This window comes from Hylobates moloch, unplaced genomic scaffold (assembly GCF_009828535.3).
Source record: "Hylobates moloch isolate HMO894 unplaced genomic scaffold, HMol_V3 SCAFFOLD_10, whole genome shotgun sequence".
NCBI lineage: Eukaryota > Metazoa > Chordata > Mammalia > Primates > Hylobatidae > Hylobates > Hylobates moloch.
The window spans coordinates 84,814,847-84,876,612 of record NW_026652285.1 but is presented as its reverse complement, the minus strand read 5'-3'; the positions used below and the strand labels follow the sequence as shown (position 1 = coordinate 84,876,612).

General features: G+C 42.2%; 1 protein-coding gene across 5 annotated transcripts; it reads left to right on the top strand.

Annotated features, from left to right (window-relative positions):
- Positions 1–8,810: 8,810 nt before the first annotated feature.
- INIP (INTS3 and NABP interacting protein) lies at positions 8,811–44,859 on the top strand. 5 transcript variants are annotated; one of them, XM_032164891.2, is made up of 5 exons: positions 8,811–8,948; positions 10,393–10,473; positions 33,216–33,318; positions 38,784–38,874; positions 40,733–44,859. In XM_032164891.2, exons 2-5 carry the CDS (start codon positions 10,449–10,451, stop codon positions 40,826–40,828), a joined length of 315 nt encoding a protein of 104 aa, XP_032020782.1. In that variant the 5' UTR covers positions 8,811–8,948; positions 10,393–10,448; the 3' UTR covers positions 40,829–44,859. The 5 variants fall into 5 exon arrangements, with proteins under 5 accessions (XP_032020782.1, XP_032020785.1, XP_032020783.1 ...); XM_058444791.1 differs by lacking the exon at positions 8,811–8,948 and adding an exon at positions 25,611–25,703 and having other exon boundaries at positions 10,406–10,473; XM_032164894.2 differs by lacking the exon at positions 10,393–10,473.
- The last annotated feature ends 16,907 nt before the right edge of the window (positions 44,860–61,766 follow it).

The following is a 61,766-nucleotide window of genomic DNA, read 5'->3' as shown; positions in this document are numbered from 1 at the left end:
CCAGCCTGGGCAACAAGAGTGAAACTCCGTCTCAAAAAAAAAAGGAAGTGATGAACTACGATATTTGGCAGAAGAAATCTCTATGCAGCAGAGCATTCATTTCAGGGTGCTGTGTGGCTTCTCTTAACTGTTTATAGTAAAATGCAAGAAGAGAGAAACAATTTAAAAATGGAATTTATCATCAAAAGGGAAGCATAATATAAAGATAGGGAAAATTCTCAGCCTGGCCAAGTAAAGAATAAAAAAAATATATTTAGGAGAAAAGAAACCAAGGATGTGGCCAAGCTACCTTTGGTAACAAGATTACTAGGAACAGAAGGGAGCCAGGTGCTATTCATCAAGACAATGGGCGAATCACCCTGAAGGCATCGCTGATAATTTTTAGGCTGCCCCTCCCACCACAAGCCCAGAGTGCTAGGACATTGAGGGCTGAAGAGTCTGGGGAGAAGGCCTGGGGAACCCATAGGGGCTGAAGGCTCACTCTGCAGAGTTTCAGATGCAGTACTCTTTGCTGCCCCAGCTGTAGCTCAAGTGGGCCCTGGTGTGGCTCAGGCCACTGCTCCAGGCCACTCAAGCAGTGAGCCTTGCTGGTGTCCACGTGATGCTAATTGTACAGGAGTGCAGAGTGCAAGAACTGTGGTGGCAGGGCTTCCTTCACCCTGATTTCAAAGGCTGCCTTAGAGAGCCTAGGGACCCACGCAGACACCTGCCCCAGCAGCAGAGCCATGCTGGGAGCCATGTGGCAGAGAGTACCCACTAGGGCAATGCCTAGTGGGAGTGAGGCCACCCCGAGACCCCAGAACTGTAGAGCCACTAGTATGCAGTGTCAGCCTAGGAGAGCCACAGGCATGCCATTTCAATGCATAAGGGCTGAAGCATGGGCTGTGCCCAGGAAAGCCATGGGGGCAGGGCTGCCCAGGGCCTTGGGCACCCAAACCCCACTCCAGTGTGTCCAGGTGGTGGGACATGGTGTCAACAAAGATTATTCTCAAGCCTTAAGATTTAATATTGTTTGCCCTGTTGGGTTTTGGACTTACTTGGGGCCTGTTGATCTTTCCTTCTTTCCTATTGCTCCCTTTTGGGAAGGGAATGTCTATCCTATATCTGTTCCATCATCATATTTTGGAAGTAAATAACTTGTTTGATTTCACAGGATCACAGCTGGAGGGAAATTTACCTCAAGATGAATTATACTTTGAGTCTCACCCATATGTGATTTAGGTGAGACTCTGGATTTTTTTTTTTTTTTTTTTTTTTTTGAGACGGAGTTTTGCTCTTGTTGCCCAGGCTGGAGTGCAATGGCACAATCTCGGCTCATCGCAACCTCCACCTCCCGGGTTCAAGCGATTTTCCTGCCTCAGCCTACCTAGTAACTGGAATTACAGCCATGCACCACTACGCCCGGCTAATTTTGTATTTTTAGTAGAGACGGGGTTTCTCCATGTTAGTCAGGTGGGTCTCGAACTTCCCACCTCAGATGATCCGCCTGCCTCAGCCTCTCAAAGTGATGGGATTACAGGCATGAGCCACCGCACCCAGCCGAGACTCCGGACTTTAAACTTTTGGGTTAGCGCTGGAATGAGTTATGACTTGGGGCTATTGGGATGGAATAAATGTATTTTGTATGTGTGAAGGACATGAATTATGGGGGATCAGGGGAAGAATGCTATGGTATGAATGTTTTCATTCCCTCCAAAAATTCATGTTAAAACTGAATCCCGGCTAGGCGTGGTGGCTCATGCCTGTAATCCCAGCACTTTGGGAGGCCGAGGTGGGCAGATCACTTGAGGTCAGGAGTTTGAGACCAGCCTGGCCAACATGGTGAAACCCCTTCTCTACTAAAAATACAGAATTTAGCTGGATGTGGTAGTGAATGGATGAATGCCATTATAAAAATGGCTTGTGGGCCGGGCGTGGTGGCTCACTCCTGCAATCCCAGCACTTTGAGAGGCTGAGGCAGGCGGATCACAAGGTCAGGAGATCGAGGTCATCCTGGCCAACATAGTGAAACACAATCTCTACTAAAAATACAAAAAAATTAGCTGGGTGTGGTGGTGCCAGCATATAATCCCAGCTACTCGGGAGGCCGAGGCAGGAGAATTGCTTGAACCCAGGAGGCAGAGATTGCAGTGAGCTGAGATCGCACCACTGCACTCCAGCCTGGCGACAGAGCAAGACTCCATCTAAAAAAAACAAAAGGCTTGTGGGAGCATGTCCTTGCTCTCTTCTGCTCTTCTGCTATATGAGTACACAGTTTCATTCCTTCTTGTCCTTCTGCCACGAGGATGCAGCAAGAAAGAAAGCCCTTGCCAGATGCTGGCGTCTTGATCTGTACTTCCAGCCTCCAGACCATAAGAAATAAATTTCCGTTCTTTATAAAATTAGGCAGTCTTGGCTATACTGTTATAGCAGCACAAAACAGATTAAGTGGGAACCCACAACGCAATATTTGACTAAAAGATTAGATCAGCTTTTTATTTTTGATACGGAGTCTTGTTCTGTCACCAGGCTGGAGTATAGTGGCATGAACTTGGCTGAATGCAACCTCCACCTCCTGTGTTCAAGCGATTCTCCCACCTCAGCCTTCTGAGTAGCTGGGACAACAGGCATGCACCACCACGCCCAGCTAATTTTCGTATTTTTAGTAGAGACAGGGTTTCACCATGTTGGCCAGGCTGGTCTTGAACTCCTGACCTCAGGTGATCCACCTGCTTCGGCCTCCCAAAGTGCTGGGATTACAGGTGTGAGCCACTGTGCCTGGCCTAGATCAGCTTTTAAAGCAGTGAAAAAGCAAAAGTGGGATTCTGGCCTGCACACTCCAAAGCATCTCCTAGACAAGGACAGATCATTTTGTTTGTATTTTCAGTGCCTGACATAGCATTGTTTATTGAATAAATGAATGAAAGGGCACATTTCAGCTTTAATTAGGTTTACATTAAAGATCAATCGTCAGGTATACCTGCTTAGCACTCTTCTAGGTACTCTGAGGATACTAAAACATACTGGCAACCTGGTCCCTTAGAAGTGACCAAATTAGAAGTAGATGACATAAAGGATTACACTTCACTCCTGCAGCCATTTTCCACAAGCAGCTTAGTGCAGTTTAGTGAGTCCTTTTCATAGTTCATTGAAAACACTAGGGTTTGATCTATTTACTTATTTACTTATTATTAATATTTATTTATTTATGAGTTGTGGTTTTGCTCTGTCGCCTGGGCTGGAGTGCATTGGCACAATCATAGCTCATTGCAGCCTTGAATTCCTGGGACCCAGCTATCCTCCCACCTCAGCCTCTCTAGTATAGATGGCATGACAGGCCCCCGCCACCATACGCAGCTAGTTTTTTATTTTTTGTAGAGACATGTTCTTGCTGTGTTGACTAGGCTAAGTATTGAACGCCTGGTCTCAAGTGATCCTCCCATCTTGGTCTCCTAAAGTGTTGGGATTATAGGCGTGAACCACTGTGCCCAGTCCCAATCTATTTAATGAAGGGAAAAAAACAGTGGCAAAATAAAACACTTTTCTTTTCTCTTTTTTTAATCTTTAAACATATTTTTAACATTTTGTAGAGACAGGATCTTGCCTTGTTGCCTAGGTTGGTCCTGAACTCCTGGCTTCAAGGGATCTTTTCACCTCAGCCTCCCAGGGATTACAGGTGTTAGCCACTGTACCCAGCGAAAACCCATACTTTTTATTTTATTTATTTATTTATTTTGAGACAGAGTCTCACTCTGTTGCTCAGGCTGGAGTCCAGTGGTACGATATCAGCTTACTGCAACCTTTGCCTCCTGAGTTCCACCAATTCTCATGCCTCAGCCTCCCAAGTAGCTGGGACCACAGGCGTGCACCACCACACCTGGATAATTTTTGTATTTTTAGTAGAGATGGGGTTTCGCCATGTTATCCAGGCTGGTCTCGAACTCCTGGCCTCAAGTGATCCACCCCCCTCAGCCTCAAAACAACATTCCCCCAAAGTTGCTAGAAGTCTTCCTTCCATGATAAGCAAGTTCCCCTTCACTGTACCATTAGACCATCTGTCTACCTCCTGATTTAACTAAAATCCACTTCTCTTTCAAGGATAGCTTCCCTTGTGTTCATGTAAGGTGGAAAATCCTCTTGTGTCCAACCACATACATCATGGCATGGGGTTAGGGGAAGGGTGCTTCAGTATTTCCAGCATTCATACTCTCAATTGCAACTATTCATCTTCCTCCATCATGTAAAAACTTCAAATCTTTAGAAGCAGATGCATCTGGTTATACCATCTTTATCCTCTTCTCATTGCTGTCATCTACTGACATATTCATGGAGGACTTTGGCCCCTGGCTCAGTCTTTCTTCTTATCATTCTAGATAATATCATTGTCCATGTGGAGAATTCATTCTAAATGAATCCTACCATCTCCCTTAATTAGATAATCCTCCAAGGCTAATAATGGTCAGAAATCTTCTGCATAGAAGGTAGTGGTACAGAGAGGGGTGAAAGGCATTGTGGCGATTTTTACATTTTATTTTAGAACTTTTTTTTTTTTTTTGAGACAGTTTCCCTCTTGTTGCCCAGACTGGAGTGCAATGGTGCAATCTTGGCTCACTGAAACCTCTGACTCCTGGGTTCAAGTGATTCTCCTGCCTCAGACTCCTGAGTAGCTGGGATTACGGGCATGTGTCACCACGCCTGGCTAATTTTGTGTTTTTTTTTTAATTTTTTTAATTTTTTTTTATTTTTTGAGACGGAGTCTTGCTCTGTCGCCCAGGCTGGAGTGCAGTGGCTCAGTCTCGGCTCACTGCAAGCTCCGCCTCCCGGGTTCACGCCATTCTCCTACCTCAGCCTCCCGAGTAGCTGGGACTACAGGCGCCTGCCACCACGCCCGGCTAATTTTTTGTATTTTTAGTAGAGACAGGGTTTCACCGTGGTCTCGATCTCCTGACCTCGTGATCCGCCCGCCTCGGCCTCCCAAAGTGCTGGGATTACAAGCGTGAGCCACCACGCCTGGCCTAATTTTGTATTTTTAGTAGAGACGGGGTTTCTCCATGTTGGTCAGGCTGGTCTCGAACTCCCAACCTCAGGTGATTCACTCGCCTCAGCCTCTCAAAGTGCTGGGATTACAGGTGTGAGTCACCGTGCCTGGCCTATTTTAGAACATTCTTAAACGTTTATTTTTAAAAAGGCTAGTCTGGCCGGGCGTGGTGGCTCACACTTGTAATCCCAGCACTTTGCCGGGCCAAGGTGGGCGGGTCACGAGGTCAGGAGTTCGAGACCAGCCTAGCCAACATAGTGAAACCCGTCTCTACTAAAAATGCAAAAATTAGCTGGGTGTGGTGGCATGTGCCTGTAGTCCCAGCTACTTGGGAGGCTGAGGCGGGAGAATCGCTTGGACCCGGAGGCAGAGGTTGCAGTGAGCCAAGACCACACCATTGCTCTCCAGCCTGGGTGACAGAGTGAGACTCCGTCTCAAAAACCAACAAAAACAACTACAAACAAGCCATATTTACTATCCTACATAGTTTCTGTGGATTAGAAATTTGTGAACAGCTTAGCTTGGTGGTTCTGGCTCAGGATTGCTTTTGAGGCTGCAATCAAGATGTCAGCCAGAGCTGTAGTCATCTGAGGGCCTGCCTGGGGCTGGAAGATCCACTTCCAAGGTGGAACACTACTTGACTGGCAACTTGGTGCTGGTTTGTTGGTGGAAGGCTTGCCTCAGTCCCTCTTTATTGGGCTCTCCACATGGACTGCTTTAGTGACCTCATGACGTATACATGGCTTCCCTTAGAGCAAGTGACCCAAAAGAGGCCAAGGTAGAAACTGCAATCTATGTCACACACTGACACTTCCACAATATCCCATTGGTTACTTGGGTCAAGTGTATTCAATGTGGGAAGGGATGACAATAGGAGGGCCATCTTGGAGGCCACCACATTTGGTTGTACAAAATCTTCATGATGTTTCATATTGTTTTAATACTCTAATGAGTTAATGTTTAATAGAAAATAATAGCTTATAGGTATGAGGCATCTGGTTTGATTTTATTTAATCTTTAAAACAATGGCATAAGGTAGGTGTTTTTAATACCCCTTTCCACAGATAAGGAGGTTGAGGAACAGATAAATAACTTGGCTAAGTGTTCACCCAGTAAGTACAGGGCCAGGTTCTAAACCCAAGTTCTAAACTGCCAAGATTCAGGGTAATTTGTTACACAGTAATAGATAACTAATACAGTAATTGTCTCAAACTGCTATACACTTGATTTTAAAGGTTGTCTAGCCTCACGCAGATCCCCAAATACTTTATCACAAAATACCAGAAAAGGAGGTTAGAGTGGTTTCAGTTGGAAATTAGGAACTATTGTCAACTCTACCTTGATATTGAAGGTCTGTAACCACAATGGTTTCAGGATAAAGTAATTCACAGATGGCTATTAGTTAATACAGCCAAGGGGCTATAACATGCACTCCTTCTGTCTTGGACTTTCCCCTAGTATATTTCTCAGCTGACCTTTTTTTTCTTTTCTTTTCTTTCTTTCTTTTTTTTTTTTTTTGAAACAAGGTCTATTGCTCTGTTGCCCTGGTTGGAGTGCAGTGGTGCGATCATAGCTCACTGTAGCCTTGACCTCCCGGGCTCAAGCGATCCTCCTACCTCAGCCTCCTAAGTAGCTGGGACCACAGGCACGTACCACCATACCTGGCAAATTTTTTAGACTTTTTTCTAGAGATGAGGTCTCACTATATTGCCCAGGCTGGTCTCAAGCAATCCTCCTGCCTTGGCCTCCCAAAGTGCTGTGATTACAGGCATGAGCCACCACACCCAGGCTCAGCTGACCTACTGACCACTTGCCAAGATACCCAGTAAAACAGATTGTTCATTGTCTATATTCTAATAGTCAACATTTATTGAGTTCTTATTAAGTGCCAGGTGCTATTCTAAGTGATTTACATATACCCAATCATTTATGTTTATTCCCATTTTATAGATGACAGAACAGAGGCACCAAAAGGTTAAACCAGGGCTCACAATCATTAAGTGGCAAAGCTTGAATTTGCATTCAAGTAAATTGACTCACTATTAACCATTGTGTTAGAGGTTAACACAATGAGGCAGAAGTTCCAAAAACTCTAGGAGAAGACAGAAGGGTTTCAAGGGCTATGACCTACCAAGTAAAAGGCAAAAGAATCGGCAGCAAGTTAAATTTATCTTTCTCCTGATAATGTTCTTTCAACTCTCAGAGGCTGAATTTGCTAGGAAATTATAAAATGTTGTCTAGGGTTAGAACTCTTTTTACTCCCACCTCCTTAAATAAGCTTTGTTCAGAATGTCCATTTGAAACTTAGACTAGAACTTTCTGTGCCCTAGTTTCTATATTAGCTAGGCCACAAAACAAAAAAAAATTCTAAGGTTCTATCAGCCATATAGATCTCAGTCATCTTTTTAGTCATACTAGAGCTCACAAAGTCCTCTTAACTGAAAGGACTCCTGGCCTACCATCAAAATGCTCATGTGTTAGGCTTTATATCTGGATTAAAGTAAAGTCAGCAAGAACTGCTCTCAGAGGAATTCATTCCTCCAGAGCAGAGGCAATGTGTGAGATTTAAGAACTCAGGCCTTAGCATCTGGCAGACCTTTCAATTTGAATCTTAGCTTGCTACTTGACATAGAGCAAGAAACACGAGTCTCAAATATAAATCAGGGAACAACAGGACCAGAGCTGATGCACAGGAAGCACCTTGCATTGTAGAAGGCATTCAATAGCTGCTTGGTATAGAGTAAATACATGCTTGGTTTTGAGTAAATAAATACTTGATGTTGAAACGATTATTTCAGTCATTGATCCATGCACAAGAAAATTGTGCATCATAAACATTTTACTCTTGAGCAAACATCGATTATTAAAAACATATGTTCAAATTCATTATCCATTCTATTTAATTAAATGATTGAGGCGCTTGGGGAGCTTACATTTGTGATTTAAGTCTGCGCGTTTTTCAAATGTATCTTTCGGAAGAGATTAAGACACTGCAATTTTAAGCAGGGCAGGTGGCTCACGCCTGTAATCCCAGCACTTTGGGAGGCTGAGGTGGGCGGCTCCCTTGAGGCCAGGAGTTCAAGACCAGCCTGGGCAACAAAGCGAGACACTGTCTCTATAAAAAACATTTTTTTAAATTAAAAAAAGTGCAATTTGAACACATGTCAATATAAGATTACCTTTTAATTCAAATGTGTAGATATCTATTGTGCTGGAATCAGGTGGGCAGCAGGTGATCCCACTAGTGGCAACTTGGTGTTCTGCGATGTGGCACATCCACTTCTTAAATGCAGAGTATTGCACTGTAATAAAAATCCTCCATATTCAGTGCTTTCATTGTGTATAATTATGTAAACTGTAGACAAAAAATATTCCTGAATTTGTGTGTGTATGTGTGTGTGCGGATGCGCAATCCGAGATGGTTGTTAAAGCTCGAAAGCGAATTTAGCCTCTAGAGTCGCCCCTCCTCCGAGGCCCAGCCGAGGTGGACTCGCACCGTCACAACACCGGCCAGGCGGTGGCAATGAAGAAAAAGCCAGTCTTGGTGCTAGGGACCCAGATGTTCTCTGTCCCGCCCCTGCCTGGCAGCCCCGCCCCTCCCCCGCCCCGGGCCACGCCCCACCCTGGCCCCGCCCCCAACAGTACCGCTTGCATCTCCCGTGAGCCTCTTCGACTGTCACTCTTTGGAAAAAAAGTGACGTCTGCACTGAGGTGGCCGCTAAAGTGCGAATCACGACGGGCGGTGGCCGTTGGGTCCCGGCGTGAGGCGGGGTTTCCGCTCCCTGGGGCTCACGTCAGTCAGGAGGCGGAAGCGCAGCGGGGGCGGGAAGGTTGTAGTGCCGCGAGTTGAGCTCCTCTTGTCTAAGTGGTCGCGCCCCCTTTAAGAGCAGTGATTGGAAGACGAGGCGATCCCGGTGTCCTAGGGTCCCAGGTAAGTACGACAGTCTGGCGGCACCGGGCAATAGAAAAGTGTGGCTCCGGTGACAACCTGTCGCCGCTGTCTTTGTTGCTACAGGCGGCGACCTCCCTTCCGACCTTGCCACCCAACATTTCTCGCTCCTACTTGCTTCCTTCGTCTGGTTCATAGCCCGGGCCCAGCCGGCTCTGCACACCCGCAGGCAGGGACCTTTCTGGCACGCCAGTTTACCCTGTCACAAGATGGCCCTGTTGTCCTCCAGTCCTAACCCCGCATTGCTCGCTCTGTGCTTCAGCCGCTGGAGACACCTAACGATTCATTTACTAAAAACCGGTGTCTGTTTTCTATCCTTTATGTCTTTCCCGGGCTCCCTAGACTAAGGCATCACTCTTTGCTCCCAATGAAATCAATTCTTTGCCTCCGGCACTGTGCCCACCTTTTAAAGAGCGGATTTGTTAAGCTTTTTTTTTTTTTTTTTTTAATAGTATGGTTGCTTGAATGAGACTTTATTTTCCCATCGGATTATATGTTCCTTGATAGCAGGAGTAGGGTCTTGCTCATTTTGGATCTCCCCAGGATTTAGTACGAAAGCACGAAGATTGGAAACCAGCAGCCCAAATAATTCTTACTAGCTCTATGACCCTGGGTACGGTTTCCTCATCTATAAAATGGTGATAAATAAATAAAGGAACTAATTTCGAGCATCTTACACAGTGTATGGTGCAGAGCAGGTACAGTACTCCTTTACCTTTTTTAGCTTTGAGTGTACACAGTAGTTTATGGGTATGTGTTTTAAACGAATGCAGAGACACCATAGATTAATGATTTTTCTTCCTAGCACCATGATTGTATTGACTCTATCAATTGGTTGATATATTTGGTAAATACAACCTAATGATGTTTATTAAAGACAGTAATGCTAAATGGTATGAACATCTGCAAGAATAAACAATGCCGTATTTAATTAAATGCTTGAGGCACTAGCAGAGTTTACATTTGTGATTTCAGTCCGTGTACATTTCAAATGTATTTTTTTTTTTTTGAGACCAAGTCTCGCTCTGTCGCCCAAGCTGGAGTGCAGTGGTGCGATCTCGGCTCACTGCAACCTCCGCCTCCCAGGTTCAAGTGATTCTCCTGTCTCGCCCTCCCAAGTAGCTGGGACTACAGGCGCGTGCCACCACACCCGGCTGATTTTTTTTTTTTTAATTTTATTTTTAGTAGAGACGGGGTTTCACCATGTTAGCCAGGATGGTCTCGATCTCTCCTGACCTCGTGATCCGCCCGCCTCGGCCTTCCAAAGTGCTGGGATTACAGGCGTGAGCCACCGCACCCAGCACAAATGCATCTTTCTGAAGAGATTGAGAAACAGCAAACATTTCATTGTAAGGAGGCTAGCTGTTCCTTTTAGTTTGTGATTAAAATATGGTGCATTGTATATGTGTGTACACATATTTTACAGGTGATTGTGAAGTGCTGACCAATTGCCACTGGACATACTTGAAACAAAATAGGAAAATGGCAGCAAACTCTTCAGGACAAGGTAATGACAGCAGGAATTTCTTTACTACGAACATTTTCCCCGTATAGTAAATGTATTTGAATAAGAGAAAATTTAGCATAGGGCAGTTACTGTAGCCAGAATTTAAAAAATGAATAGCAGGCCGGGAGCGGTGGCTCACACCTGTAATCCCAGTACTTTGGGAGGCCAAGGTGGGTGGACTGCTTGAGGTCAGGAACCCCGTCTCTACTAAAATACAAAAATTAGCTGGGCATGGTGGCTGGCGCCTCTAATCCCAGCTACTAGGGAGGCTGAGGAAGGAGAATTTCTTGAACCCAGGAGGCGGAGGTTGCAGTGAACCGAGATTGCACCACTGCACTCCAGCCTGTGCGACAGAGTGAGACTCCGTCTCAAAAAAAGAAAAAGAAAAAAAGAAGAACAGCAAAGTAAAACTCTAAATTTGAAATATACTCATGTGCTGAATAATGATGTTTAGGTCAATGACAGACTGCTTACGGGATGGTGGTCCCATAAGATTATAATGGAGCTGAACAATTTCAGTCGCCTAGTGACATCTTGATAATCCTGACCCTGTGTAGGCCTAGGCTAATGTGTGTGTTTGTGTCTTCATTTTTAACAAGGAAGTTTAAAAAGTAAAAAAAAAAAATTAAAAATTTTAAAAATAGAAAACTTATGGAATAAAGATATAAAGAAAATACTTTTTTTTTTTTGAGATGGAATTTCTCTCTTGTTGCCCAGGCTGGAGTGCAATGGCATGATCTTGGCTCACTGCAACCTCCGCCTCCCGGGTTCAAGCAATCCTCCTGCCTGAACCTCCCGAGTAGCTGGGATTACAGGCACGCGCCACCACACTCGATTAATTTTGTATTTTTAGTAGAAACGGGGTTTCTCCATGTTGGTCAGGCTGGTCTGAAACTCCTGACCTCAGGTGATCCGCCTGCCTTGGCCTCCCAAAGTGCTGGGATTACAGGCATGAGCCACCGTGCCTGGCCCAGTGTTTTGTGTTTTAAGCTAAGCGTTATTACAAAAGTCAAAAAGTTAAAAAAATTTAAAAGTTTATAAAATAAAGTTACAGTAAGCTGGCCCGGCTCAGTGGCTCACGCCTGTACTCCTAGCACTTTGGGAGGCCAAGGCGGGTGGATCACGAGATCAGGAGATCGAGACAATCCTGGCTAACACAGTGAAACCCTGTCTCTACTAAAAATACAAAAAATTAGCCAGGCATGGTGGCAGGCGCCTGTAGTCTCAGCTACTCTGGAGGCTGAGGCAGGAGAATGGCATGAACCCGGGAGGCGGAGCTTGCAGTGAGCCGAGATCGCGCCACTGCACCCCAGCCTAGGGGACAGAGCAAGACTCCGTCTCAAAAAAAAATAAAAATAAAAATAAATAAATAAATAAATAAAGTTACAGTAAGCTAAGGTTAATGTATTATTGAAGAAAGAAAAATTGAATAAATTTAGTGGAGCCTAAGTGTACAGTGTTTGTAAGTATACAGTACTATACAGTAATGTCCTAGACTTTCACATTCACTCACAACTCACTCACTGACTCACCCAGAGCAGCTTCAGTCCTGAAAGCTGCATGCATGGTAAATGCCCTATACAGGTATACCATTTTTTGTCTTTTAAACCGTGTGCGTGTGTGTGTGTATGTATATATATATGTGTGTGTGTATGTATATATATATGTGTGTGTATTTTAAGATCTCAATTGGCTTTATTTGTGATTCTAGAATCAGGCAACACTTCATTTCATAAAATAGGATAAGTGTTCCCTAAACCATATTTTTACTGTACCTTTTCTATGTTTAGATACACAAATACTTAGCATTGTATTACAGTTGCCTACACTATTCAGTACAGTAACATGCTGTACACGTTTGTAGCCGTGGAGCAACAGACTGTTACCGTACAGCCTAGGTGTGTAGTAGGCTATACCATCTGTGTTTGTGTAAGTACACGCTGATGTTTGCATAACAGAAAATCACCTAACAATGAATTTCTCAGAATGTATCCCTGTTGTTAAGCAGCATATGATGGTAGATCTGACATTGGATCAGATATACAACTTCCTTTATATTATTAATCTTATATTTTAATCTACGTTAAGATTATTTACATTGAAATTGTATTCACATTATTCACGTTATGGCCTCTTCTGACATCTATGTTCGCTTGCTCTTTTACTTGAAATCAGAACCACTTTTAAAGAAGTTTTATTGTCATCACGCATTATCCGTGCCTTTATCTTCATTGCTGTAAAAACTTTTGTACACATTTCACCTGTGTTAAGATAGCTCCAGAACAAATCAAGTCAGACACATTTGCTGCTATCAAGGAGTTTTTATTTTTAAATGTTTATAAAAGTAAAATTTACTCTCTATAAAGTATTGAATCTCACTTGGCAAGTAGTTAACCACTTAACTACTTGAAGGACGCCTCTATTTCCATTCTGTATCAAGTCTGAATTCCTGTTTGACTCTATGTAGGTTTGACCCATCTTCACATTTTTAAGTTATTCATCTCTGTTCTGATTTTTTTAATCTTAGTTTTATCTTAAACTTACGGACTCTTAAAGTGTATACTCATTTGGTCCAGCTTCTTTCATTGACCATACTGTCTGTGAGATTCATCCATATTGTGCATGGATCAGTAGTTCATTCCTTGTTATTGTGGAGTAGTATTCCATGGTAGGACTATATCACATTTTGTTTATTCATTCTTCTGTTTGTGAGCTTTGGTGTTGTCTCAGTTTTGGCTGTTGTGAATAAAGCTGCTATGAGCATTTATAAGTCTTTTTTGCAGGTACTTTTTTTTTTTTTGAGATGGAGTTTTGCTCTTGTTGCCCAAGCTGGAGTGCAATAGCATGATCTCAGCTCACTGCAACCTCCGCCTCCTGGGTTCAAGCGATTCTCCTGCCTCAGCCTCCTGAGTAGATGGGATTACAGGCGCGTGCCACTGCGCCTGGCTAATTTTTTGTAGAAATGGGGTTTCACCATGTTAGCCAGGCTGGTCTCGAACTCCTGACCTCAGGTGATCCGCCCGCCTCGGCCTCCCAAAGTGCTGGGATTACAGGCATGAGCCACTGTGCCCGGCCTCAGATACCTTTTTTTTAAGAGACAGGGTCTTGTTCTGTTGCTCAGGCTGGGCTCTGAGGTGGATGATAGCTCGCTGCAGCCTCAAACTCCTGGGCTCAAACAATCCTCCCGCCTCTACCTTCCAAAGTGCTGGGACTGCATGCATGCATCACCATGCCTGGCTAATTTTTTTATTTTTTGTAGAGAGAGGGTCTTGCTTTGTCGGCTGGCCTGGGCTGGTCTTGAACTCCTGGCCTCAGGAAATCCTCCCACCTCGGCCTCCCAAAATGTTGGGATTACAGGCATGAGCCACCATGCTGGGCCACTTGTACCATTTTATTATTTTAGTATATGTGCTGCCGAAGTGAGCTCTCTTTGTACTGTTTTATATTCTCTCCAGCAATATGTGAATATTCTGGTTGATTCACATTTACTGTTGTCAGTCGTTAATTTTAGCCATTCTAGAATGTATGAAGTGCATTCTCATTGTAGTATTAAAATGCATTTCCTTGATGACAAATGCTGAGCACTTTCTTTGTATTTATTGGCCATTGTAAATCTTCCTTTATGAAGTATTTGTTCAAATCTTTTACTCATTTTTTAAAAATTGGGTTATTTCTTTTATTAGCAAGTTGTTTTGTTTTCACTTTTCGGTCTGGATACAAGTCCTTTGTCAGATATGTTTTGCACGTATTTCCTCCCAGTCTCGCTTGCCTTTTTGTTTTCTTAATGGTGTTGTTCTTATCCTGTATGTAATGTGTTATTTTTCTCTGGCTGCTTTTAGGATTTTCTCTTTGTATTTCAGTGGTCTGACTATGGTATGCCTAGAGGTGGTTTTCTTGTTTGGGGTTTGTTGAGCTTTTTGGATCTGTAGGTTGATGGCTTTCACTAAATTTGGCATGTTTCCATCCATTATTCAAATACTCCAAGGCTCTGCTTATTTTTCCTCAATATTTTTTTCTGTTTTTCAGATTGGATAATTTCTAATGCTCTAACTTAAATAACTTCTGCCATCTCCAATCTGCTGTTAATTGAATCCAGTGAACATTTTGTTTCAATTTACTTTTTAGATCTAGAATTTCCACTTGGTCCTTTTCCATAGTTATATTTCTTTGCTAAAATACCCCTTTTATTTATTGCGTCCTTTTCCCTTAAGTCCTTGAACATATTTATAATGGTTGATTTTAAATCCTTGACTGCTAATTATATCATTGGGGTTATCTCGGAGTTGGTTTTTGTTGACAGCATTTTGGTGCATATGCGTCACGTTTTCCTTTTTCTTCCTATAACTCGTGATTTGTTATTGGGTAATGGACATTGTGGAAACTCTGGATTCTGTTATATTCTTCTGAAATGTGATTTTTGTTCTAGCAGACAGCTTGACTCAACTCATACTCAACTCCAAACTCTTGTCTCTCCTGTGTTGGGCAGCAGCTGAAATCTTGCAGTGTTTTTCAGCTTCCACCTGCTGCTTTATTGATGGGTTGCCTGGGATCTCCCCTGGATGTGTGTAGTTCAGCAGTGAGTGAATTTTATATGCATGAATTAGGCTTTATTCCTTCTGCCTTTCCCTCAAGCCTTGCCCCTAATATTTTGGCTACTTTGTCAGCCCTAAACTTGAGTTCTCCTCTGACACTCAAGCTAGTAAGGTGAGGCTAACCAAGCTGTTAGTGGATTGGGGAGTGCTTCAGGCAAAAGGCCACAAGTTCCCAAATCTCACCAGTTGCAGTTTCTGCCTGATACTGGTCAGACTCCAGTGCCTTTAAATAGTGAATTTTTAATATTTTAGTGTTATGTTTGTGGCAGGATTAGACCAACCAGACTACTCTGCCAGTACTGGAAATTGAAAGCTTGCTGATTCTGTTTTAGTTTATTAGTTATATTTAGGACAAACTAAAGGTTACACAAATTTTGTAGAATTATAGTATTGTAAAAAGCAAGTTGTGGTGACAGCTTTTCCAGCTGTAACCAGCTAATACCATTCTGTTCTCCTCTCACATAGCCATGTGTGATTTGTGTGCTCTGTGGACTAATCATAGGTCCACATTCCCTTGTGGTTGTTGACCTCTTTATTTTTCCATTAAATTATAAGGGCCCATATTAAAAATAACTTAATTTGAGCTCAAATGAAAACTAAGAGAAGTCTATTTTGGAAAGATAATACGCTGCTAAAAACCACACAATGCACTGCAAATGAAAATGAATTTTAAATTATCCCACTATTAGCACAAATAATTGAGATTTACAATATGCTGGTTACTTTTTTTGTAGTTGTAGTAAAAACGCAATCATTTTTAGTATTGCCTTTGACTGACCCATAGTCAAATCCACTATGAAACATCCCCTAATCTAAATAGAAATGAATTTAGATTAGCCCTTTGGCTTCCATTGCTCCTTTGTCAGGGATTTTTGTTGATGTCATGGAACTGCTGCTACTAGGAACCAGCAGAGGGAGTCCACATCATGTTCTAGAGACTCCCGGACTCCAGTGAAATTTTAAAATTCTTATTTATTCGGATCTATTGTATTTTTCTCTCTCTCTTTAATTTTTTTTTTAAGAGGCAGGGTCTCGCTCTGTTGCCCAGGCTGAAGAGCAGTGGTGTGATTGTAGCTCCATGCAGCCTCCAACTCCTGAGCTCAGCATCCCAAGTAGCTGAGACTATAGGCACATGCTACCATGCCTGGCTAATTTTTTTTCTTTTTTCCTATAGAAACAGGGTCTCGCTTAGTTGCCCAGGCTGGTCTTGAACTCCTGTTCTCAAGCAGTTCTCTCACCTTGGCTTCCCAAAGCATTGGAATTACAAGTGTGAGCCACCATGCCCGGCTGTATTTTACTTTCTGTAGTAAATCATTTCTGTACTGTTTGTATGTATAAGAATTACTTAATATGGAGATTAATACCAAGGGCCTTAATTATCTTAAAATGATAACTGAAAGAACCATGATTAAAAAAAATCTTTGTGTGTTGTAATTTATTAATGTAAATAAATAGATTTTACTTATTATGTCTGGTGTAGAGAACAATTCCATTGTATCGGGGACTAAGCCCTCTTTCAGATCTAGCAGTCTTTCATGCCGTCATAGTAATCAGGACTGCTAAATTTCATACGCCCTTGACAGTCACTGCAGTCCCATGTTCTTCATACTGTCCAATGTAGTGTGGAACATTTGGTAGGCTTTCAATCATGAGAATTTTAGTATGCAGAGGCAGATTGTCAACCTGGGGTTTGGACAAGGTACCAAAAGCAGCAGAGAGTCCTTCATTATTGGTAAATGTCAAGGTCCTATGATGATGTGATGACATTGGATTGGTTCAGGCTGATTTCAGAGAGACCTGGTGAAATACTGAGTAAGGAATATGAATTCTTTTGTTTGATTTTTTCAATTTTACAGATAGCTGAAAATGCTTATAGTAGTAACCATAAGATCTGCAGATCAGGTAGTAGGAACTATTGATTTTGGGCCAGTCCTGGTGCTCTCAGCTGTGATTTCAGCATGCTGCATAGGAGTGGAATGGCAAGGCTCCTGGGAAGTGTCTTGTTTGACCTCAGACCCAAGTACAAGTCTTCCCCTAAACCATATATGGTCCAGAAGGAAAGCAAGTTTATTCTTCAGGTTTATACTAAAGTATGCCACCTCTCAATTATGAGTTTATCTCAGTGATGCATAAAAAGCATCTGAAAATTCTTGTATTTGTACCTTTTTAAAGATGAGAGTACGGATGCAAAGACACAATTTGGAGTAGGTTTCTTAAGGCTAAATTTCTTTTTGTTGCATTTTAATTGCTACAGCAAAGAGAATAAATTAGATTTCTGATGCTAGGCTTGACCTGTAGGCTCCAGATTGAAATTATCACTGGGAAGAATATTATGTAAAGTAATCTGAGACTGTTTGTGTAGTTAGGAGAGAGTATGGGATCCACACATGCACTCAGACTGGCCTGGGAGTTCTGAAATGTGAATGTAATTAGAAAGCTGCATGCCAATTAGTTGTGGCCTATCTAATGAAAAACTGTTCACTGACAGAGAATTGTCAATGTGGGATGACAGGAATCTAGTGATGTTAACCTGATGACTAGGGAGAAAGAATGCTAGATAATAATAACAATAATAGCGTATATTTATTAAGCAACTACCATGTGGCAGGCAGTGTTCTAGGTCTTTTACTTATATTTTTCTGTATTTCCTGTAACCACCCTTTAAAGTGTTACTGTTATCCCCTTTAGTCCTGAGTCATGGTGAGGTAATTTTCCTAATATTCAATAGTAAGTGGTAGTGCTGAGATGAGAACCCAAGTTGATTCCATGTCCCAAGTTCCTTATTCATTCTGTTTTCCCATACTGCCCTTCAGTAGGGGGAATTACAACATTCTGATGATAGATCTGATAGGAAACCACTGGGTGCTCGAGACAAGGGGCAAAAGACCTCTTCTTGATCTTTATTGGGATTAATCTAATCGTCTACATTGGTTATTAAACAGAAAATCCTTTAAATGAAAAGGGCCTGTGAGTTTATATGTGAGAAGAAAAGAAAAATGAGTGGGGAAGAAAGGTTGATTCAAGCAGAAGATACATCATCATCTTACAAACCTCAATGGGTAGAAAAAGTGGCAGTAGTTTTAAAGGAGTAAGTCCTTATGTCTAGGTGAAAAAGAACATGAACACAGATCACCTGAGCAGACATTAGGGCTTGATTCCTTTTCTTTGTTACTATGTATTTTTGGTAAACTCTGAAAGGTGGCTAATGATTGAGTAATTTTTTAATCTTGCAAGATACAGGAAATGTTTGTCATTAACTAGATTTAGGACAGAGCAAGAAAATGGATTCTTTCCTAGAATCCGTTTAGAGACCCTGTCTTTGAAAAAAAAAAAAAAGTTAATAAAAAAAATTAGCTGGGCATGGGGCTGAGGTGGGAGGATCACTTGAGCATGGGAGGTTGAGGCTGCTGTGAGCCCTGATCATACCACTGCACTCTAGCCTGCACAACAGTGAGACCCTGTCTCAAAAAAAATAAAGAAAATAAATGCAGCCCTGGCAACATCTTGATTTTAGCCCAGTGAGACCTCTGACCTATACATCCGTAAGACAATAGATTTGTGTCGTTTTAAGCCATGAATTTTGGGTAATTTGTTACAGCAGCCATAGAAAACTAATGCATATTTAACTGCAAGAACCAAAAAAATCTAGGAACCCTCCATGACACCTTCTTCCTCATTCCTTCATATTGAATCCATCACTCTCCTCCTGATTTAACTTCCTAAATAGCTATTGGATCCGTTTGTATCTCTGCATTTCCATCCACTAATAACTTTTATTATCTCTAGCTCTTTCTACTGTGATAGTTTCCTGACTATTTTCTCTTGTCTATTCTCAACATTGCAGTTAGAGTGATCTTTTTAAAGGGGGAAAAGTTATTTTGTTCCTCACCCCTACTTTTATGCCTTAGATCTTTCAGTACAAGCATCACTTCCTTTGAAAGCCTTCTCTGACACTGCTCCCCCCACTTTCACGCTAGGTCAAGTTTATTTAGCATTCATTCCTACAATAATGATTGTTATAAATGCTCATCAAATGGTTTCTTTATTTCAGACTACTCATGTTAGATTTTAATTACACATTCATTCATGTGATTATTTGATTGATCTCTATTTTCACTGGACAGTTTGAAAACCATGAGAGCTAGAATCATGTCAAGTTTTGCCTTATCACTGCAGCCTTAGAACCTAACTTTGTGCCTGTATGTGATAGCATGAAAGACTGCTAGATCTGAAAGAGGGCTTAGTCCCCAACACAATAAATATTTGCTCAATCAATAACTGAAAACATGTTAAACACGTTAATAGTGCCACAGTGACGTTCCTCTAGTACTAAACTATAGGAATAAACCTATAAACATAGGTGTCTCAACTATGGTACTTTAATGTACTATATAGTTGTGAAGAGTATATAGCTTGTAGAATAACCACTCGACAGGATTTAAGTAATCTTTTAAAAATTATTGTTATGAAAGTGTAGTAGATTGTCCATAACTGTATAATCAAAATAATTTTCACTTTTAGCTTTAGATTTTTTTTACAATAAGAAGAATTTCAGTTAGTCTTTAAGTGTGATAGAGCTGTTAAACGAAAATGAGTATCAGCTCTTAGATTTTAAATGCAATCTGATGTAATGCTAGTTACTTGAGAATGTTTTTAGTGACAAAGAAATGTGCGGGAGGAAAAAAAAGAAATGTGTGGGAGTCAAAATGTTTCTATGAATGAATGAGAAAATGAGAACATATGTGATTATGAATGGAGATAGTGTTATAGTTCCAAAAGTGGAAATGTTTTTTCAAACAAAAACCAGGCAACAGAACGAGACCCTGTCTCTTAAAAAAAAAAAGTTTGAAACAGATTTTTTGTTTTTTAAAAAGGTTAGTTATAAAAGGATATTAAACATGGCTTGGTTAAAAAAAAGAGGCCAGGCACAGTGGCTCACGCCTGTAATCCCAGCACTTTGGGAGGCCGAAGTGGGCGGATCACCTGAGGTCGGGAGTTCGAGACCGGCCTGACCAACATGGAGAAACCCCATCTCTACTAAAAATACAAAATTAGCCAGGCATGGTGGCTAAGCATGATTATGCATGCCTGTAATCCCAGCTACTCGGGAGGCTGAGGCAGGAGAATCGCTTGAACCTGGGAGGTGGAGGTTGTGGTGAGCCGAGATCACGCCATTGCACTCCAGCCTGGGCGACATGAGTGAAACTCCGTCTCAAAAAAAATAAATAAATAAATAAAAGAAAAATAAATAAATAGTTTCTGCCAGGTTTGGCGGTTCACACCTGTAATCCCGGTACTTTGGGAGGCTGAGGTGGAAGGATCACTTGAGGCCATCAAGACCAGCCTGGGCAACACAGCAAGAACCCTGTATCTATACTATTTTTAAAAATTAAAGTAATAGTTCTTACCATACATGAGATAACATATTAAACATCTTTGTGCTTCTGAGACTGAAAAGAGATGCATTGAATTATATCAGGAGACTATATGGGTTAAAAAGAAACCCTCATGTAGTGAGTATAACATTGTTAAAAGTTATATATTGATGCCCTAGTTAGAGAAAGTTTGAACCCTGAAATTAAGAGAATCTTACCATAGAAAATTATGGGCTGGGTGTGGTGGCTCATGCCTGTAATCCCACTACTGTGGGAGTCTGAGGCAGGAGGATTGCTTGAGGCCAGAAGTTTAAGATGAGCCTGGGCAACATAGTGAGGTCCTGTCTCTACACAAAATTGAAAAAAAAATTAGCCAGGTGTGCTAGTGCACACCTATAGTCTTAACTGCTTTGCAGGCTGAGGCAGGAGGATCACTGGAGCCCAGGAATTTGAGGCTTCAGTGAGCTCTATTTTTAGTTTTTTGAGGAACCTCCAAACTGTTCTCCATAGTGGTTGTGCTAATTTACATTCCCACTAACAGTGTACAAGGGTTCCCTTTTGTCCACGTCCTTGCCAGTGTTTGTTACTGCCTGACATTTGGATAAAAGCCATTTTGACTGAGGTGAGATGATATCTCACTGTAGTTTTGATTTGCATTTCTCTGATGATCAATGGAGTTGAGCACTTTTCATATTGCATTATTTCTTGAACAAGTCTCTATCTCACTGCCCGTCTCTGATCCTGGATTAACTTTTCCCTGCGGCAGGTCTCTTCTACCCTGTAATCTATTCTCTGTTACCACCAGAGGGTGTTCGTCACTGTGCCAAGACTGATCTCTGCCTCTTCCTTTTCTAAATACTCTCGGTAGCTCCCCATTGCCTATTTGATCAAGCTAGGAATCTACATGTAATACAAGGTCCCTAAATATCTGGCTCCTTCTTAACCTTCCCAGCTGCTTCTTTCACTGCTTTTTCCACACATAATTTGGGCTAGAGTCACTTGTATTTATTTGCCAATTCCCAAGCATTCCATTCCATTTCATTCTTTAATGTCTGAAGATATTTGGGGCATGGAGAAAAATACTCATCACTGCTCATAATTTAATACTCAGTTTAGTAAATCTACTTATCTAATACACTAAAGTTCTAAAATAAAATTTTTTTAAACATTTAGGCTGGGTGTGGTGGCTTATGCGTGTAATTCCAGCACTTCGGGAGGCCAAAGTGGGAGAATCACTTGAGCCCAGGAGTTTGAGACCAGCATGGGCAACACAGGGGGACCCCATTTGTACAAAAACTTTTAAAAATTAGCCAGGTGTGGTGGCACATGCCTGTGGTCCCAGCTACTTGGGAGGCTGAAGTGGGAGGATGCCTTGAGCCAGGGAGGTCAAGGCTGCAGTGAGCCTTGATTATGCCACCTGCACTCCAGCCTGGGCAACAGAGCGAGACCTTGTCTCAAAAAAAAATTTTTTTTAAACATTTAGACATTGTTTATAAGCTTATTTAGTTAAATTATGTTTAATAACAGTTTGTTACAATTATAATTAATTATACTGTCTGTTAAACTTCACTTTATATAGTGGTCAAAAATTTACTTAAAATTAAATGTATTTTAAAATATTAACCTGTTGGTTTAATTTATTCATTCTATACTTTTTTTTTTTGAGACAGGGTCTCGCTTTGTTACCCAGGGTGGAATGCAATGGCACAGTCATGGCTCACTGCAGCTTTGACCTCCCAGGTTCAAGCCATCCTCCTGCCTAAGCCTCCTGAGTAGCTGGGATCACAAGTGTGCACCACCACATCCAGCTAATTTTTCTTATTTTTAGTAGAAACGAGGTCTCACTATGTTGCCCAGGCTGGTCTTGAATTCCTGGGCTCAAGTGAACCTCCTGCCTTGGCCTCCCAAAGTGCTGGGATTACAGGCATGAACCACTGCACTCAGCTGATATACTTGCATTTTTATATTTCCCTAGAGTTATAATACTCTTCCAGATTTCTATTTCTATACTTTTCCAGAATTATAGTAATTTTTCTATACCTTTGTAGGTTACAGTAATCTTACCACTACCAAAACAAAGCAAAATTTCAAATTACGAGAGTTCAGAGTTGTTGATGGATTTGATTCTCAATTAAAACACAAAGTTTGGTTATGCCTAAAGCTTACCCAAAGGCTGTGTTGATGGGCAACCTAAAGTCGTGTTGGTGTGCATTAGTTCTCCTCTATAATTGAATGTTACCTGCTTAGGAGGATTTTTTTTTAATTCATGCCTCTCTCATAGACTGTTAGTTTCTTGCAGCCTAGAGTTATTCCATTAATTGAAATATTCTTTATTTTTTGTGTGATCAGTGTTTCATAGCTCAGTGCTCTGTTGTCATTATAACTTGCCCTTTTCTGGTAGCAGTGGTGCCAGGAATTATAGATGTTTCCTTTCCTGAGCAATCAGGGATCAGGTCTGTGCTGTGAGCTCTCTAGGATATTGGACTAATTCACCCTTTTAGAACTCACAATGTCTACTTGGTCATTGTGTGTGATCATAGGCACTCATCAGCCACTGCGTCTCCTTTAAAAATACATATTGCTGTATGTGTTAGGGCCTGTGCTGATCTGAATTTCTTGTTTTTGGTATGTGACCTGCTTTTTTTGGAACTGTTTGGCTTAGTCACACACAATTCCTTGTATCTACCCTACCCTCCTTGTACTGAAACAAAAAAGTACACGGCTATACTTCATAAATAGACATATACTTAACAGGAGAAACAAAACACCTAAGTATTAACACCAACCTAGTTATTAATATAATAAGACATTGGATACCCTATTATTTTCACCCTTCTTTACAACTATCTTTTTATGTATCTTAGCTTTCCCTTTTGCATCTCATTATGAATTCATGGCTTATCACGGACTTAATTTATTCCACTTAGCTGTAATTATTATTCTGTTTTTAATGTTCAAATTGTGACAGCTTGGCTAACCTCAAACTGGCTTCTTTGTCCTTTTAGCACTTACCCTTGGACCTTTTTTAAAAATTCTTCTCGGCTGGGCACAGTGGCTCACGCCTGTAATCCCAGCATTTGGGAGGCTGAGGTGGAAGGATTACTTGAGACCAGGAGTTCAGGATCAGTCCGGGCAACACAGACCTTGTCTCTACAGAAAATAAAAAATTTAGCTAGGAGCATGAGTGGTGGTACACACATGTAATCCTAGGTACTTGGGAGGCTGAGGTGGGAAGATGGGTTGAGCCCCAGAGTTTGAGGCTGCAATGAGCCATGGTCCCACCACTGCACTTGAGCTCTGGGTGACAGAGCAAAACATCTCTAAGAACAAAAAATAAATGGATAAATAAAAATGTTAAAGTCTTCTTGCTTTCTGACAAGATAGTCCAATCCCATTTTGATATTTTTTTTCCTGCCTTAAGACATGGAACTAGTACTCTCCCTAAAACTCTGTTTTGTGTTGTTATTGTTTTGTTTTGTTTTTAAAGAGACAGGGTCTCACTGTGTTGCCCAGGCTGGTCTCAAATTCCTGGCCTCAAATGACCCTCCCACTTCGGCCTCCGAAAGTTCTGGTATTACACTTGTGAGCCACCATGCCTGGCCTCTGGTTCCTTCTTAATGGAGAATAGTATTAGAGACCAAAATCTGTTCAACATGGAGTTGAGGATAAGGAGGGAGGCATTTTTGCTGGCCGTTGTAGTGACAGAGCAGGAGACCATGTTTCTTTTAGGGCATACGTTAATAATGGCAGTCCAGTTTAACATTACTAAATCTTTTTCTATCTTACCATTTTTCTTTATTATAAGGTTGCATTGACCATGAACACTATCATATTGGCATATAACTCTCTGTATGAAGATCCCTCTGCCAGGAATGCTTCCTCTCACCCCTTTTCACTAGTTGGCAAAGTTCTTGGCCAAGTAAAATGAGAGGAGAAGGGGGTAGAATGAATTTCATTTAAAGCTCAACCTAGTTCAAAAATGTTAAACAAAACTAGACCAATTGAATATTCTTCTGATATCTTGCAGTATTTTTGTTGAATTCATTTTCTTCCACTAAAAAAAAAAAATTCATACAAACAATATTGAATCAAGCTATCCTGTCAGCTTGGTGTTATATTTGAAAATCGTTTGTCAAATTATATTTACATCAAACTCTTAGCATTTATAAATTTTTCATCCGGGGACAGTGTCTCATACCTGTAATCCCAGCACTTTGGGAGGCAAAGGTGGGCAGATCACAAGGTCAAGAGATCAAGACCATCCTGGCAACATGTTGAAACTCCGTTTCTATTAAAAATACAAAAATCAGCCAGGTGTGGCGGCACGTGCCTGTAGTCCCAGCTACTTGGGAGGCTGAGGCAGGAGAATCGCTTGAACCTGGGAGGCGGAGGTTGCAGTGAGCCGAGATCGTGCCACTGCACTCCAGCCTGGCGACAGAACGAGACTCCGTCTGAAAAAAAAAAAAAAAAAAAAAATTCTTACATTATTTGGAACATGAGCGTTTTGTACAACTTTTCTCTTTCCTATGCCACCCTCACTCTCATGTACTTTGAAAACAAAAATATTTTTGTGCGATTGTAATTTTCAATATTACTAATCAGACTATACACTTTAAAAAATAATTTTTAGAAGTTTATGTATGTTGAAGGGCATTGAAAAACTCAATTGTGCTCCTAGTCATATGAACATTATCAATCAGATTATCTTTATAGGCTTTTTAATGCTTTTTCCATTGTTGGCTGTACTTCATATAATTTTTATGTATGTATAATTACTGACAGTGACCCCAAAATATTTTTGTGTGAACAAGTTAATCTTGAGGGAAATTGATATTGCTGTAAACAACAGATCAGGATTTTCCAATGTGGCCATTTATTTTGCTCATGACAAAATTTAGACATTATCAAATTTTAAAATTTGCTTTTCAAGAATTATGTGTGTGTGTGTGTGTGTGTGTGTGTGTGTGTATGTATGTGTATATATATATTTTTGAGACAGTTTCACTCTGTTGCCCAGGTTGTAGTGCAGTGGCACAATCCAGTCATGGCTAACTGCAGCCTTGAACTCCTAGGTTCAAGCAATCCTCCTGCCTCATCCTCCCAAGTGGTTGGGACTGTAGGCACACACCATCATGCCCTGCTAAATTAAATTTTTTTTTTTTTTGTACAGACAAGGTCTTGCTGTGTTGCCCAGGCTGATCTTGAACTCCTGGCCTCAAGTGATCCTCCTGCCTCAGCTTCCCAAAGCACTAGGATTACAAATGTGAGCCACCTGGCCCTATTTTATATTTATAGTATCTCTTAATCGCTAAAAAGATGGAACCACATAATTATCTTCTAAAAATGTAGTAGTCTCCACTGAGAAAAAACAAGTCTTGTCCTTTAGTTGACAATAAGCATGTGCAATTTGTATATACAAATGGGAGAGTGCCAATTTCCCTTGGAAAACATTCTTCACTTTACAAAGAACTCACCTTTGGATTCCTCTAAATGACACATTCCAGTATACTTAAACACGGCTTCCCATAATTATCTTACCTTAATTGGTATTACATAACTTTTAGGGAAACGTCTGTTCTATAAAATCAATAATACCTGTATTTTACACCTTTCCATCTGATTCATTGTAAGAGCATGATTTGTTTTCTTTTTTGGGTAACAGGCTCACTATGAAGTAGTAAATAGAGCAATATATGAGAACAACATAACTCCCCTTAGTGGACTGCTTTTATTTTTATTTTTATTTTTTGAGACAGAGTTTCGCTTTGTTGCCCAGGCTGGAGTGCAGTGGCACGATCTTGGCTTCACTGCAACCTCCACCTCCCAGTTCAAGCAATTCTTGTGCCTCAGCCTCCTGAGTAGCTGGAATTACAAGTGCCTGCCACCACACCTGGCTGATTTTTTGTGCTTTAGTAGAGACGGGGTTTCATCATGTTGCCCAGGCTGGTCTCGAACTGCCCGTCTCAGCCTCCCAAAGTGCTAGGATTATAGGCATGAGCCACCGTTCCTGGTCAGTGGGCTGCTTTTATAACCATATTAATATATAGTTGAGTAACAGTCAAAGGAAATTTTATATATATATATGTTTTCTGTTTTTTCTTTTTGAGACAGGGTCTCTCTCTTTTGCACAGATTGGAATACAGTGGTGCAAAAATAGCTCACTGCATAGCTCACCACTCTTGGCCAGGAACTATATTAATGTTAGTTTGGAGCCTATAGTTACAGATTTCCGCCTTTGATTTCCACGGAAACAGGGAGGTTACTATACCTACCTATGCTCTGATTGTCAAACATGCATGAAGTTTTTGAAAGTGAGGCTCTTCCTTCTTGACCAAGCCAATCAAGACATACAAGTATGTAATTTTTTAAAAAGTTGATGAATCATCTAAAATTGTTTTTGTAGGTAGAAAATCGTCAAATATAGGCAGTTTTAACTTAATGCCTAAAAATTATAGTAGTTATGTTTATATAATATCCTTTATTATATAAACGCGAGTTGAGACTTATGGTTTACGATGGTCATTGTCAGTAGAGAGAGGGTCTCTGCATGTATAAGAGATTTTTTAATAGTTGGAAGATATTTTAAGCACTTTATTTGTATAATACCTAATTTATAAGTCTTTTTGAAGATTGCCCTGATAAAATGGGAGAGAAATTGTCATTCAGTTGCTTGGGTAGTGGTTGAAGAAAAGATCTAAAGCTGTGGTTTGTGAACTATACACCATGGCATCCTAGGACCCCATGGAAAAATCCCAGAGGCCTCATGGAAAATTGTTTTGAAAGCAAACACAAAACTACCTATACTAGTTGGACACCACATGAAGTAGTTTGAGATAGTTTACAGTTTCAACAGTGCACTCCATTCCTTTCAATGACATCATATCTTTGCGAAGTTAGGTTTTTAGCAATTGCTTTGATAACCAACAACTACTATGTGAAAATCAGTGTGGAACAGAGAATGAGGATTGGTGGTGTCTGAACTGATTCCAAGGTTTGAAAAGTGATACAAAGCCCAGGCACACATCCATTAGTAAGTAATTAATTGTGGTTATTTAAAAATGAAATTAAATATTTTTTATTTCACATTATGTGTATTATTTTTTAAAACAACTACAAGATGTAAGGACACAAATACTTACTAGGTTGTTTGGACCTGACTACTTACTAAACAGAATGGTTATGTATTTGTTGGCCTGGGGTGTCATGCAAACATTGCTGAGATACTAAGGCACACTGTGAACCAAGAAATTGTGGGAACTTCTGGTTTAAAGTAATTAGACTACCCAATCAGAATTCACATAGCTGACCAAGTCATTGATATCAAGTGCAAAGGTACATTCAACTGAAATTTCTCATGGATAGAGTTTTTAGAGTTGCCACCCCATTCTGCTTGTTTAATATTATGTGACAAACATCTGTACAGTAATCCCCCCTTACCCAGGAGGAATATGTTCCAAAAACCCCAGTAGATGCCTGAAATCACAGATGGTACTGAATTCTTTATATACTCTATTTTTTCCTATACATATATACCTACGATAAAGTTTAATTTATAAATTAGACACAGTAAGAGATTAACAACAATAATAATAAAATTAACAATTATAACAATATACTGCAATAAAAGTTGTGTGAATGTGGTCTCTCTCTCTCTCTGAATATCTTGTTATACTACCTTGACCTATTTTTGTACTGTAGTTGACCACAGGTAGCTGAAACCGCGAATATGGGGTGACTACTATACGTTTTAAATTCTGATTACTACTAAAGAGAAATAATCTTTTTAAAAATTTTGTTATTTTTTTTTAGAGACAGGGTCTTGCTCTGCTGCACAGGCCAGAGTGCAGTGGCACATCATAGCTTATTCCAGTGAGCCCGAGTGATCCTCCTGCCTCAGCCTCCTGAGTCACGGGGACTACAGGCATTCAGCACCACACATAATTGAAAAAAAAAAAAATTTTTTTTTTTTTTTTTAGAGATAGGGTCTTGCTATGTTGCCCAGGCTGATCTTGAACTCCTGTCCTCAAGTGATCCTCCTGCCCTGACCTCCCAAAGTGCTGAGATTACAGGTGTGAACCACTGAACCTGGCCCGTTTTTAAATAAAAATAATAATGCAAATAAGAAATAATTTCCTAAAAGATGTCTCAGGTATTAAGACACCTAGAAATTCAGAAAATCAGTGAAAGGAATACTGTAGCCTGGAATTCAAACATTACTGAAGTCTGAAGAACAATTCCCTTCTCTACGTCTGTATCTGGAGGGAAAGAAGGCTATTATATGAGAGTCACTGTGGTATTCTAAAATATGAGAACGAGACAGACCATTTTTCTGCTCCTCAAGGTAGTTATCTGACCAGCTTTGTTAAAACTGGGAATCTAAGGATCTCTTAACTCCATTTTGGTTTGAAGAAAGATATTAATATTGAAATACATAGTTGCACGCCAAATGGCAGTGGGGTCAGGGTTGGGGTACACTTTTATATCTGCTCTCATTTTTCCATCCCTGCCAGATAGTTGTTATTTCTGATTCTAGTTGTTATTTCTGATTCTCTAAATCAGTGGACTTGTAATTATATATTGCTTTGCTAATTATGTTTCCTTAACATTATTTTGACAAAGTTTCAGTTATTATTTACATATGGCTCCTTTTACCATCACATTGCCATACACAGGCATAAATGTCACAAATATTAAGATAGTTGAGGTTTTCAGAGCGGCAGACATTTGGGGAAAATTATGGAACCTTCATGTGTTGGAGTTGGAAAGAGCCTTTCAGGACTACTTTAATCATTTCTTTTTTTTTTTTTTTTTTTTTTTTTTGAGACAGAGTCTTGCTGTGTCACCCAGGCTGAAGTGCAGTGGCATAATCTCGGCTCACTGCAACCTTCACCTCCCAGGTTCAAGCAATTCTCCTGCCTCAGTCTCCCGACTAGCTGGGACTACAGGCACGCGCCACCACGCCCAGCTAATTTTTTGTATTTTTAGTAGAGATGGGGTTTCACTGTGTTAGCCAGGATGGCCTTGATCTCCTGACCTCATGAGCCACCCACCTCAGCCTCCCAAAGTGCTGGGATTACAGGCGTGAGCCATCGCACCCGGCCTACTTTAATGATTTCATTTAACGTGAATTAATTTGCCTGTTTTGGGATACTTTAAGCAAACTGTCCTAAGCAAATAACAACTGTTTATGGAAGGATTTCCATAGGTAATGATGTTTTCATAAGTCTGATATGAGACTGGGAGGAATTTTTCATTGATTCAAACTTTAGTATTTCCTACTTCTGTTCTGCCTCATTTCTTCTTACTGAATCCTAAATTGTGTAAGTAATACATTCTTGGAATTTGGTTGTTGTGATACCATGATATAATAAGAAACATATTTGGTCATTGACCATGGTTCCTAACATAGAGCTCCTAAAACTCTTATAATTTCCTGAGCAGTAGGGGTACTAGGAGAATGTTTTGTTCTGATATTTGATTTTGTTTTGTTTTAAGTGACAGGGTCTTGCTCTGTTGACCAGGCTGGAGTGTTAAAGGCACGATCATGGCTCACGGCAGCCTCTACTTCATGGGCTCAAGTGGTCCTCCTGCCTCAGCCTCCCAAGTAGCTAGACTACAGGCACATGCCACCAAACCTGGGTAATTTTAATTTTTTGTAGACACAAGGTCTTGCATAACCATTCTGTTTAGTACATAGTCAGGTCCAAACAACCTAGTATTTATGTCCTAACATCTTGTAGTTGTTTTAAGTTGCCCAGGCTAGTCTTGAACTCCTGGCCTCAAGTGGTCCTCCCACTTTGGCTTCCCAAAATGCTGGGATTACAGTTATGAGCCACCAGCCTTGCTCTGATATTTGTCCTTGAACCCCATTTCCTAACACAGAGCTCTGAAGACCTTTGTGATTTCCTGGGTGATGGGAGCATCTTTTGTTCTAATGTGATAACTCTTTATAGGCCCTGGATGGAGGCTAGTTGCCAGGGAAACCAACCCTATAATTTGAGGGTTGGAACTTTCAGTCCCACCTACTGACCTCCGGGGAAAGGAGAGGGACTGAGGTTGAGCTGATCACAAATGGCCAATGATTTAATCATGCCTATGTAATGGAGCCTCCATAAAACCCCAAAAGGACAAGGTTCCCATGAGCTTCTGGATAGCTGAGCATGTGAAGATGCTTGAAAGATGGTGTGCCGGAGAGAGTATTAAAGCTCCATGTCCCTTCCCACGTGCCTGGCCTGATGCATCTCTTCATCTGGCTATTCATGTCTAACCTTTGTAATACCCTTTATTAATAAACTAGTGAATGTAAGTAAAGTATTTCCCTGAGTTCTGTAAGCCACTCTAGCAAATTAACCAAATCCAAGGAGCGAGTCATGGGGGCCCCCGGTTTATAGCCAGTCAGTCAGAGGCATAGGTGACAACCTACTGCCTACTTGCCATTGGCATCTGAAGTGGCAAGCAGTCTTGTAGAACTGAGCCTCAGCTTGTGGGGCCCCACACTATCTCCAGGTAGATAGTGTCAGAATTGAATTATAGGACACTCAGCTGGTGTCCACTGAAGAATCGCTTGGTGTCAGAAGTTTTGTGTTGAATGAGAGTAGAGAATAGTTTGTTTCTTCCAAAAACAGTTTGGTTTTTCCTCTGTCTCTCAAAGCTGTATTAAATCTTTCCTTGAGTAGAAGACTTCTCTCAAGACATGCCTATCTATAAGACTGGGTGGAGCAGGCCATGACGTGCAGCATGGAAAGGCCCCACAGAGCTTCTTCTACTGGAAGATTAAGCTCTAAGAGATCAGGCAGGAAAAAGGGATTGGGGTTAGGATGAGAGTAAATGATCAATACCCTGGAAGGCTTAGAAAACTCTATTCAGAAAGACCACAGTGGGCTGAGCTCAGTTGCTCACACCTGCAATCCTAGCACTTTGTGAGGCTAAGGTGGGAGGATCGCTTGAGCCCAGGAGTTCAAGACCAGCCTGGGCAACATGGTAAAATCCTGTCTCTAAAAAAAAATACAAAAATTAGTAGGGCATGCTGGCTCACACTTGTAGTCTTAGCAAGTTGGGAGACTGAGGCAGGAGGATCACTCGAGCCCAGGAGTTTGAGGCTGCAGTGAGATATGATCACACCACTGCACTCCAGCCTGGGCTACGGAGCAAGACCTCCATCTTCTTCTTTCTTCTTCTTTCTTCTTTCTTCTTTCTTCTTCCTTCTTCCTTTTCCTTCTTCCTTCTTCCTTCTTCCTCCTCCTTCTTCCTCCTCCTTCTTCCTCCTTCTTCTTCCTCCTCCTTCTTCTTCTTTCTTCTTCTTCTTCTTTGAATTATCTTATCCAAATAGAGGTAGTCTGCTATTACTAGAGTTTGATGACATAGCATGAGTGGGCAGGGAGGGGAAAATGGGAGATGATAGAAATGAATGTGCCGGAGATTTATTTTGCCCAGAATCCTGGCCACAGACAGTATGCTAATGCCTGATTGAAGAACAGATTTAGCTGAAAACACTGCAAAAGGAGTATGAATACTCCTTGTACAGCCTACACCATCCCTAGCTAGTCTCTGCTCCTCTCCCAAGGAGAGGAAAAAGTTTGCATCCTACCACCTAATTCTTCCTGTTTATAATCAGTATAAAATTCTTAGACTCCTTCATGTGGATACCCTTAGGAGTGCCTAGGTCTGCTCTGCTTGGAAAATGTGCTTTCCTCCCATATTCATTCTTCTGGCCTAATGATTCCAGTCTCCTGAGCCATCATCATCCTTATCTTTTTTTTTTTCCTCTGTAGTTCTGTTTTCCAGTCCTTTAATCTTTCTTTTTGTTTTTCTAAATTAGGGATCAGAAACTCAAATGCTTACAGATAATGTAAACAAGGTGATAAGGAATGTAATGAGCTGGAGAGTGCCCAGCTAAAGGGGACAACTATTTCTTAGTTCTGGTGAATTGTTGCCGTGGGGGCATATAGATCACTTACTTGTTGCCAGGTCTTGAGATATATTTCAAGAGAAGCTAGGAATCTGAGAAATTAGTGTACAGTTTCTCAATGTTTACATGTTAGTATTTAATTCTGATTTTAAAAACATAGGAGTTGCTCCTGGGCCATAACTTGGCAACCTCTACCCTATATCTTATGTAAGTTTGAAGCTGAAAATCCAGCTCAGTATTAAGTATTTGACAAAGACCATATATCTTTGTATCCTGTCAGTAACACTCCATTTCTTTCTCAGAATTGCTTTCTGGTCAGTTGAAATTCTTTGACATGTTCCTTGAACAATTGTCCAACATATCTGAATGGAAGCAGTTGAGAAAAAGAAATATTTTGATCTGAGTATGTTTACTGCTTTTTCCCCCATGAAAAAGGCATGCAGAAAGAGGCTTCAAATAGAAGACTAAGAACATCTGCCCTCCCAAAGATTGACTCTGCAGGATAGAGACTGCACAGGCCCCTGCAGCATTTGGGTCCTTAAAGATTTTGTTAAAAACCAAATGCTGTAACTTATACCTTGGTGATTAAAATTCTTTAGAACTAACTCTTAAAAGTCCTCAGCTACACTTTAAATATAATTTGATTCTGCTTAAGTATTCATGAATTATGCTGTTAAAGTTGCTGGGAAGTAGGAGGGAAGAAGTAACCATTTAGGGAAAGTACTTAACTGGTGAATTCATTATCATGTTAGAGAATAGGAGTTTTGCTTTCTTGGTTCTAGATGGCTTAGGTTATAAAAATATGTCTAAAATGTTTCTTATTACTCTCTTTCTTTCTCCCTTTTCTCCTATTCCTCTTTTTTTTAGGTTTTCAAAACAAAAATAGAGTTGCAATCTTGGCAGAACTGGACAAAGAGAAAAGAAAACTACTTATGCAGAACCAGTCTTCAACAAATCATCCTGGAGCTAGGTATTGACACTATAATGTGGGTTTTTTGTTTGTTTGTTTTTGTTTTGTTTTGTTTTGTTTTTGTTTTTGTTTTTCGAGACGGAGTCTCACCCTGTCCCCCAGGCTGGAGTACAATGGTGCAATCTCGGCTCACTGCAACCTCCGCCTCCCGGGTTCTAGCGATTCTCCTGCCTCAGCCTCCCGAGTAGCTGGGATGACAGGCATCTGCCACGACATGCAGCTAATTTTTGTATTTTTAGTAGAGATGGGGTTTCACCATGTTGGTTAGGCTGGTCTTGAACTGCTGACCTCAGGTGATCCACCCACCTCAGTCTCCCAAAGTGCTGGGATTACAGGCGTGATCCACCGTGCCTGGCCTATAATGTGGTTTTTATATTCAGTGATATAAAAATTTCTTGGACCAAATAACTCAAATTGGCTGGCAAGGATTTTTTTCTTTAACACTGCAATCTACTCATTGTGTTTTATTTGTATACGGGAGGCTAAACTTTACCTGTGCCCAACTTAGTTCTTATTGGGAGGGACCTCTGTAACAAAAGATAGATTAACAAGAGAAAAACAAATTTATGAGTGCATGCAGCACACATCACAAGGGAGAAACCTTAATGAAAAGTAACTCAAAATCGTAGCTTAGAACTCTACTTATATAGCATCTTCAACAAAGAACAATAAATGTGGCACAAACGAAAGGGATTTTAGGCTTCTGGGGGTGGGAAACTGAGAAGATAAATATATGGAGAAAACGAATGGAGTAAGGCTTGTTGGCAGTCCTCTGCCGCTGTCCCTAGGCTAAGAGTCTAGACTTGTCTCCAGTAGAGGAAAAGTTATATCCTGTCTTCAGGCAGAAAGTGGGGAGGGGAGAGAGAGAGCTTTTCCTCAGTTTGCTGCTGCCTTTTATTTTTATTTTTAAGCAACCCTATTAACCGAGCTGCTTCTTAATTGCCTTCAGCTCAAAAACAATTTTTATATCAAAGAAGCATATTTTAGGTGACATATTCTGGTTCCCTTCATTTCCTAGTCAGTTTTAACAAACTGTTTAGTTGATTAAATTGTAAACATTCTATCTAGAATATTTAATTTTCCCTATAGACTTCATAGCCTTCAGACTTTTTTTTTTTTTTTTGAGACAGGGTCTTACTCTGTCACCTAGCGTGGAGTGGAGTGGCAAAACCATAGCTCACTACATCCTCAGTCTCCTGGGCTCAGGTGATCCCCCCTGAGTATGTCACACTACAGGCGCACCCTACCACACCTGGCTAATTTTTTTTGTTTTTTAGTAGAGACAAGTGAGGTCTTGTGTTGCCCAGGCTGGTCTCAAACTCCTGGCCTCAAGTGATCCTCCTGCCTCGGCCTCCCAAAATGCTGGGATTACAAGCGTTAGCCACTGCACCTAGCCCTTATAGCCTTTTTTTTTTTTAAGAGTTTTGTATGGTTTTTTATTACTGCAATTGCTGCTAGTGCCCCACTTTTTAATCATTCTGCAAAGTAGGCCAAATTTAGGTAGCTTGATGATCTTTATTATAAGTATTCAGTCTCTGCCATATTTAGTATCTTCCCTCAGATCCATTATTGCCGGGCATGGTGGCTCACGCCTGTAATCCCAGCATTTTGGGAAGCTAAGGTGGGTGGATCACTTGAGCCCAGTAGCTCGAGAGCAGCCTGGGCAACATGGCAAGACCCATCTCTACAAAAAATACAAAAAATTAGCTAGGCATGGTGGTGCGTGCCTGTAGTCCCAGCTACCTGGGAGGCTGGGGTGGGAGGCTCACCTGAGCCTGGGAGGTTGGGGCTGCAATGAGCTGATTGCACCACTGCAATCCAGCCTGGATGATACAGTAAGACTGTCTAAAACAGACAAACAAAAAAGATCCATTATCCCCTTCAGCCACCACCACCCTAACTCTCTTCTTTCTCTTAAAGCAATTGTCTGTACTCATCTTTACTTTCTCACTTATTGATGCCTCAGCCCACTGCAGTCTGACTTCCAGGCCCTCCATCAAGGAAAATGTTCTTGCCTAGGTCTCCTGTAACCTTCCCACGCTAAATCTGGCAGACCAGCGTCCTTTTCTTATCAGACATCTTAGCGTTATTTGACACCACTGATCACTTTCTTTCTTTTCCTTTTTTTTCTTTTTTTTTTTTTTTGAGACAGGGTCTGTGCTGTGCAGGTTGGAATGCAGTGGCGTAGTCTTGGCTCACTGCAACCTCTGCCTCCCGTGTTCAAGTGATTCTCGTGCCTCAGCCTCCCAAGTAGCTGGGATTACAGATGTATGCCACCATACCCAGCTAATTTTTGTAATTTTAGTAGAGATGGGGTTTTGCCATGTTGGCCAGGCTGGTCTCAAACTCCTAGCCTCAAGTGATCTGCCCACCTTGGCCTCCCAAAGTGCTGGGATTACAGGCATGAGCTGCTGCACCAGGCCCACTCTCTTAAAGTACTCCCTTGGCTTCCATTTGCTCACTCGGAGAATATAAAACAGTAGGAGGAGACTATCTTGATTTCTTTTGTGGCCATTTCTCTATTTGTCCCTTGAATGCTGACAGCCCTTCGAATTCTGTTCTAGACCAGGCTTCCTAGCCTGCCTGTTTTCACTGGACAGTTGCACTTTTCCCACATGCTGTTATTTACGTGCTAATCACTTACGCATTTGCAGCTCTAGGCTGTCCTTTCTTCTAAGCACACCTCTGCCTCCTGGACTCTCTACTTTGATGTCCACAGGCATTTCAAATGTAGTATGTCCCAGCCTGAACTCATTCTCCCTTCCCGCTCTCCAATCAGCTACTGAATATTCTTGTGTATCCTGTCTCAGTAAATGGTTCAGGCTGCCATCTACTAGTTACAAGGTCAGAAATGTGAACTTCAATTGTTTACCATTCCTTTCACTTTCATCTCCAAGCATTCACCATTCTCTTGTGATTATACTTTGAAAGGTATCTCACATCTGTCCATTTTCTTCATTGCTACTGATGCCATCCTGATTCCTGGCCACTCTCATTTCTTGCCTGAATTATTATAACTGCTTCAGATTTCCTGTGGTCTTACGCTTTTTGAATACATTCATCAGTTGTGTCATTTAGCAAGCTTTAATTGGGAAGTAACAGAAATATAACAAAATTGGCATAAACATTTGGGTATGTGTTAACCAAGAGTGTGAAGATAAGGTAGTTCCAGAGTAGCTTAATTCAGTGGCCACAATATCATTAGTGATGCAGCTTCATTCATCTTTCCTTTCTGCTTTACCCCATGGGTCAGTGGCTCCCTCAGACCAGAATATGACTGCAGTGGCTTAGGCATCACCCCGCACTGAGCCACCTGTAGAGGAAAAAGCCTGAAAGGTTCCTATGGTGTGTCCCATTTGTAAGAGTGAGGAAAACACTCTCAGAAGCCTTCCTGTAGACACCCATCAAGTCTGGTTGCCCAGATTATGTACCTTTCTCTTGCCTAAACCAGAAACCAGCTAGAGGAATGACATTGTCTCACATCAATCAAGGTCTACCCCCTGGGGCATGAGCCTGGCCTGCCCTTGAAGCATGTGACCACTGATAATTGAACCAAGTTTGGGTTCCATCAGCCAGGAGGAAAGGAGACAAACAGCTGTTGAGGAGGTGACCAACACTGTCTGCCACAGTAGTGCAATAGTGGCCTTTCTGAACTACAGGGTGATAGTTCTTTTTTTTGAGACAGGGTCTCACTCTGTCACCCAGGCTGGAGTGCAGTGGCACCATCTCCAGACCTCCCAAGCTTAAGCGATCCTCCCATCTCAGCCTCCCATGTAGCTGGAATCGCAGGCGCATGCCACCATACCTGGTTAATCTTATTTTTATAGAGATGGGGTCTCACTATATTGCCCAGGCTGGTCTTGAGCTCCTGGGCTCAAATGATCCTCCTGCCTTGGACTCCCAAAGTCCTGGAATTACAGGCATGAGCCACTGCGCCTGGCCAAAAGGGTGATACTTCTGATCATGTAACTCCCCAGCTGCCTAACACTCTTTGGAGGTCTCCTATTACTGTTAGGATAAGGTCTACATTTTATAACATTTTCCAGACCACTATCCTTCCAGATACATTAAATGTCCTTATTTATTCTCCTGTTATTAATATACATCACACCTCATCGGGATTGCTGTTGTCTGTGAGCCTCTTGTCTTGCATATACCCCTAGTGTTCAGTACAGAGCTACGCATCTAGTAGCTGCTGTAGAATCTGGTAAGTATCTCTAAGTTTGATTATTTATTCATAATAGTTCTACCTATGTGGAACATGGTTATGATAATTTTAGTTTAATTATTATTTATTATTTATTTTGAGACAGAATCTTGCTCTGTCTCCCAGTCTGGATGCAGTGGCGCGATTTCAGCTCACTGCAACCTCCGTCTCCTGGGTTCAAGCGATTCTTCTGCCTCAGCCTCTCGAGCAGCTGGGACTACAGGTGTGCACCACCATGCCTGGCTAATTTTTGTATTTTTAATAGAGACAGGGCTTCAACATGTTGGCCAGGCTGGTCACGAACAAGTTTAGTAATCATAAAAACAAAAGGATATGGTTTTACCATTGACGGATATCTTGTGGTTTACTGTTTTTTTAAAATAATGTTAATAGGGATCATGATAGATCATTGTATCTCAAATCTGTTTGAAAGTAGGAGACCGTAGATTATAAATTTTAGGCTGGGCATGATGGCTCATGCCTGTAATCCCAGCATTTTGAGAGGCTGAGGCAGGCAGATCACTTGAGGTCAGGAGTTCGAGACCAACCTGACCACAATGATGGTGAAACCCCGTCTCTACTAAAAATACAAAAATCAAATATAGCTGGTGGTACACACCTGTAATCCCAGCTACTCAGGAGGCTGAGGCACGAGAATGGCTTAAACCTGGGAGGCAGAGGTTACAGTGAGCTGAGATCGCACCACTGCACTCTAGCCCAGGTGACAGAGTGAGACTCTGTCTCCAAAAAAACAAAAGATAAATTTTTAAAAGATCATTTAAAATCTCAGTAAATAACAAAGACTTTCTTGTATAAATTCATGAAGATAGTGAGAGAAGGAAAAAAGACTTATTCTTGGAGGTCTTTTTTACCCCTATAAAGAATATATAATGAAAAGTTGTGATTCAGAAGTAAGGACATCTCTTTAAGAGATTTACTGTATAGCATAGTGACTATAGTTAATAATACATACTTGAAAATTGCTAAGAGAATTTTTTGCTAAGAAAATTGCTAAGAGATCTTAAATGTTCCACAACCAAAAATGGTAAGTATGTGAGGTGATGGATATGTTAATTAGCTTGATTTAACCATTTCACAACAAATGCAAATACTAAAACATCACATTGTACACTGGAAGTATATGCAGTTTTTGTCAAGGATACCTCAATTTTAAAAAAAGAAGATAATTTACTACCATCAAAAAAAAGTAAAGATGTTTCTGCCTTAAGCAGCCGAGTAACCAAGATTCCCATTTTAGCATTGCACTCTCGAGACCCTCTCTTAATAAGGACTTCCGGGATCACGCTGAGCAGCAGCATATTGCAGCCCAACAGAAGGCAGCTTTGCAGGTGAGCAAAGTGTAACTGACATTCTTGCCTCGGTGGAGGTTTCCTGGGTCTCAGAAGCCAGCACATAGTTATTTTATATTTCAGTGGAGCAATATCAATAAAAATGTTCCACACATAATTGCAATGGTTTGCTGATGTTCAGTCAAGCCCAGAGGATTTGAAGGACCAGTGCAGCAGTAATGAAAGTATCTTTTATGGTGTTGACTCGGTCATGATTGATTCTGTGCTTCTACATGCCAAGGGATTGCTTGTGCACAAAAGAGTTTAAGATATTTTGATGGACAGGAATCATCTTAAAAATTGAACTGGCTAAATAGTACATGCATTTTTTTTTCAAATCTATCATGTCATTACATCCTTGGATAGTTGTATTAGTTTATTATTGTTGCCTGGATTTTTTTTTTTTAAATGCTCAGCACAACTGTTGTGCAGGGAATATTTAATAGCTAACTCTTACTATAGGACTAGAAATGTGGTGCTTCATCAGTTAAAAAAAATACTCTTCAGAGTAATAGTTTTAGTGTTACAGTCTCATCTTGAATAATTTAAGATTTCCAGAGACTTTGGACAAGACTTTTTTTTTTCCATAGGCATAATTTAATCACTTGTATTTTTAAACCTTAGAATCCCAGAATTGGAAGGAACATTATGAAGACCATCTCACTTTATTTTATTTTATTTATCTATTTTTTAGAGACAAGGTCTCACGCTCTGTCACCCAGGCTGGAGTGCAATGGTGCCATCATAGCTCACTGTAACCTCAAACTCCTGGGTTCAAGTAATCTTGCCTCAGCCTCCTAAGTAGCTGGGACTACAGGCACATGCCACTGTGCCTAGCTAATTTTTTAATTTTTTGTAGAGATGGGGTCTCACTGTGTTGCCCAGATTGGTCTCAAACTCCTGGCCTCAAGTGATCCTCCCACCTCAGTCACCCAAAGTGTTGGGATTACAGGTGTGAGCCACCATTGCCCAGCCCTCCATTCACTTTAGATGACCTAAAAACAGTCTTTTTTTTTTTTTTTTAAATGACAGGGAAGTTACTGGTGGTTTTCTGTTATTTACATTCCAATATTCTCTACCAAATGTTGGTATTTTAATCACCAGTAATCTCACTGCCTTTTCCCCCCTCTCCTTCCAACTACTACCCCTCTTTCTCAAGTTCCTGGTTTGTTGACCAAGATCAGAGTACTTTGGGATCTTTGAGACTTGTTTTCCTCACTGGAAGGAACAAAACAGTTCATGTCTTTGAGTCACTTATTGACTGAGGACGATCACAGGGTAGATAGAGAGGATGATAAATGAGTACTTGGTGTAACTTGTTAACCCAGATTCTGTATTACTGTCCATTTCCTGTCTATTTAAACACAACCAGCAGCAAAAGAACTTATTTATTTATTTAATTTTTTTTTTTTTTTTGAGATGGAGTCTCGCTCTGTCACCCAGGCTGGAGTGCAGTGGTGCGATCTCTGCTCACTGCAAGCTCCGCCTCCCAGGTTCACGCCATTTTCCTGCCTCAGCCTCCTGAGTGGCTGGGACTACAGACACCCGCCACCACACCCGGCTAATTTTTTTGTATTTTTAGTAGACACGGGGTTTCACCATGTTAGCCAGGATGGTCTCGATCTCCTGACCTTGTGATCCGCCCACCTTAGCCTCCCAAAGTGCTGGGATTATAGGTGTGAGCCACCATGCCCGGCCAAGAACTGATTTTAAAATAAATTCCATCTGGGCCATAACAATGAAAAATAAATGAATAAACAAATAAATTTGGTCTCAAGCATTCAGAAAGAATAAGTAATTTTAATGCCTTGGTTGAAGAATTTAGTTTAATTGCCTTTTTGTTTTTAATCTTTCCCAGCATGCTCATGCACATTCATCTGGATACTTCATCACTCAAGACTCTGCATTTGGGAACCTTATTCTTCCTGTTTTACCTCGCCTTGACCCAGAATGAAGAAAACATTTGCGATGGAAAAGTGACTTTGTAATATCAAATGCCAAAGCTACTATCATTCAGTGCTATATGAACTGTGACTTTAAGAATTTTGGTGAACTTTGATATTTTTTGTTTGTCTGAAAGAAAGGAATGTGTAAGTGAAAGCAGAAAGAAGAGTAACCAGGATGATGAGAGCTATGGAAGCTGTATCGTCCAAGGAATTGATTATGTACTGTGACGGTAACTTTTTTGTAATGCTGTTTAACTCTCAATCATACTCTGAATTGGATGATCACGAAATCATTCCCCAACTCCTAGCAAGTTTGACTGAATATATCATGTCCACAGTAGATTTTCAAGAATCATTTATAGTACTTAACTTTAAAGAAACAAGGGTGCTTTTAAAAAATGAACCAATAGGCTTAAATCAATTGCATCCATATTTGCTGTTTATAGGATTGCTATCAGTATACCTTTTGAGTTTATAGTCAACATGTATCATCCTGAAATAATTCTTTCTGGACTTATAACTACTTCCCCTTCTTCACTTTAAAACAAACCCCAAGAATAAATTACTAACCAGTCTTAACCATCTTTTATAAACATATGCTCTTATAAATGTTGTGACTAAATGCAATTAAAAATAATAGGAAATGTGGTAGTTTTTTTAATTTGTACATCCTCTTATTTAGTGTTACCACATAAATGTTCTATTTTCCATTTTTGTTCTAATTGAAAACTTTTTGGCTGGGCATGGTGCCTCACGCCTGTAATCCCAGCACTTTGGGAGGCCAAGGCGGGAAGATCACTTGAGATCAGGAGTTTGAGACCAGCCTGGCCAACATGGTGAAACCCTGTCTCTACTAAAAATATAAAAAATTAGCCAGGTATGGTGGCACACGCCTGTAATCGCAGCTACTCGGGAAGCTGAGGCAGGAGAATTGCTTGAACCTGGGAGGCAGCGGTTGCAGTGAGCTGAGATGGTGTCACTGCACTCCAGCCTGGGTGACAGTGAATCTTCGTCTCAAAAAAAAAAAGAAAAAGAAAACTTATGCAAGTCGAGCTCCTTTTTAATTACTTTAAGTAGGAAGGGATTAGGTTAAGAAAGTCTCTCAACATGACCCATCTTTAGCAGTATCTGGGGTGCTTATTTAAGTATGCAGTCCCATTACCCTACCCTAGTCCTACAGAATTAGAATCTGATTCAAAATAAAGTCTGAAAACCATGAGATAGAGAATTCTATGAAATATCTTGTACAGATTTTCGTGATATATTTATACACGCATGGGTTTGTAGATCCCTGAAACTTATAGGTCATTTAGCTAAAATCTACATTTTTTTTAACTTTTAATAGGATTGAAATGATATTTTACACTGTATCACAGATAGAGTATTTTATATAACTTTTTGTAACTGACCTCATCTTGGCCGTGAGTCCCATCCTCTCTGGTGGTAGGGTAAAACTGAACATTCCAGTTAGGGTCAATATTTAGTGAAAGTTCTTTCTTTTCAGAGAGTTTGTTCCCCCCCTTCTTCCTTAGATATTTTCCAACACACAGCCCCATCCTACTCAAACCAAGTGAAGCAAGGGTGGACAGTTCTAGAATTGGCTGTGCCATGTAGGTTTTTTTGAGAATTTGAACTGATTTCCTTCATTTTGATGAGGTGGCAACCGTCCCCATTGTAATGGTCACCATTGCAGCGAGGATTGCCTTACTTCTGCGGCGCAGAGCTCCTCAGGGGACCTCTGGCTCCTGTCCTTCCTCAGGTCCATCCAACTACTCCTTGGGCCTCCTTATGGTAGCCCTCATTGTCTTGAGTTAATTTCACTAGGTTTCTGTTCTCTGTGATCGGCAACATAACTGACATGGTTCTAAATCTGTCTCTAGGGAGATAACACATTAGTATATTTTCTACACTATTGAAGCCTCTACCTAAGGTATGACTTTTGTAGCTCAGGTAAAGAGATCTTTTTACCAGTGGTATCCTTTCTAGTCTGTTAGCCTTTTAAATAGATGTGGCCTAAATTCTGTAGTCCTGGCTAGGAAGCACTTCTCTCCACCCCTCTGCTTTGAGTCACAAATTCAATTCAATTTCCTAGGTATTTATTAATACCTACAGATAAAGCACTGTGCTTTGGGGGACACAAAGGTGATTGGCACCTGCTCTTTTAGGAGGTCACCGTGCAGAGGATCCTATTCTGGTAGACCAATAGTTGTAAAGCAAGCCACAGCCTGGGCAACATAGTGAGACCCGTCTCTACTAAAAATTAAAAAAAAAAAAAAGATGGGCTAGGTGTGCTGGTGCATGCGTAGAAGTCCCAGCCGCTTGGGAGGCTGAGGTGGGAGGATTGCTTGAGTCTGGGAGGTTAAGGCTGCAGTGGGCCATGATTGCACAACTGCACTCCAGCCTTGGCAACAGAGTGAGACCCTGTCTCTAAATCAATCAAGCGAGCCAGAATGCAGTAGTGGCCTGAGAGAGGCATCCTGGAACGTAGTGCGGTCTGGCTAGGCTTAGAAGTATTCATGTGATTTTTTATTTATTTATTTTTTTGAGACGGAGTCTCGCTCTGTCGCCCAGGCTGGAGTGCAGTGGCGCCATCTCGGCTCACTGCAAGCTCCGCCTCCCGGGTTCACGCCATTCTCCTGCCTCAGCCTCCCGAGTAGCTGGGACTACAGGCGCCCGCCACGACGCCCGGCTAATTTTTTGTATTTTTAGTAGAGACGGGGTTTCACCGTGTTAGCCAGGATGGTCTCGATCTCCTGACCTCGTGATCCGCCACCTCGGCCTCCCAAAGTGCTGGGATTACAGGCTTGAGCCACCACGCCCGCCTCATGTGATTTTTACCTGACAAGGGAAGGAAGAGCTGCTCCATGTGCAGAGCAAGGTTTCAGAATGAGAAGAGAAGAGCAGGCACCGCAGAGGGTGAGGGAAAGGGCAGCAGTGGACTGGGAAGCCCTCAGGTGGAGGTCAGCATTGCTTCCCTCAGATCGTGGGTGAATTTGAGGAACTCAGTTAATATCTTTGCATGTTCCTCCCTCCGTAAGGTGAGAACACATGCTCTGCCCATGTGAGAAATTGTCTAGACTAGTGTTTTTCAAAGTGCAAAAGCCTCAACCCATTACTGAGTTGAGAAGCCAACTTAATGGTTTAACAGGATGTGATCAGCATTTTTTCCGAAAAAATCAAAAACATCTGAGTGTACTGCATATAGAAATAGGTGGTTTTGCCTCATGAATATTCTGTTTCTGTGTTTTCCTATATGTGTATATTTTACTTTGTATTTTGTTGGTTTTTTAAGAGACAGTCTTGCTCTGTCATCCAGGCTGGAGTGCAGCGGTATAATCATAGCTCACTGCATGACTCCTTGAATCCCTGGGCTCAAGCAATCCTCCACCCTTAGTCTCCCAAGTAGCTGAGACTACAGGCACATGCCACCATGCCCAGCTAATCTTTTTTTTTAATTTTTGTAGAGACAGCGTCTTGCTATGTTGTCCAGGCTGGTCTTGAACTCTTGGCCTCAAGCAGTCCTCTCAATCCTCCCACCTTGGCCTCCTAAAGTGCTGAGATTACAGGTGTGAGCCACTGCACCTGGCTTACTTATTTTGTCTATTGTCTGTTCCACTAGTATGTAAAGTCTTAGGGGGCAAGAATTTTTGTTTATTTCCTTCTTTTCCTCCTCTCCTTTCTTCCTCTTTTACTTTGTTCACTACTGTATTCCACATAAAATATATCTGGCATATAGTAGGTGTTCAATATGTTGAAGGAATGAAAGAATTTATATGACTTGAGTTGCAATATAAAGTATATATTTTTTTTACTGTGAGTTATGGCAAAAAAAGTTTTGAAAGCCGCTTCTAAATAATGCAGATGTCAGTGCTTTGTATGACCCTGGAATAAAAACTGAAATGACTTAGTGATTTCAAAGACATATTTGTTTTCCTGAACAGTCTATAAACTGTCTCATTAAGTTGTCTCAGTTATTTGCTTCACTTTGGCAATAGAAGCTCAGCCTTTACATGTGTTTAAAGCCTCTTGAGGCAAGGGATTTGGCAAATATGGTTGCCTGGAGAATAGAAGATAAGGAGAGAGAGTATCAATTCATTAGTGCAGTTGAACCCCTCTACTGGAATCCCATCAGCGAGCACAAGTCCCATTTCAACAGCGTTAAATGCAACAAGTATTTGCTAAGTGCTTTTCTTATTCACCTCTATATCCATGGTGACTTCTACACAGTTGATACCCACGATTCTTTTTTAAAGAGATAGGGTCTCACTGTGTTGCCCAGGCTGGACACTGGGCTCAAGTGAGCCTCCCACCTCAGCCTCCCAAGTAGCTGTGACTATAGGTGTGTGCCACCATGCTCAGCTAATTTTTTATGTTTTTAGTAGAGACGGGGTTTTGCTATGTTGGCCAGGCTGGTTCTCCAACTCCTGGCCTTAAGTGATCCACCTGCTTCGGCCTCCCAAAGTGCTGGGATTACAGGTCTGAGCCACCACACCTGGCTGGCCACAGGCTTTTTTTTTTTTTTTTTGAGACAGAGTCTTGCTCTGTCGCCCATGGAGTGCAATGGCGCGGTCTCGGCTCACTGCAAGGTCTGCCTCCCGGGTTCACGCCATTCTCCTGCCTCAGCCTCCTGAGTAGCTGGGACTACAGGCGCCTGCCACCACGCCCGGCTAATTTTTTGTATTTTTAGTAGAGACGGGGTTTCACCATGTTAGCCAGGATGGTCTCGATCTCCTGACCTCGTGATCCGCCGCCTCGGCCTCCCAAAGTGCTGGGATTACAGGCGTGAGCCACTGCGCCCAGCCTGGCCACAGGCTTTTTAAAAATGTGCAAATAATGAACATGGACAATGAGGAAGAGAAGGAGGACAGTCAATGTCCTCAAGAGTCTGACAATCTAGATTGGTTGAGACAAGCACACTAAAAACTAATCCTAGGAGCAGGCTGGAGAGTAGATAATGGGGACGGGAGCCCGAAAGGACCAATAAAGGCTACATCAGAACAAGCATTGGAACTTGGCTTTCAAGATGAGAAGGTTTAAGTCAGGAAAGACAGCAACATTTGGCCAGGCGCGGTGGCTGACGCCTGTAATCCCAGCACTTTGGGAGGCCGAGGCAGGTGGATCACGAGGTCAGGAGATCGAGACCATCCTGGCTAACACGGTGAAACCCCATCTCTACTAAAAAATACAAAAAAAAAAAATTAGCAGGGCGCGGTGGTGGGCACCTGTAGTCCCAGCTACTCGGGAGGCTGAGGCAGGAGAATGGCGGGAACCCGGGAGGCGGAGCTTGCAGTGAGCTGAGATCGAGCCACTGGACTCCAGCCTGGGAGACAGAGCCAGACTCCATCTCAAAAAAAAAAACAAAACAGGGAGGAACAGTCAAAGCAAAGGAAACACCTGCACAGAGGCAGGAGGAAAGCAGGTTCGGGGGCGTTGTGGGGAGACCAAAAGCTCGATTTGGCTGGAGCTCAGAGAGACATGTCTATGCAGATAACTGAAAACGAGGGTAACTGGAGGCTAGCTCCATTCCAGAGCATCTGGAATTCCAGGGTGCGCCAGACCTCTTTAGCTTGGTACACAGCAGGGAGACATTGAACATTTGTGGGCATAGGCAGGTACAGAGATGAACCCATCCAGCCCTCATCAGCTCTTGGGAAAGGGGAATATGTGAGGTACTAAAAGAATGTTACTCTTCATGTCTGCAAACTCAGAGGCAGGTGTGTTCTGTTTTTACCTGCCTTTCAACTCCAGCCCCATCTGTCTTCGCTTTCTCTTGCATTTAGTTGTTGGGTCCTTCCCCAAATTTCTCTCTGCTCACCTCCCTCTCCTATCTACCTTTCTTTCCTCCAGTTTGCTTCTATATCTCCACCTCCAAAAGCGTTTTAAGAAGGAAAAAGCGGCCGGGTGTGGTAATTCCAGCACTTTGGGAGGCTGAGGCGGGGGATCATGAGGTCAGGAGATTGAGACCATCCTGGCTAACACGGTGAAACCCCATCTCTACTAAAAATACAAAAAATCAGCCAGATGTGGTGGCACGCACCTGTAGTCCCAGCTACTGGAGAGGCTGAGGCAGAAGAATCGCTTGAACCTGGGAGGCGGAGGTTGCAGTGAGCCGAGATCGCGCCAATGCACTCCAGGCTGGGTGACAGAGCGAGACTCCGTCTCAAAAAAAAAAAAAAAAAAAAAAGAGAGAGAAGGAAAAAGCAAGGCGTCCTCACACAATATTAATTTAATTTTCCCAAGAGCTCAGTGAGGTAGTGAGGTGGATATTGTAGAACTCTATTCAGCATGACTTTCCCACTTCTAACATTACTCAGATTTGTATTGGCCACGCTCCTTCCCCAGCAGCCGGTGTCCTTCAGGGGAAGCCGACAGTGCCCCAACAACAGGAGTGGGCCTTACATGCTCCGAACCAGTCAGGGTCATTCCTTTTTGCCACAGTGATTGCCTCAGGTAACTTGTGCCCACATCAGTCAGCACATAGTATTTCCACACCATGGGAACTGGTTCACGATTGGAGGCATTGCTCAAATGACACTCCAGGAGGGGTTTGCTGGGCTTATGGAAAAGAGGCAGTCACCTTTCTGAGACATTATCAAGAGGGACTCTCTCTCTCTGTCGATGTGCAAAAGGAAGCAGATAGTCCTGTGTTCTTTGCAGCCACCTTGTGACCATGAAGTAGGGCAAGTTTTAAAATGAAGCCACCACTCTAAAAGGTACAGCAGAGAAACGCAAAGAAACTGAGCCCTTGGTGACATCCTTGGGCTGCGGAGCCCAACAGTCCCTAGGGTGCTGGCTCCCCTTCCTGTGGAATGCCCAGTGAGGGGAGGTAATAAGTCTTTGTTACTGTTTAAGCTGGATTGAAGTAGGTTTTTGTCACTCGTCATAGAACTACCCTCATACAAAGTGTACTAACTTGCCAGCCTCTTAGCCACACAACTAAGCCGAACTCCAGAACACCAGTCCCTCCTCAAGCCCGCACCATGCTGCCTCTGCTGCCTTCCTGACACCTTTGTTAATCACCACCCAGGTCAGTTGCCTCCCTTGCCCTTGCGTCTGTTCACTTGTCTCCCCTGCACCTACCTGCTGACCTGAACCCTTCCATGACACGGCCTTTCCTGGTGATTTCCCTCTTGGGATCTCTGGAATTCGTTTGGTTCAATCACCAAAATATCTCTAGTATTTCCAAGTCATTCCCACTGTCCCCTTTGTCTCCACTCTTCTTCCTGATACCCTGCTTTCTCAGGAAATCTGTAGGTCTTTGGTATCTCTCAGGAGGAGGTAAGCTGATATGTTTGCCCTCTGGCTGTAGATTCAGCTAGTTTCCGGCCCACTCACCATTGCCACTCCAGAATATGGTTTTAATTTCATTTCAGAATTCACTTCTTAAAAATGCATGTCTCCTCCCTGCTTAAAAAAAAGCCAGGCCAGGCTGGGCACGGTGGCTCGCACCTGTAATCCCAGCACTTTGGGAGGCTGAGACAAGTGAATCACTTGAGCGCAAGAGTTCGAGATCAGCCTGGGCAACATGTCAAAACCCTGTCTCTACAATTTTTTTTTTTTTTTAATTAGCCAGGCGGGGCATGCGCCTGTAGTCCCAGCTTCTTGGGAGGCTGAAGCAGGTGGATCACTTGAGCCCAGGAAGTCGTGGCTGCAGTGAGCCATGACTGCACCACTGCACTCCAGCCTGGGCAACAGAGCAGGACCCTGTCTCAAAAAAAAAAAAAAAAAAAGCCAGGCCCACTCCAGAGTCATAATTGCCAAGAACCGTGTGGGGGTGCCCCCTCGTATCCCCTCAGGACCCTGACTCTTTCATCAGCTTCAGCTCCTCTGCATTACTCCTGCTGCTATCCTGGGGACATCAACAGCCACCTTGGTGTGAGCTGAACAATACGCTTCTCTCAGGTCCTTGACATCCTCTGCACCTTAAGGCTGCCTTCTCCTCTCTGCAGTCGCCACACTCTGGCCTTTCCCTGAAGCTGAAACTGCATATCCCTACCCTTCTTCCCATCATTTCTGCATCCTCTTCTGTAGCCACACACCCTGAGATTTCACATTGTCAGTTACCCCCTTTCTATCTTTCCACAGGCTCATGCTTTTTGCTTATACATTTGCACCCATTAAAAGCCCTCCCAATGATCTTATGTCTTTTTCAAGCCTGGTCTAATCTGGCCCATCACTACCAGACTGTATTTACTCTCTACAGCACCTCCCACCACCCCATCTAACCTCTCCTCCTGCACTTGTGACCATATACGCTGCCTTTCTACTGTCATGGATGAATGGTTCACGCTCCTTTTGAAGGCTGTCTACTGTGTCTTCCCTTGACCTGCATCCCATTCCATTACTGCCCCATTCCTCTGCATTCCTGTATAACTCCTGCCAAGCGTTGTCTATGCTGCCCATCTCCAGATCCTCTCTTCCCATTGTCTCTGGAGCCCACTCCAGTCAAGCTTATGTCTCCACAGACTCACTGAAATTATCCTTGGAAAACTGCCAGTCATCTCCACTTGGCCAAATCCAATGGTCAGTTTTCATCTCTATCTTACTCGAACTCTTAGCATTTTACATAACTGATCACCGCCTCTCGTTCTTGAAACGCTGTCTCACTTGACTTCGTCAACACCACACTCTGCTGGTTTTCCTCCTACCTTATTGGTTGTTCCTTCTCAGGGTCATTTGCTGGTTTCTCCTCTCAAGTGCAAAAGGCTTCCAAGTGCAAAAAATTTTTTTTTAGAGACAGGGTCCCACTACATTTCCCAGGCTGGTCTTGAACTCCTGGGATCAAGCAATCCTCCCACCTTGGCCTCCCAAAGTTAGGATTGTAGGTGTGAACCACCATGATCAGCCTAAAATTGGGTTCTTGATATCTCACCCTGGAATAGCCTAGAGATTAGCCTTTTCATCTCTTCTCTATCTACAGTCATTCCCTGAGTAATCTTATCCAGTAGCATGGCTTTAGGTACCAACTATCTTTTGATTACTTTCAAGCTTATATCACCAACCCTGATACCCCACTCTGTGGCGGGCAGTCTCCAGAGATGGCTGCCATCAATTTCTCCCATCGCTGTCAACATATGCCATTGTTCTCATCAAAAGGTGGAGTCTGTTTTCCTTCCCTCACATATGTGCTGGCCTTGTGACCTGTTTTGACAAATAGGATATGGCAGAAGAGATGCTATGTCAGTTTAGACCTAGCTTTAAGAGGCCTGACAGCTTCTGCTCTTGTCCTCTGTGGAGAACCAGCCACTATGTAAGACATCTGACTCCCTGTGACTGCCATGCTGTGAGGAAGCCCAAGCTAACTAGGTGGAGAGGTCACATGGAGCACTGAGGTGCCAGAAATGTGAGTGAAGCTTTCTTGGACCTTTCTGCTCAGAATAGCCACCAGCTGAAGGCAGCCAGATGAGCAACCCCAACTCATGCCACATAGAGCAGAACTGATCAGCTGAATGCAGTCAACCCACGGAGTTGTAAGAAATAAGAAATTGTTGCTGTTCTAAACCTCTGAGTTTTAGGGAAGGTTATTGTGCAGCAAAAGATAACAGAAACACCCTTGATCTCCAGACTCTCATACCTTTTGTCAGCATGTATTGTCAGCATCTCCACGTGGAAGTCCAATAGGGATCCAAACTTACAAGTCTACATGTTCACTGGATTTTTTTTTTTTTTTTTTTGGTGCATTGGCAGGGAATCAAGATAACTAGTGTTTTTTTGTTTTGTTCTGTTTTTTGAGACAGGGTCTCACTCTATCACCCATGCTAGAATGCAGTGGTGTGATGATTGTGGCTCACTGCATCCTTGACCTCCTGAGCTCAGGCAATCCTCCCACCTCAGCCTCCCAAGTAGCCGGGACTACAGGCATGCATCACCACACCTAATTAAAATTTTTTTTTTTTTAGAGACAGGGTCCCACTACATTTCCCAGGCTGGTCTTGAAATCCTGGGATCAAGCAATCCTCCCACCTTGGCCTCCCAAAGTTGGGATTGTAGGTGTGAACCACCGTGCCCAGCCTAAAATTGGGTTCTTGATATCTCACCCTCCCATGATATGGCATATCCCATAAGGGTGAGTGAGATATCACCCTCCCAGCGTACTATTCTTCCAGCATTCTCCATCTCAGTAAATGGCCATTTGCATGGGCATAAAGATAGAAGTCATTCTAGACTTTTCTTTCTTTCACATTCCTCTTTCAATTCTATCATCCCTAGCCTCAAAATATGTCCAGAGTTGAACTCTTACCACCTCCACCACTGTAATCTTATTCCAAGCCACCATAATTATTTGGCTAGAATACTGCAATAGCCTTGTAAATAGTCTTCCACCTTCCATGTTTTTTTCCCCTGCCCTCCATCCCATCACCCTATAGTTAACAACATTCGACACAGTCTCCAGAGTGATCTTTTAAAAATAAGTAAGGCACATGAAAAGATGGTCAACATTGCTAATCATTAGGGAAAAGCCAATCAAAACCACAGTGAGGTTCCACTCCCCACTTCTTAGGATGGCTACTATTAAAATAAAATAAAAAAAACAGAAAATAACAAATGTTGGTGAGGAAAAAGTGGGACCCTTGTGCACTGTTAGTAGGGCTGTAAAATGGTACACCCTCTGTGGAAACAGTATGGTGGTTCCTCAAAAAATTAAACTTAGAATTATCATCATTTGATCCAGCAATTCCACTTCTGGGCATATGCCCAGGAGAACTGAAAGCAGGGACTTGCACAGATATTTGTACACCCTGTTCACAGCAGCATTATTCACAATAGTCAAAAGATAGAAGCAACCCAAATGTTCATCAACAGATGAATGGTTAAACAAAATGTGGTATATCCATGAGATGGAATATTATTCAGCCTTGAAAAGGAATGACATTCAGATACATGCAAAAAGACGGATGAACCTGTAAAACATATGGGACAAATATTGTATGACTGCATATACATGAGGTACCTAGAGTAGTCAAATTCATAGAAAGTAAACGGTGGCCAGGCACTGAGGGAAGGGGACGGGGAGAATGAGGAGTTACTGTTTAATGAGTGCAGGTTTTCAGTACAAGATGAAAAGGTTCTGGAGATGGATAGATAGTAGTGTCAGTCACACAGCAATGTGAAAGTACTGAATGCCACTGAACTGTACACTTAAAAATGGTTAAGATGGTAAATTTTATGTGTATTTTACCACAATAAAATTTAATAAAAACTCTAATTAGAGTGTCCGTCTCACTAAGAGTAATAGGCAACATTTTTACAATGGGTTACAAATATACAGAATATTATGAGATAAGCCTATTTGTTGGAACAAACAAAATGGCAAAGTGAAGGTTTTTTCACCTTGAATTTTAATGTATACTTTCTCTGATCTTTTTATTTTATTTTATTTTTTGAGATAGGGTCTCACTCTGTCACCAGGCTGGAATGCAATGGTGCAATCTCAGCTCACTGCAGCTTCAACCTCCTGGGTTCAAGTGATCCTCCCACCTCATCCTCCTGAGTAGCTGAGACTACAGGCTGCCACACCTGGATAATTTTTTGTGGGTTTTTTTTTTTTAATTTTTGGTAGAGACGAGGTCTCACTATGTTGCCCAGGCTGGTCTAGGATTCCTGGGCTCAAGTGATCTTCCTGGGCTCAAGTGATCCTCCTGTCTTGGCCTCCCAAAGTGCTGGGATTACAGGCATGAGCCACTGTGCCTGGCCTCCCCCTTGAATTTTTTGAGATGGAGTCTCACTCTGTCACCCAGGCTGGAGTGCAGTGGTGCAATCTCGGCTCATTGCAACCTCTGCCTCCCGGGTTCAAGCAATTCTCTTGCCTCAGCCTCCTGAGTAGCTGGAACTACAGGCATGTGCCACCATGCCCGGCTTTTTTTTTTTTTTTTTTTGCATTTTTAGTAGAGACGGGGTTTCACCATGTTGGCCAGGATGGTGTCGAACTCCTGACCTTGTGACCCACCCCAAAGTGCTGGGATTACAAGCGTGAGCCACCATGCTATGCCTGAATTTTTTTTTTCTTTTTTAAGACAGAGTCTCACTCTGTCACTCACTCTGGAGTGCAGTGGCACAATCTCGGCTCACTGCAACCTCCACCTCCCAGGTTCAAGCGATTCTCCTGCCTCTGCCTCCCAAATAGCTGGGATTACAGGTGGGATTACAAGCGTGCACCACCAGGCCCGGCTAATTTTTGTATTTTTAGTAGAGATGGGGTTTCGCCATGTTGAGCAGGCTGGTCTTGAACTCCTGGCCTCAAGTGATCTGCCTGCCTCGCCCTCCCAAAGTGCTGGGATTACAGGGGTGAGCCACCATGCCCAGCCTCCTCAAATTTTAACACGCAAGTTCCCTTTTTCTCTTAGTGTTATTTAGCTCTTCCATGGAGAGGTTGCTGGTCTATTGAGCATGGCCAATGGCCGGCCGGGTGCGGTGGCTCATGCCTATAATCCCAGCACTTTGGGAGGCCGAGGCGGGTGGATCATGAGGTCAGGAAATCAAGACCATCCTGGCTAACACGGTGAAACCCCGTCTCTACTAAAAATACAACAAAAAAATACAAAAAAAAAAAATTAGCCAGGCATGGTGGTGGGCGCCTGTAGTACCAGCTACTCGGGAGGCTGAGGCAGGAGAATGGCGTGAACCCAGGAGGCGGAGCTTGCAATGAGCTGAGATTGTACCACTGCACTCCAGCCTGGGCAACAGAGTGAGACTCTGTGTGAAAAAAAAAAAAAAAACGCTCACAGATGTAAAGCTACTCCGTTTGAATACATGTGGCTCCTTGGGAATGGCAGATGCCTTGCAGGTGACAGTGGTTGTTTGTAGGTTTGTTCAACATTGCTGTCCTCTGAGGCAGCAGAATCCAAGAGGCCTAGCCTGCCTCTCAGGAGGAGCTCGCATATATCGCGTGCCAGATGAAAACTGAAGAAGAAGCATGAGTTGTACGAGAGCAGGGTGTGTCGGCAGAGGAGCAGGTGGGAGAGAAGGGCAGGAGAGAGGGAGGGCATGGTGTAAATACAAGATCCAGCAGTCCAGCCGGGCGCGGTGGCTCACGCTTGTAATCCCAGCACTTTGGGAGGCCGAGGCGGGCGGATCACGAGGTCAGGAGATCGAGACCACAGTGAAACCCCGTCTCTACTAAAAATACAAAAAATTAGCCGGGCGTGGTGGCGGGTGCCTGTAGTCCCAGCTACTCGGAGAGGCTGAGGCGGGAGAATGGTGTGAACCTGGGAGGCGGAGCTTGCAGTGAGCCGAGACTGCACCACTGCACTCCAGCCTGGGCGACAGAGCAAGACTCCATCTCAAAAAAAAAAAAAAAAAAAGATCCAGCAGTCCACGTGGCCAATGTGGAGCTTTGTCAGAAAGGCTTTGGTGAGCCAGGAAGGAAGAAATGATAGAATAAGACTTGTGTGTAGTGAGACTTTTCTAGGAAGCAGATGGGGAGGGACAGGTGGAGGCAAGAGGCGATGCCACTCAGACCACTTCTGAATAATAATTGGGCAAAATGGTGTGGGCTGACCAAGTTGGTGGCAGTGAGGAGAATGAGAAGGGAAGAGATTCAAAGGCAGGTAGAATGATTAGATAATGGAAATTGATTTTGGAGGAAGGAGGAGAGGAAAGAGGGGGGTCCTAGAATGAACTGTCAGGTTTCTGGCTTGGGCAACAAGGTAGGTACAGGTGCCATTTCCTTAGGAAGGAAAGACAGGGTGGGGTGTGGGGTTGAGGAGCCTGCTTCAACTGGGGTTCCACTGGAGAAGTAAGCCTGAAAGCCCCAAGGCTTCACAGTCTGGAATGAATGAGCGTCTCTCCCCTGCATCTGGAATGGTACTAGTTATGTACCAGTTCTCCTTGAAGTACTGAAAAAATAGGGCCTCAAGTCTTTTTCTGCATTCTGTGGTTCAGCTGAAGAAGGCCAGTTGAGAAAGATTTAGAAAATCTAGGTATACAATGGAACAGAATAGAGAGCTCAGAAATAAGACCACACACCTACAACCATCTGATCTTTGACAAACTTGACAAAAACAAGCAATGGGGAAAGGATTCTCTATTTAATAAATGGTGCTGGGAGAACTGGCTAGCCATATGCAGAAAATGGAAACTAGACCCCTTCCTTACACCATATACAAAAATTAACTCAAGATGGAATAAAGACTTAAATGTAAAACCCAAAACTATAAAAACCCTAGAAGAAAATCTAGGCAATACCATTCAAGACATAGACATGGACAAAGATTTCATGACAAAAATGCCAAAAGCAATTGCAACCAAAACACAAACTGACAAATGGGATCTAATTAAACTACAGTGTTTCTGCACAGCAAAAGAAACTATCTTCGGAATAAACAGACAACCTACAGAATGGGAGAAAATTTTTGCAATCTATCCATCTGACAAAGGTCTAATATCCAGAATCTACAAGGAACTTAAACAAATTTACAAGAAAAAAACAACCCCATTAAAAAGTAGGCAAAGGACATGAACAGACACTTCTTAAAAGAAGACATACATGCAGCCAATAAACATGAAAAAAAGCTCAACCTCACTCATCATTAGAGAAATGCAAATCAAAGCCACAATGAGAAACCATCTCACACCAGTCAGGATGGCTATTATTAAAAAGTCAAACAACAGATGCTGGTGAGGTTGTGGAGAAAAAGGAACGCTTTTACACTGTTGGTGGGAATGTAAATTAGTTCAACCATTGTGGAAGACAGTGTGGCGATTCCTCAAAGACCTAGAGGCAGAAATATCATTTGGCCCAGCAATCCCATTACTGGGTATATACCCAAAGGAATATAAATTATTCTATTATAAAGATGCATGCATGCGTATGTCCACTACAGCACTATTCACAATAGCAAGGACATGGAATCATCCTAAATGCCCATCAATGATAGACTGGATAAAGAAAATGTGGTACCTATACACCATGGAATACTATGCAGTCATAAAAAGGAACAAGATCATGTCCTTTGCAGGGACATGGATAGAGCTGGAAGCCATTATCCTCAGCAAACTAACGCAGGAACAGAAAACCAAATATGGTATGTTCTCACTTAGAAGTAGGAGCTGAATGATGACAACACATGGACACATGGTGGGGACAACACATTCTGGGGCCTGTCAGGGGTGGGGTGGAGGGAGAGAGAGCATTAGGAGGAACAGCTAATGGATGCTGGGCTTAATACATAGGTGATGGGACGATCTGTGCAGCAAACCACCATGGCACACATCTACCTATGTAACAAACCTGCACATCCTGCACATGTACCCCTGAACTTAAAAGTTGAAGAAAAAAAAAATCTAGGTCTACTTATGCTAAGGCCATGGAAGTGGACGAAACTGTCCTGAGAACGCGTATAAAATTGAATCTGTATAAATGAAAGCGTCAAAGCATGAGGAGCCAGAGAAAGAATCCGGAGATGCTGCAGAAAAACCTGGAGACAGTGATACTTGAGCTCACATGGAAACCAAGGAGAAGATCATTTCAGGGAGCGGGGGAGCTATTTCCCAAAGTGCCACTGGTGATGCTAAGAAGTAACTCTTGGAGTCCATATGGGCAAACACTTTTAATAGTTATGTAGTTATATTTATTGCAAGTAATATAGCATTTATATAGTAATATAAATAATAACCATAGCTAATAGTTACTTTTCATTCTTTCTTTCCTTTTCTTCTCTCTCTCTTTTTTTTTTTTGGCAGGGTCTCACTCTGTCCCCCAGGCTGGAGTGAACCGGTATGATCTCAGTTCACTGCAGCCTCAACTTCCCCAGCTCAAGCAATCCTCCCACCTCAGCCTCCTGAGTAGCTAGGAATAAACATGCATGCCACCAGACCTGGCTAATTTTTAATTTTCTGTGGAGATGGGGGTCTCACAATGTTGCTGAGGCTGGTCTCAAATTCCTGGGCTCAAGTGATCCTCCTACCTCAGCCTCCCAAAGTGTTGGGATTACAGGCATGAGTCACTGCACCCAGCCTAGTTACTATTTTTCCTAGACAGTTACTCTGTACCAGGCATTGTTTTAAGTGCTTTGTTAATATTCTTATTCTTTGCCTTAATATAAATTCAAGTAAAAATGAATCAATTTAAAGAAAATATCAAATAAATAATAGGACAAGTGGACTCAGTTATCACAAACATTGTGAAGGTACTACATAAATGACTGACCCCTGGGCGACAGTGCCCTGGCTGGATAGTTTACATTGAGAAGTAATGAGAGAGCAAGAGGAATCCGGCCAGGCATGGTGGCTCACGCCTGTAATCCCAGCACTTTGGGAGGCCGAGGCAGGTGGATCACCTGAGGTCAGGAATTCGAGACCAGCCTGGCCAACACGGCGAAACCTTGTCTCTACTAAAAATACAAAACATTAGCTGGGCGTGGTGGCGGGTGCCTGTAATCGCAGCTACCTGGGAGGCTGAGGCAGGAGAATCTCTTGAACCTGGGAGGCAGAAGCTGCATTGAGCTGAGATCGCACCATTGCACTCCAGCCTGGGCAACGAGAACGAAACTCCACCTTAAAAAAAAAAAAAAAAAAAAAAAAAAGAAAGAAGAATCCATGGTACTGACCTATACCGAGTAGTCTGCACGTGTACTGAGAATATGGAACAAAAGGAAACATCTGAAACGTAGTTTTCCCTGCCTAGTGGGGAGGTCAGATCATATCCTTTCAATTCTGGGCCATTATCCAAGGACACACAACAACAAAGCACAAATATTTATTAACTAGTAACTGTCAAAAATGTATTTGTTATCAGTGGGCTTTAGATTCTTTAATAATGTCCTAAAAGATTCACTGCATTCTTTGAATCTGGCCAAACTCTTCAACATGATTGCCATAGTTAAGTATATTAGAAACGTGCTAAATTACTTCCTTGATTGCATTTTGAACATTTCAGCAGCTGAGTACACTGTAAATACCCCAGCAGGAATTTTTATTTCTCATCCTTATTTCTTTGGGATCCCCTGAGAAATACAGGAATGTTGTTTATTGCTGAAATACATCTTGTTTAATGTCTTTCATGTCTGTCCCTGGTGTCTAACTAGGAAAGATGGTGATGAAAACTCTTCTGGGCAGAAGAAGGAATAAAACAGGGAAACTGAAAGGAAGAGAAGGAAAAGGAAATGTAGCAGGGAGGGGTGGAAAGATGGGGACACACACCTTCTAAAATACGCCAGGATATATTGGTCACGAGACCCCTTCAGGCCTGGGGAGGCAATGTTGTGACGCATCAATGAGGGAGGGGACGCCAGGCACCCGGGGTCCCTGAGGCATCTACCTCATGCCCCACTAGCGCTCCCCAGGAGCGTTTGTCCCAGAGGCGGAGGGTAAGGCCATGTGCCATTCCAGCCCCTTGGACCTCCTGGCTCAGTTTGCCATCTTCACAGCGTGACTGGGTCCCATCTCAGTCTGGGTGTCATAACTACAGTTCTCTTAGGCTTGATGGGATCAACCCCAAGATTTCCACAGATCTGCTTACTGTCTGCATTCAAGGGAGAGAATGTGTTCCCAGGCTCCACCCTGTGGTCAGTACAAATGAGGCCAAGTTCAAAGCAACGGCTTCAACTCCACTGGCTCTTATCGTCACTGGCACCACCCAGCGTGCTCACCTGGAAAATCCACCTGCGATCTGCTCTTGTCAGCATCATCTTCTCATGTCTCTCCTTTTAGCTAGAAGATTCTGTGGTTCTGTGAGATCGATGAGGAGGCTTGTGGAATCTGTAGTACAGGAGCTTTTTGTTTCGTTTTACATTTTCCTTCATGGAAAATTTTAAACATATAGGAAAGAACAGGGAAAAGCGTAATGAACCCTCACATACTCATCACAGATAATTTAACAATTATCTGCTCAAGGCCAATTTGCACTTCATCTATGCCTCCATGTACTCTATGCCTCTGGATTATTTTGAAGGAAATGCTTAAATAATTTAGAACATACCTCAAATAATAAACTCTTTAAAAACATTGAGTACAAGAATTTTTAAAAGTGGATTTCTTATGTTGGGAGGCCGAGGTGGGCAGATCACTTGAGGTCAGGAGTTTGAGACCAGCCTGGCCAACATGGTGAAACCCTGTCTCTACTAAAAATACAAAAATTAGCCAGGTTTGGTGGCGGGCGCCTGTAGTCCCAGCTACTTGAGAGGCTGAGGCAGGAGAATTGCTTGAACTCGGGAGGCAGAGATTGCACCATTGCACTCTAGCCTGGGCAACAAGAGAGAAACTCCATCAAAAAAAAAAAAAAGAAATATTTTTCAGAAACAGTTTCTTAGAAATTATTTTTTAACTGCTCTCTATACAGAACAGTAAATTTCCACATTAAAAGTTTTGAGAATTAAATGTAGTCTCCAAAAGCCATAAATAATCATTTAAAGAGCAGAAAAACATTAATTAGCAGCATGTACACAATGGTCAATATACAATCACCGTGATACCTTCCAAAATGGGACCTCAAGCCTGCCCAGTGAGGCAAATCTAAGTCAGAAAACCAGAGGGAGCTCTGCTCGAACAACTATTTCACCCAGAGGATTGGCTCAGAGGCACAGAATATGGCTGTGGAATTCTCATAACGTCCTAATATCGCAAACTACAGACAAACATTACCTCCAGGAATGTGACACTAAAAAACTATTCAGAAACCAGACATGCTGCTGATTAAGTTAAAATAACTAAGCTAAGAAAACAGAAAGTATACATTAAATTTTTTTATTGTTTAAAAATCTGGGTTGAACAGTCAAGCTGCATATACGTAAGTGAACCCAAACAACAACAACAACAACAACAACAACTTTTAAAATATAACCCAGACCCTTACAAATTGTTAACAGACTACTGGACTATCAACTAGAGGGCTGGACTGGATGAACAAAAAAATCCCTTCCAACGCTGACACTCTAGGACAGAAAATAGGAGTGACACCCGCTTTCCCACTCATGTGCCCCCGCATGCACAGGGATGTATGCACAGGTGCGACCATCTGGGGGAAGAAAGAAGAAGTTGGAGATGGTACAATAACATCATTCACGTTACTGACCACTTCCTACGTCGTTCAGAATGATGTTTCCAGTGTTAAGAAATTATGGGTATCCTCTACATTAAAACAAAATTACAGAACAGTGAAAACATTAGGACAGTTCTGTTGCTATTATTTGGAAAATACAGCCCCATGGAAAATATTAAATTTTTAAATAAAAGCATTGCGCTTCTTATCTAAATAGTTAAATTGAACAGACTTGTTAGTCACAGCTAGTCAAGAGGACCCTGGGACAGGTTATACTTGGAATCTACCCAGAAGAGATTCTCTCCATCTCTTTGGGAAGATGTTTTGCTCTGTTTCAGAAGGAAAAACTAAGGAAACGCAAAGCAATCCATTGCCTATTCTATTGCTAAATTTAAAGCAAACATGCTGGTGTCATTGAAAATTTAGAGTTTAAATTGGCAAAAACTTGGGCACAGATAAAACCATTCTATTGCCAGGAAGAAACTGAGCATCGGAGCTGACGATACTCTACACTCCTGTGTGTTTTCAAGGCCTTCCAGTGCAAGCAAATGAAAAAACAAAACAACCCAGCTTTAGTTCTAACACTGACCTTGTAGACTCCAGAAGTAATTCGGATTTTAAAAACTGCATTCATTTCCTTAATATCTGAATTTAAACGGCGTTCCATAAAACTTCAATTACAGCTAAGGAAAGCACCTCATTGCCCCAAGCCATCTTTCTGCTGTTGAAATTGAACTTTTCTTGCATTTGTATTCTAAAACAAGTTTTTTTTTTTTTCCTGATTGCTTTTTGAAACACAGACGTATATTCTGCAATTTTCTGATTTTGTACCTGTTTTTAGTTCTGCGTTTGAGCATGGGGAAGCATGTGGGCTGCAGTCTACAAGCTGTAGTCTAGGCTATTACACCCCCAACGCGGGGGGGACACCTTGGCTTCTCTCACTTGGAAGCAATGGACTCTTTTAGGATAGAGTGTTTTAAATGTGGTGGGGAAAATCGAGAGCCATTTATATTTTACTTGTAAAAGACATACCTGAATTTTCTATTTATACCATAATTATCATGCATTATTTCAGTAATAAAAATGAAGAAACATGATGCTGTGGTATGGCATTTATTACACATTCTTGTCTTAATTTAGCCTACTCATATGAGGACTTCGGGTGCTTTTAGATACGTAGCTTCTAGCCATATTATCTATTCAAAAGCATACATACCCTTCCTCTAGTGGATAATGTCCTGGTATTTAATAGCCCAGAGCCCACTGAAATTAGGATACTAAGCAAACATTGTTTTATTTAAATCAAGCCTTGTAGGTTGCTGTACAACTTATTATCTTTGTAAGACTATTACACAGCTCATATATTTCCTGGATGGTTATCATATCTAAAAAATTATGTGTCTTAACATATAAAATATGTATAAAATTCCAAAGTCACAACTTTTCCCCTTCACAATTCTCTGTTGTTTCCTGGCATTTGGTGCTATAGAGCAGAAGTCTGAAGCCAGATGCTCTTTGGTCTTCTTACAGGCAATTTGTTACTTTTTTTTTTTTGAGATGGAGTCTTGCTCTGTTGCCAAGGCTGGAGTGCAGTGGTGCGATCTCTGCTCACTGCAACCTCCGCCTCCCGGGTTCAAGCGATTCTCTCGCCTCAGCCTCCTGAGTAGCTGGAATTACGGGCATGTGCTACCACGCCCGGTTAATATTTGTATTTTTAGTAGAGACAGGGTTCGCCATGTTGGCCAGGCTGGTCTCAAACCCCTGACCTCAGATGATCTGCCCACCTCGGCTTCCCAAACTGCTTGGATCATAGGCGTGAGCCACTGCGCCTGGCCCGTTGACTTTTTTATATGCCTCATTTTACTTTTTTCTCTACACTCATCCTTAAATGTGGTCTTTTCTTCCCAGACCCTGTTCACGTGAACGTTTGTTGAATCCCTTTTTTAGTTAAATCCCAGGTCAATGGTAAG

What these genes read in the sequence shown, in the direction of transcription:
- INIP (XM_032164891.2), top strand. Translation starts at nt 10,449, where the DNA reads ATGGCAGCAAACTCTTCAGGACAAG. An exon ending in AGCAAACTCTTCAGGACAAG is followed by an intron (nt 10,474 to 33,215) that starts GTAATGACAGCA and finishes TCTTTTTTTTAG; the next exon opens with GTTTTCAAAACAAAAATAGA. An exon ending in AACAGAAGGCAGCTTTGCAG is followed by an intron (nt 38,875 to 40,732) that starts GTGAGCAAAGTG and finishes AATCTTTCCCAG; the next exon opens with CATGCTCATGCACATTCATC.